The sequence below is a fragment of the Nicotiana attenuata genome, unplaced genomic scaffold (assembly GCF_001879085.1).
Source record: "Nicotiana attenuata strain UT unplaced genomic scaffold, NIATTr2, whole genome shotgun sequence".
Taxonomy (NCBI): domain Eukaryota; kingdom Viridiplantae; phylum Streptophyta; class Magnoliopsida; order Solanales; family Solanaceae; genus Nicotiana; species Nicotiana attenuata.
This window is the reverse complement of record NW_017674686.1, coordinates 13,565-85,653: the sequence shown is the minus strand read 5'-3', so window position 1 is coordinate 85,653 and position 72,089 is coordinate 13,565. Positions and strand designations below refer to the sequence as shown.

Sequence of the window (72,089 nt, the reverse complement as noted above, 5' to 3'; positions counted from 1 at the left end):
CTTCAATAATCTTCTTCATCCCCAAATAATCTGTTTTCAATATGAGAGGGTGTAGGTCGTGGGCCACACAGTAAGATAAGCCTTCTTCAATGGCCTTAGCCTCAGCAACAATATTTGTTGTGTCCTCCAGTAGTTTTGCTCTTGCATATACCAGGTCACCTACATCATCCCTCACACAGAATCATATAGAACTAGGTCCTCAATTTCCCCTCGAAGCTCCATCAGTATTGCACTTATACCATCCACTATGAGGCAGCTGACAAGTCACCCTTCTTGTCTGTAAAACTGGCTTGTATCCCTCAAAATATTTTATCATGTCTAGCCAAAGATATGGGATACTAGTGAGCCACTTGTATCTTGTTTTTTCTAAGAAGTATATAGTCTTGTTTACAATAAAACTCTTGTGTTATTATTAAAAAAAATTAGTTAATATTTGTGGCGACTTATGTAAAGTCGCCACCAAAATAATCACCTTGGTTTTGCAATTATTTTTTGTCGCCACAAAAAGTTTTGCTTTTGTTGCGATTTTATGGGTTGCCACTACAAATATCATGGTCTCTGGTGACTTTAACAAGTTGAAACGAAAACCCTTACTTATTGTGGAAACTACAAAGGTCGCCACGAGTTGTCGCCACTAAAAACTCTATTTCTTGTAGTGTTTCGTTGTTGTTTCAATTGTTATTTCTTTTCCTTTTTTCTTTCTTTGAGTCGGGGTCTATATAAAGCAGCCTTTCTATCTTTTTTAGGTAGGGGTAATGTTTGCTTACACTCTATCCCCCCAGATCTCACTATGTGAGATTACACTAGATTTGTTGTTGGTGTGGTAAATAAGAAAAAGAGTTTTCAACAACACAATTTTGTGGCGGAAATAAGCTGCCACTATTTATTATTTAAAAATTAATATCATATTATAGCGATTATAAAACCAATATAACTTTTCTTTTTTTAAAAAAAGAAATTAACCCATATCGTGGGGGTTTATAAAGCCCCACAATATATTTTTGGAACCATTGTGATATATTGAAGGGGTTTATAAAGCCCTGCAGTAATTTTTTTCTGACAAGTTCAACTCATATCGCGGGGTTTCAAAAGCCCTCACAAATTTAAAATTCATTTGTGGCGGTTATCGTGGAGGTTTTAAGAAATCACCACAATAATGTTGTCACAATCCAATTCCCGCTATAGGTCGTGATGGCCCAACGTCGCAGTTAGGCAAGCCAACAATGAACTATCAATTCAATTATTCAAATTATTATTTTTGAAATCATAAGTTTTATTAAGTGAAGAATGCAATGCATTTAAAAATCATGATACTTAAAATATTAGTAAGATATAAAATAAAAGATAACGATATCAAATTGAACCATAAACAACTAGGATATCCCAAAATCCGGCGTCATAAGTGCATGAACTTCTACTAAAAAAAGCCATAATAATAATACAACATCTGTTTGGAATATAACATAGACAGGATAAAGTAAATAAATAAGATGGATACTTTGTGGGCTACGACACGTAGCATGAAATGTAGCTCACCATAAAGTCTCCTCAGTAGTTGCGCTTACGCACCAAGATGACCATCAAATGAACCTGTCAGATCATGCACATTTAGTGCAGATGTATAGCATGAGTACGTAAATCAACGCGTACCCAGTAAGTATCTAGCCTAACCCTGGAGAAGTAGTGACGAGGGGTCGACATCGATACTTACTAGTAGTCCAATAAATAAAATGCAGGAATCATAAATAGGCATGAAATACAACATGATCAATAGAATAAAGAACAGTAGATAACAAAAATCCATTATCAGTTAAAATGTCCCCAAGGGCCACATGCTATCTCAACAAATAGGAACCCTCAATTAGATATTCGATCTCAGGTCCTATAGAAAATATTACGTAATTCCCAAGTTTAATTAAGAGGGTAATCTCGTGGGTATTCGGACTCTTAGCGATTTAATGCACGAATTATGCCGAGGTCGTTCGGCCCGATCCATATAGTCATGTACATACACTGTCGAGGTCGTACGGACCGATTCATGGATGCATCTTATACAAATTCATATAATGTTGAGGCGTTCGGCCCGATCCACCGAAAAGGAAGAAACATAACAAATTGCTAGTCAGGTAATTACAACATAGGTACAGGAGCATAAAGTAAACATGACTTTTACCGTTTATATAATAACTCGCCAAACAACTCAAGGTGATAAATCTCGGTCTAATATATTAACAAATTGATTTCAATTATAAATTCACTTAATTAAGCTAGCAAGATGAGTTCAAATAATTCAAATATTACATGAGAAAGTCCAAAGTCTACCCGGTCATAAATATGCTTTTAACTACGTACGGACTCTTTTCACCTCGTGCGTACGTAGCGCCCACAACTAGCAGCACATAAAAATCTTAATACCTACGGGGTGGTTTCCCCTAACAAAGTTAGGCATGAGACTTACCTGGCTCCGAAATTCCAATAAGCGGCTCCAATGCCTCTCTAACTACTCAATTCAAAGCCAAACGATCCGAAACTAGTCAAACAACATGCAAACCAATAAAAATATACTCTAACACTCGTAATTAATTAAGTTATAATAATTTTCAACTCCGCTCGAAAAGTCAACAAAGTCAACCCTCAGCCCCCCGTGCCTGGATTCCGATTTTTTTTTGAAAATAAAAATTACCCATAATACCACAAACCCAAATATATCATTTAATCTTAATTCCATGTCCAATTTTTTGGTCAAAAATCGAAAAATACCAATTCTAGGTCTTCTACCAAAAATCTCACTTTTTTCGCTCAAATTCTTGAATGTAGCGTAAATTCGTGTATTTAACTCACATCATGCAGAAATCACTTACCTCATGATTGATGATGAAAGTGGCGCTTCAAAATTGCTTCAAAGTCAGCTCCCATGGAAGAAATGAAGTGAAAATGAGCCAAACCCCCGTTTTAAAATAACACTACCTAGCCTGACCTTCTTTGCGAATGCGGCCTTAGCCTCTGTTTACCCATAAAATGACACAGTTGAATTTATACGTGGTTTCTAAAAAAGTGAATTAATTCGATCCTGAAATAATAAAATAATTGAAGAAATATATAATAATTAGCCTTGATGTTAAGATGAAATAGCAGAAATAGTGATTCTGGGCGCAACAATAATAAGAACAAAAATCAAGAAGACAAAGTTGTATAGAGCTTAGTATAGATTATAGTATCAGTTTTGCCAGAAAATTTGTCTCCCTTACAATGATAACAGAGCTCACTATTTATAGCTACGTCTAGGGAACACAATCCTAGGATCGTGCCATTTTTTAATGTCAATTATGAGGTCCATTGATGGAGGTGTAACGATGAGCAGCAAAAAAGACAAAAGTATCAATAACTCATAGCAAGAGACTCCGAGAAGTTGCCGAAGATGACATCACTTTCACAGAGGATGATGCAGACGAATTGCTGCTACCGCACAACGATGCACTGGTAATTTCTATAAATGTGCTACATTATAAAATTAAACGTGTTTTAGTGGATATAGGAAGTTCGGCCAATATCATACAATGGAGAGTATTGGAGCAAGCTAAACTCACCAGAAGCATCATTTCGGCCACAAAACTCCTCGCCGGATTCAACCTCGTGAGCCTGACAACCCGAGGAGAGATTATGTTGCCCATGAACGTTGAAGAAGTGATGAAAACAATTCTTTTTGAAGTGGTAGACGGCGATTTGGGATATAATATTATTCTGGGAAGACCATGGTTACATGAGATGAGAGTTGTACCATCAACGTATCATCAGTTGCTGAAATTCCCAACGCTTGAATGAATTAGAAAGATAAGGAGCGACCAACAGGAGACAAGGGAGATGAATGTGATTTCGGTCTCCAGTAGCAAAGGGAAGGAACACGTGGCATAGCGACCACAGGAACCGGCGCCCGCTCCCGAATTAAATGAAGATAGCCCGGGGGCTGAAGCGTCGGAGTCCTATCAGGTGCCAAGGTATTTCCAAATACCAGAAGAAACTTATGCAACAAAATCTACAACGGAAGAACTCGAGCAAGTTGCATTATTCGAAGAATTCTTAGAAAGGTAATTCCACTTGGGTACAGGACTGTATCCCGAGCTCAGGTCTTACTTTATTAAATTTCTTAAAACTAATGCCGATTGATTTGCATGGTCGTATGCGGATATGACAGGTATCCTAACAGAGGTAGCCGTACACAAGTTAAGCTAGGATCCCAACATACCTCCGTTAAGAAAAAAGAAGCGCTCTATTGCTGAGGCCATAAATAAATTCGCCAAAGATGAGGTAACTCGCTTACTTGATATGGGTTCGATTCGAGAAGTAAAGTATCATGATTGGCTAGCTAATGTAATCTAGTTCCTAAGAAGAACAATAAATTGCACATGTGCGTAGATTATAAGAACTTGAATAAGGCGTCCACAAAAAATGTGTTCCCAATGCCAAAAATCGATCAAATGATCGATGCAACGGCCGGACACGAGTTAATGTGTTTCCTCGATGCTTATTCCAGGTACAAACAAATTAAGATGAACCCAGAGGATCAGGAAAAGACTTCGTTCATAACGAATTTCGGCACATATTGCTACAATGTGATGCCCTTTGGGTTAAAGAAACCCGAAGCCACTTATCAGCGGCTTGTAAACAAAATGTTTGAGAAACAAATAGGGGAAACTATGGAAGTTTATATAGACTATATGCTCGTTAAGTCTTTGGATGCAGGTGATCACCTTAAGCATCTGCAAGAGACTTATAACATCCTAAGGAAGCATAACATGAAGCTTAACCCCGAGATGCGCATTCGGGGTCAGCTCGGGCAAGTTCCTAGGATTTATGGTATCACAAATGGGGATTGAGGTAAATCCCGATAAGATCAAAGCCATCAAAGACATCTCGGACCAGCTGTCAAGCATGAAAGAAATCTAAAGGCTCAAGGGGAGATTGGCAGCTTTGAGCAAGTTTATTTCCCGATCGTCGGAAAAATGTCACTATTTCTTCGCACTGCTCAAAAAGAAAAATAACTACGAATGGACTCCGGTGTGTCAGCAGGCTTTGAGAAATTTGAAAAGATACTTGTCAAGTCCTCTGTTACTTTCGAAACCAAAGGAAGGTGAAACACTGCTGGTCTACCTCGCAGTCTCGGAAGTAGTAGTAAGTGCAGTTTTAGTCCGTGAGGACGAAGGTACAAAATCTCCCATTTATTATGTTAGTAAAATTTTAATGGGAGCAGAAACTCGCTACCCAGCTGGAATTAGCTCTCGTAGTCACCCGTCGGAAGTTGAGGCCCTACTTTCAATGTCATCCAATAGCTGTAGTGACCATATTTCCCCTCCGGAACATCCTTCACAAACCCGAACTCTCGGGTAGGTCGGCCAAATGGGCCGTCGAAATGAGTGAGTTCGACATAAATATAAACCAAGGACTGCGATTAAGTCGTAAGTCTTGGCTGACTTTATGGTCGATTTCAGTTTTGGATTAATGCCCCTAGCAACCAAAGAGGCAGTAATGGTGTCGGAATCGACATCAGGAATTTGGACCTTATTTACGGACGGAACCTCCAACATAAAAGCGTCTGGGCTTGGCATAGTATTAACCACGCCTTCGGGGGAAACCCTAAGACAAGCCATCAGAACGGTTCCTTTAAATAACAATGAAGTAGAGTATGAGGCTTTGATTGCAGGACTCGAACTGGCCCGGAGACTAGATTCCTAGGTCATAGAAATTAAATATGACTAACAGCTGGTGGTAAATCAGGTTTAAGGGATCTTCGAAACCAAAGAGGAGCGCATGCAACAATATGTGATAAAAGTTCAGGCTCTACTAGCTCGATTTCGGGAGTGGTCAATACTCATATCCCAAGGGAAGAAATTGCAGAAGAAGAAGCACAAGCTAACCTCGGTCATCAACGAAAATGAAGGGATCAGAGTCCGAAACGGTAGTACAACTGATGCACTCAGTTCTAGATGCAGATAGCTACTATGAGGTAAATACGACTAATTTGGTCTGGGACTGGAGGAACGACATCATCGATTATCTCGAGCACGGGAAGCTTCCTGAAGACTCCAAGGTGTCACAGTCATTGCACGCCAAAGCAGCACGATATAGCTTCAAAGGAGGCCAACTGTACAGAAACTCTTTCCAAGGACCGATGGCCCGATGCTTGGGGACATCCGAAGCTAATTATGTTATTCGAGAAGTCCACGAAGGGATATGCGTAAACCATTCGGGCGCAAATTTCTAAGTACTAAAACTGGTGAGAATATGATATTATTTGCCCCGAATGGAACAAGACGCGGAAGCCTTTGTACAAAAATGCGATAAGTGCCAACGCTACGCACCGCTGGTATATCAACCAGTAGGTTCACTGCATTCGGTTCTATCTTCGTGGCCGTTCATAAAATAGGTGTGACGACCCAACCCGTCGTCACGTGTGTTACTGCCCCGTTTCCCACATTTTCTGCTTCTTTATGCTTCATTATCAGTGTTGGGTGTGAACTAGTTGATTTCTATTGATTTTAGTAGGAAATGAGACACTTAGTCTTTTTAAGGAAGGTCTGTTTTGGAGAAAGTCAACCGGACGTTGACTTATGTGTTAGAGGGTTCGGATATGAATTCCGATGACTCGGTTAGCTTCAGGGGATGATTTGTGACTTAGGAGGGTGATCGGAAGTAATTTTGGAGGTCCGGTGTAGAATTAGGCTTGAATTGGCAAAGTTAGAATTTTGGCAAATTCCGGTTGATTGGTGAGATTTTGATCTGAGGGTCGGAATGGAATTCCGAGAGTTGCAGTAGCTCCGTTAGGTGATTTGGGATGTGTGTGCAAAATTTCAGGTCATTCGGAGGTGTTTTAGTTGGGTTTTTGATCGAATGCGTGTGTCGGATGTTTTGGAAGAACTTAGGCTTGAACTCGATGAGAAATGATGGTTTTAGTGTTGTTTGAGGTGTTTTTATGATTGAAACAAGTTTGAATGATGTTATAGGAGGTGTTGGTGCTTTTGGCTGAGGTCCCGGGGGCCTCGGGGTGATTTCGGATGGTCAACGGGAAGTTTTGGTTTGAGAACTTAAGAAAATTGTAGCTGCTTCTGGTATTTTTGCTTCTGCGGAAATTGGACCGCAGAAGCTGTACCGCAAAAGCGAGGTGTCAGCCGCAGAAGCGGCAGGGATCGCAAAAGTGGATTGGCTGACCGCATCTGCGGAGTCACAGATGCGACAAAGCAACCGCAGATGCGGAGTTTGGTGATCTTAAAGGAATCCGCTAATGCGGAGCTCGATCCGCAGAAGCGGTGGCCGCAGGAGCAGATTGGTGATCGCAGAAGTGGTTTATACCGTAGAAGCGACACTTAACCGCAAAAGCGGAAGTCGCATATGCGGCTAAGGAGCCACATATGCGGAAATAACTGATCGGTGGTGTTTTATTTCTCCTTCGTAAAATTTCAAAGGGTTTCATAATTTTCACTTCGGACTTGGAGAATTTGGGCGAATTGGCAGAGAGAAATCAAGGGACTTCATTGAGATAAGGATTTCTGAGTCTAAAACACGATTTTATGGTGCAAATACATGAATTAAGATTGAAAAATTAAGGAATCAAGGGTCAAAACTGGTGATTAGGGCTTGAAACATAAGAGAGTTAAAATGGGGATTTGAGGGGTCATTTAGACTCCGATTTTGGTGTTCTTTATATGTATAGACTCGTGGCGAGACAAGGAATCCGTTGATGATAAATTTTCTGATTTTCGAGAAGTGGGCCCGGAGCTCGGGTTTAACTAATTTTGAGATTTTAGCTATTTTTTTATTATTATCGATTGGGTATTGTCCTATTAGCATATTGTGATGTATTTGTTGTGGTTTTGATCAGATTCGGTACACGAGGAAGTCAATTCGAAAGGCAAGGGCATAGCGAGCTAGCACTTTGGCCGGCTTGAGGTGAGTAATAGATGTAAATGCTGTTCTGAGGGTTTGAAACCCCGTATTTGCACATCGTAGTGCTATATTGAGGTGACTTGCACGCCGGATAGCGAGCGTGAGGTAGAGCATCGATGGGGATTGTGACCTGGTCCGTCCCGGTAGATGAATATACTGCGTATTTGCCTGAAATTCACTTATTATCATTTTAATTGAGCTGATTGCTATATGTGGGCTTCGTGCCAATTGATTGGATCCTTCAGGGATTGTTATTACTGGTTTCTTACCATTTTTACATATCATTGAACTCAGTCCTGGTATTTAATACTGTTTTGCAAACTCAGCCACTTTTTCTTAAATTTGAAACTTAATTAATATTTTTATTGAAGTTTGGGCTGAATATTTCTGTATGATTGTGCCCGAAGGGCTTATGTGATTTTGGACTGAGCATGGGATCGGGCTGCACGCCGCACGGTATGAAATTGATATTATATGAGGTCGAGGGCCTAGTTGATGCCACGATATGGCTTATTATTGCACTTGGGCAGTAAGGGGCACCTCCCGGAGTCTGCACACCCCTAGTAAGCGCCGTCGACGATAAATAAATGGAGCGGGCCGCACGCCGCAGCGGGTACTGGAGAGTACCGGTCTATGTGTTGCATTGCGTATTATTAATTGTCATTTATTTACTTATATGCTGTGATATTTCTATAATTGTTTTCACTGTTTTACTGGGTTTTATGTTACTGGGTTCAAGTTGCTGTATTTGTAGAATTTCTTTGTGCCTATTCAGGATTTCTTATTCTCAGTCTTTATTTATGTTTATTACTCACTGGGTCGGAGTACTCACATTACTCCTTGCACCTTGCGTGCAGATCCAGGTACTACTGAGGCTGAGTGAGGACTTCTCTGCTTAGCAGCTTATCCGGGAGTATCAAGGTAGCTGCACTTGACGTCCGCAATCCTGATCTTCCTTCTATCTTATTGCTTTATTTCCGCATTTCTTTAGAACGATATGTAGTAGGTTGATACTTATGTATTAGAGGCTCAGCCTTGTGACACCGGATTCTTTGGGCTGTTTAGTAGTATTGTTATTTGGGATTCCGCATGTTTTAACTCCATTTCAGATTTCCAGCATTATGACTTAGTAATTTATCCGTGTTAATCAAATCATGAACTGTATAAAAAATGGCTAAGGTTGTTAAATTGGTCGTGCTTGCCTAGCAGTGTGTTGGGCGCCATCACGACCGCGGTTGGGGTCGTGACAAACTGGTATCAGAGCCTAGGTTACTTGGTCTCGCGAGTCATGATCCGGTTTAGTAGAGTCTCGTGGATCCGTACGGAGACGTCTGTACTTATCCTCGGGAGGCTGCAGAACCTTTAGGAAAACTTCACGTTCTTGAAATTCTTGTCGTGCGGCTTTGTTGAACTGAGAACTAAACTTCTATTATTCTATTCTCTCACAGATGGTGAGGAAACGAGCTACCGGACGTGGTGGATGACCACCAGTACCACCCACTAAAGCCACCAGAGGTCGTGGACGCGGTCGTGGTCGTGGCAGAGGCAGAGCAGCCGGGGCAGTACCTGCCGATCCACTAGTTGCCCCAGCTCAGGATCAAGCTCCAGCTGTGGACACTCCAGCAGCACCTGTTCAGGCACCAGCTGTGCCTATCGTGATTCCGGGTCTTCAGGAGGCCTTGGCACAGATCCTATCAGTTTGTGCCGGCTTGGCTCAGGCAGTTGCAGCCACAACAGCAGCAGCAACAGCTACTTCACAGGCTGGGGGAGGCAATCAGACCCCCGCTGCTCGCACACCTGAGCAGGTGGTGCAGGGACTACAGACACCAGAGGCACCTCCAACTCAGCAGGTTGCACCAGCTCAGGGCTTCGTGGTTCCAGCTATGCCAGACGATGAGCAGTGTCGTCTCGAGAGGTTTGGTAGGCTCCAGCCTCCGACATTCAATGGTGCTGACGGCGAGGATGCCCAGGGTTTTCTTGACAGGTGTCAGCGTATGCTCCGTATGGCGGGGATTCTTGAGTCGAGTGGTGTGGCATTTACCACCTTTTAGTTTACCGGGGCTGCTCTTACTTGGTGGGAGGACTTTGAGAGGCGTAGGCATGTCGGTGCAGCACCCCTTTCTTGGCAGCAGTTCTCCGCTCTTTTCCTGGAGAAGTATGTACCTCAGTCCCGCAGAGAGGAGCTGCGTAGGCAGTTTGAGTGGTTGACGCAGGGGGATATGAACGTGACTTAGTACGATATGAGGTTTTCACAGTTGGCCCGCCATGCTATTTGGATGGTTCCGTCAGATCGTGAGAGGATCAGGAGATTTGTGGATGGCCTTAACTACCATCTCCGTGTTCTGATGACTAGAGAGAGAGTATTGGGTGCTACATCTGAGGAGGTGGTGGATATCGCTCTTGAGATCGAATCAGTTCGTCGTAGAGAGCGAGAGGAGGGGGAGGCCAAGAGGCCTCGTGGATCGGGCAGTTACAGCGGTGCTCCTTCGAGGGGCCAGTTCCAGCATGGTAGAGGTCGTTCTTTCAAGCCTACTCAGTCGGCCCGTCTAGAGTATCGTGGGGAATCTTCAGGACGTGGTCATTAGGGGCCCCAGCAGGGTCAATCTTCACTCAGTGCCCTCCCAGCTCAAAGTTCATCTCATGCCCCATCAGCTCAGGGTTCTTCTGCGCCGAGTGCATCTGCTAGTCACTCCGGTGCGAGGGGTTCCATTCAGTCCCCATCTCCAACACCGGGCAGTTTTTATGAGTGCGGGGAGTTTGGTCACCTGAGGAGGCAGTTCCCTCGACTTTGTGGCAGTCAGCATCAGCAGAGGGTTCAGCCCTCGACTTCTGCTCCAGTTACTTCGCCACCTGCCCAGCCAGCTAGGGGTGGAGATCAGGCAGCCAGGGGTCGTCCCAGGGGTGGAGGTCGATCAGGCGGTGGCCAGGCTCGTTTTTATGCTATGCCGGGTAGGACATATGCCATTGCCTTAGACGCTGTCATTACAGGTATTGTTTCAGTCTGCCACAGAGACGCCTCAGTATTATTTGATCCCGGTTCCACCAATTCTTATGTGTCTTCATATTTTGCTCGTTATTTGGGTATGCCCCGGGAGTCTCTTTCTTTACCTGTTCATGTGTCTACCCTGGTGGGCGATACTGTTGTTGTGGACCGTGTGTACCGATCATGTATTGTGATTATCGGGGGTCTGGAGACCCGAGTTGACCTATTGCTATTGAGCATGGTGGACTTCGATGTTATTCTGGGCATGGATTGGTTATCTCCGTGTCATGCTATTCTAGACTGTCATGCTAAGATAGCCACTTTGGCTATGCCGGGTGTACCGCGGATTGAGTGGCGTGGTGTGACTGATTATGTCCCTAGCAGAGTTATTTCCTTCCTGAAGGCCCAGCGTATGGTTGGGAAGGGTTGTCTTTCCTATTTGGCGTTTGTGAGGGATGTTGGAGCTGAAACTCCTAGCATTGATTCTGTTCCAATTGTGAGGGATTTTCCCAATGTATTTCCTGCAGACCTGTCGGGCATGCCACCAGACAGGGATATTGATTTTGGTACTGATCTGGTGCCCGGCACTCAGCCCATCTCTATTCTTCCATACCGTATGGCACCAGCGGAGTTGAAGGAATTGAAGGAGAAGCTTCAGGAACTCCTAGATAAGGGGTTCATTCGGCCTAGTGTGTCACCTTGGGGTGCGCCAGTTCTGTTTGTAAAGAAGAAGGATGGCACAATGAGAATGTGCATCGATTATAGGCAATTGAACAAGGTAACAATTAAGAACAAGTATCCCCTGCCTCGCATTGATGATTTGTTTGACCAGCTTCAGGGAGCGAGGGTGTTTTCCAAGATCGATCTTCGTTCGGGTTATCACCAGTTCAAGATCAGGGATTCAGATATTCATAAGACTGCTTTCAGGACTAGATATGGTCACTATGAGTTTCTTGTCATGTCTTTCGGGATGACCAATGCCCCAGCAGTGTTCATACATTTGATGAACAGTGTATTTCGGCCTTATCTGGATTCGTTTGTCATCGTGTTCATTGATGATATCCTGGTATACTCGTGTAGTCAGGAGGAGCACGCGGAGCATTTGCAAGTGGTATTGCAGAGATTAAGGGAGGAGAGGCTTTATGCAAAGTTCTCCAAGTGTGAGTTTTGGCTCAGCTCAGTGGCTTTCTTGGGACACGTGGTGTCCAGCGAGGGGATTCAGGTTGACCCGAAGAAGATAGAGGCGGTGCAGAGTTGGCCTAGACTGTCCTCAGCCATAGAGATTCGTAGCTTCCTTGGGTTGGCAGGCTATTATCGCCGGTTTGTTCAGGGTTTTTCCTCTATTGCATCGCCCTTGACCAAGTTGACTCAGAAGGGTGTTTCATTTGTATGGTCGGACGAGTGTGAGGAGAGCTTTCAGAAGCTCAAGACAGCTTTGACCACAGCTCCAGTGTTGGTTTTGCCATCAGCTTCAGGTTCATACACTGTGTATTGCGATGCTTCGCGAGTCAGGATTGGTTGTGTATTGATGCAGGAGGGTAGAGTTATTGCTTATGCTTCTCGTCAGTTGAAGCCCCATGAGCAGAACTACCCCGTTCATGATTTGGAGTTAGCTGCTATAGTTCATGCATTGAAGATTTGTAGGCATTACTTGTATGGCGTATCTTGTGAGGTATTCACCGATCATCGCAGTCTTCAGCATTTGTTCAAGCAAAAGGATCTTAATTTGAGGCAGCGGAGATGGCTAGAATTACTTAAGGATTATGATATCACCATTCTGTATCACCCGAGGAAGGCCAATGTAGTGGTCGATGCTTTGAGCCGAAAGGCGGTGAGTATGGGGAGCTTGGCATACATTCCAGTTGAGGAGAGGCCATTTGCGGTTGATGTTCAGGCCTTGGCCAATCAATTTGTGAGACTAGATATTTCAGAGCCTAGTTAGGTGTTGGCTTGTGTGGTTTCTCGGTCTTCCTTGTACGACCGCATTAGAGAGCGTCAGTATGATGATCCGCATTTGCTTGTCTTTAAGGACAGGGTTCAGCATGACGATGCCCGGGATGTGACCATTGGAGATGATGGTGTGTTGAGGATGCAGGGCCGGATTTGCATGCCCAATGTGGATGAGCTTCGGGAGTTGATATTGGAGGAGGCCCATAGCTCGCGGTATTCCATTCATCCGGGTGCCGCGAAGATGTATCAGGATCTTAGGCAGCACTATTGGTGGCGGAGGATGAAGAGAGATATTGTGGAGTATGTAGCCCGGTGTCTTAATTGTCAGCAGGTGAAATATGAGCATCAGAGACCGGGTGGCTTGCATCAGCAGATGGTTATTCCTGAGTGGAAGTGGGAGAGGATCACTATGGATTTTGTTACCGGACTCCCACGGACTTTGAAGAAATTTGATGCTATTTGGGTAATTGTAGACAGGCTGACCAAGTCCGCGCACTTCATTCCGGTTTGTACTACTTATTCTTCAGAGCGGCTGGCAGAGATTTATATTCGGGAGATTGTTCGGTTGCATGGTGTCCCAGTTTCCATCATATAAGATCGGGGCACTCAATTTACCTCTCAGTTTTGGCAGACGGTTCAGCGAGAGTTGGGTACTCAGGTGCAGTTGAGCACAGCCTTTCACCCTCAGACGGATGGGCAGTCCGAGCGCACCATTCAGATATTGGAGGATATGCTACGCGCATGTGTTATTGATTTTGGAGGGTCATGGGATCGGTTTCTACTGCTTGAAGAGTTTGCCTACAACAACAGCTATCAGTCCAGCATTCAGATGGCACCGTATGAGGCCTTGTATGGGAGACGGTGTAGATCTTCAATTGGTTGGTTCGAGCCCGGGGAGGCTAGATTGCTAGGGACAGATTTGGTTCAGGATGCATTGGAGAAGGTGAAGGTGATTCAGGAGAGACTCCGTATAGCGCAGTCGAGGCAGAAGAGTTATGCGGACAGGAAGGTCCGAGATGTATCCTATATGATTGGTGAGAAGGTCTTGCTGAAGGTTTCACCCACAAAGGGTGTTATGAGATTCGGAAAGAAAGGGAAATTGAGTCCGCGGTTCATTGGTCCTTTTGAGGTACTTAGGAGGATTGGGGAGGTGGCTTATGAGCTTGCCTTGCCACCTAGCTTGTCGAGCGTGCATCCATTTTTTCATGTTTCTATGCTCCGGAAGTATATTGGAGACCCGTCCCATGTCTTGGATTTCAGTACAGTTCAATTGGAGGGTGATTTGACTTATGACGTAGAGCCAGCAGCCATTTTGGATCGTCAGGTTCGGAAGTTGAGGTCAAAGGATGTTGCTTCGGTGAAGGTGCTGTGGAGAGGTCGGCCCGTGGAGGAGGCTACCTGGGAGACCGAGCGGGAGATGCGGAGCAGATATCCTCACCTGTTTGAGGCTTCAGGTATGTTTCTTGACCCGCTCGAGGACGAGCATTTGTTTAAGTCGGGGAGGATGTGACGACCCGACACATCGTCACGTGAGTTACCGCCCCGTTTTCCCCATTTTCTACTTCCTTATGCTTCATTATAAGAGTCTTGTGTGAACAAGTTGATTTGGATTGGTTTTAGAAGGAAATGAGACACTTAGTCTCTTTAAGGAAGGTTTGTTTTGGAAAAGTCAACCGGATGTTGACTTATGCGTTAGAGGGCTCGGAGGTGAATTCCGGTGATTCGATTAGCTTCGGAGGATGATTTGTGACTTAGGAGTGTGACCGGAATTGATTTTGGAGGTCCGGGGGTAGAATTAGGCTTGAATTGGCGAAGTTAGTATTTTGGCAAATTCCGGTTGATAGGTGAGATTTTGATCCGAGGGTCGAAATGGAATTCCGAGAGTTGATGTAGCTCCGTTAGGTGATTTGGGATGTGTGTGCAAAATTTCAGGCCATTTGGAGGTGATTTGGTTAGGTTTTTGATCGAATGCGTATTTCGGAAGTTTTTAAAGAACTTAGGCTTGAATTCGATGAGAAATGATGGTTTTAGTGTTGTTTGAGGTGTTTTTATGATTGGAACACGTTTGAATGATGTTATAGGAGGTGTGGGTGCTTTTGGTTGAGGTCCCGGGGGCCTCGGGGTGATTTCGGATGGTTAACGAGAAGTTTTGGTTTGTGAACTTAAGAAATTGCAGCTGTTTCTGGTATTTTCGCTTCTGCGGAAATGGGACCGTAGAAGCGGTACCGCAGAAGCGAGGGAAGAACCGCAGAAGCGGCAGGGACCGCAGGTGCAGAATTGGTGACCGCATCTGCGGAGTCGCAGATGCGACAGGAGGACCGCAGATGCGCTATTTGAGCTTTTTTGGGGGATCCGCAGATGTGAGATTTCGTCCGCAGAAGCGGAAGGCGCAGGAGCAGATGTTCAACCGCAGAAGCGGTGAATTGACCGCAAAAGCAGGAGCTGCAGATGCGGCTATGGAGCCGCAGATGCGGAAATGACTGAGCAGTGTTATTAAATTTCATCTTCGCGAATTTTTGAAGGGTTTCATATTTTCACTTCGGACTTGGAGAATTTGGGCGAGTTGGAAGAGAGAAATCAAGGGACTTCTTTGAGGTAAGGATTTCTGAGTCTAAAACGCAATTCTAAGGTGTTATTACATGAATTTAGACTGAAAAAGTAAGGAATTAAGGATTTTAGAATGGAGGTTAGGGCTTGAAACTTAAGAGAGTTAAGATGGGAATTTGAAGGGTCATTTGGACTCCGATTTTGGTAATCTTTATATGTATAGACTCGTGGAGAGATAAGGAGCCCGTTGATGTTAAATTTTCTGATTTTCGAGAAGTGGGCCCGGGGCTCGGGTTTTGCTAATTTCGAGATTTTTGCTATTTTTCGATTGTTTTCGATTGGGTATTGTTCCATTGGCATATTGTGACGTATTCGTTGTGGTTTTGATCAGATTCGACGCACGATGAGGTCGATTTGAGAGGCAAGGGCATAGCGAGCTAGGATTTTGGCCGGCTTGAGGTGAGTAATAGATGTAAATGATGTTCTGAGGGTTTGAAACCCCGTATTTGCACATCGTAGTGCTATATTGAGGTGACTTGCACGCCGGGTAGCGAGCGTGGGGTAGAGCACCGTTGGGGATTGTGACTTGGTCCGTCCCGGTAGATGAATATACTGCGTATTTGACTGAAATTCACTTATTATCATTTTAATTGAGCTGATTGCTATATTTGGGCTTCGTGCCAATTGATTGAATCCTTCAAGGATTGTTATTACTGGTTTCTTACCATTTTTTTACATATCATTGAACTCAGTCTTGGTATTTAATACTGTTTTTGCAAACTCAGCCACTTTTTCTTAAACTTGAAACTTAATTAATATTTTTAATGAAGTTTGGGCTGAATATTTCTATATGATTGTGCCCGAGGGGCTTATGTGATTTTGGACTGAGCATAGGATCGGGCTGCACGCCGCAGCGGTATGATATTGATATTGATATGAGGCCGAGGGCCTAGTTGATGCCACGAGATGGCTTATTATTGCGCTTGGGCCGTAAGGGGCCCCTCTCAGAGTCTGCACACCCCCAGTGAGCGCCGTCGACGATAAATAACTGGAGCGGGCTGCACGCCGCAGCGGGTACTGGAGAGTACCGGTTTTTGTGTTGCATTGCATATTTGATTGTCATTTACTTATTTACCTGTTGTGGTATTTCCATAAATGTTTTCATTGATTTACTGATTTTAGACTACTTGGTAAGTTGCTGTATTTATAGAATTACTTTGTGCCTACTCCGGATTTCTTATTCTCAGTCTTTATTTATGTTTATTACTCACTGGGTCGGAGTACTCACATTACTCCCTGCACCTTGCGTGCAGATCCAGGTACATCTGAGGCTGTGTGAGGATTTCTCTGCCTAGCAGCTTATCCGGGAATATCAAGGTAGTTGTATTTGACGTCCGCAGTCCTGATCTTCCTTCTATCTTATTGCTTTATTTCCGTATTTTCTAGAGAACGATATAGAGTAGGTTGATACCCATGTATTAGAGGCTCAGACTTGTGACACCGGATTCTTCGGGCTGTGTAGTAGTATTGATATTTGGGATTTCCGCATGTTTTAACTCTATTTCAGAATTTCATTATTATGACTTAGTAATTTATCCATGTTGATTAATTCATGAACTGTATAAAAATGGTTAAGATTATTAAATTTGTCGGGCTTGCCTAGCAGTGTGTTGGGCGCCATCACGACCGGGGTTGGGGTCGTGACAAGATCTTAAGCCAATTCTGACGTTTTGAAAGCAGCGGGAGGACGTTTAGATAAATAGCTTCGTTTTTTACTTTAATGGCGGCAATGGCAGCCATGCTTCAACATAATAGTCGATGGGGTAGTAGTAGTCGATATGTCAATTTCAATATCGACAAACTATGAGAAACTCGGATTCAAGTTAAGACACATTACTTTAACCATTACAGAGCATCTATCAATTAATATACAGTTACAACTTTCATACATTATTTCTATCCAGTTATATACAACTACAATATCATACCACTTTAATACAATTTTTATACAATATGTCTTTTGCATATTTTGTTTCTGATCTATACATAGTAAAAACAAATTTCATACAACTAATTATATATTATACAACTTATCTACAACTTTCTTACATTATTTACCAGTTATATACAACTACAATATCATACCACTTAAATATAATTTTTATACAATATGTCTTTTGTATATTTTGTTCTGATTTATACATAGTAAAAATAAATTTCATACAACTAATTATATATTATACAACTTATCTACAACTTTCACACATTATTTACCAGTTATATACAACTACAATATCATACCACTTAAATACAATTTTTATACAATATGTCTTTTGTATATTTTGTTTCTGATTTATACATAGTAAAAACAAATTTCATACAACTAATTATATATTATACAACTTATCTACAACTTTCATACATTATTTACCAGTTATATACAACTACAATATGATACCACTTGAATACAATTTTTTTACAATATGTCTTTTGTATAATTTGTATCTGATTTATACATAGTAAAAATAAATTTCATACAACTAATTATATATTATACAACTTATCTACAATTTATATTCAACTTTCATACATTATTTATACCAGTTATATACAACTACAATATCATACCACTTGACTACAATTTTTATACAATATGTCTTTTGTATAGTTTGTATCTGGTTTATACATAGTAAAAACAAATTTTATACAACTAATTATATATTATACAACTTATCTACAATTTATCTACAACTTTCATACATTATTTCTACCCAATTATATACAACTACAATATCATACAACTTAAATATAATTTTTATACAAATATTGTTCAACTTTCATACAATATTTAAACAAAAAATATATATAAACACCAGAATATAATTTTTCTACAATTTTACTACAATTCCATAAGTATAATGTATGTCATGTCTTCTTCTTCTTCTTCTTCTCCTTCGATTTTCAATCTGAAATTCAGCCAAAATCAAGTCTAATCTTCACCAAAATACCCTCAAAATTGAGATATAAACTCCAAACCATATTCCTAATTGTTTGCAACAACACCCAATCAAAACAAATCATGGTTTCTGAAAACCCAAATTTGAATTCAAAGCTTCAAAGCTTTTTAATGGCTGTCAATAGTGGAATTGCTGCTCTCTTTTCCTTTGCTTTACATTACTGGAATTAGAGATTAAGAGATAGAGAGAGACGTAGAGAGAATTCCCAATTGTTTGCAACAACACCCAATTCAAACAAATAATATTTTTTGAAAAATCCAAATTCGAATTCAAAGCTTCAAAGCTTTTTAATGGCTGTCAATATAATGGTGGAATTGCTGCTCTCTTTTTCTTTGCTCTACATTACTAGAATTAGGGATTGAGAGATAGAGAGAGACGTAGAGAGAATTCCCAATTGTTTACAACAATACCAAATTCAAACAAATAATATTTTTTGAAAACCCAAATTCAAATTCAAAGTTTCAAAACTTTTTAATGGCTGTCAATGGTGGAATTGATGCTCTCTTTTCCTTTGCTCTACATTATTGGAATTAGGGATTAGGAGATAGAGAGCACCATAGAGAGAGAGAGAGAGAGAGAGAGAGAGAGAGAGAGAGAGAGAGAGAGAGAGAGAGCAGGAGAGAGAGAGAGGGAGAGAGAGAGAGAGCGCATTAGGGAGAGAGAATAAGGATGAGAAATGATTGATTCCTAATATAAAGGGATGCTCATNGAGGCGACGAAGGGTGCTAACCCGGCCACCCAACCCAGCAGGTCAGGGGCAGGCCGACATCTTACTGAGTTTCCCCCTCATCTTTTTGCAAAAAGCCGCTCCACGGTGGTAAAGTCTCATCTTGTGTGTTGGTCGTCCAGGAGTTAGTGCATTGGATTCCTGGGCAAGGTTGAAACTTCTAGGAAAAAACTTCGAATTGGGAGGGCGATCCTCTCGGTCACCGAGAAGTCGGACTTACCGGCTTCGATTCGGTCTATTCTAAGTGGTCCATCCAGAGTCCAGACCGATGCTGCGCCTCATTAGACAGCAGCGAAAGGGAAGCAGAAAATCCAGGGAATCGACGTCCCCCAAACCGCAAGTGATTCCCTCCCCGAAAGAGGGATAGTCGTTAGGTCATGCAATTGCATCGGGAGACTGAAGAGAAGGCCGCCCAGTGTGACAGGCTCTTGCAAGAAATCTGTGTGCAGGCAAGAGAAGTTGCCCGTGAGCAGGGAGGAGTGCGGGAACTCCTTTGTTACAGAATTAATGGTCAGAAACTTGCACCTTCAGCGAAGAAATAAGGTGACCAGCTGGAAGTTTTTGAAATCCCAACAATATTTTCTATATAAAAAGAATCCGGAAAGCCATATTCCCCTTCGACCGGTCGTAAAAGGAAAGGAGCCGGTAGGAGCAGGAGTAGGTAAGTTAGTATCGATCCGGTGAAGAACTTTGTGTCTGTATTAATTTCTGACCGCACGGAATCTCCATATAAAATATTTGTCGAAGTTTATGAGTTTCAATAAGCCCTCAGTGTTATACATAGGCCCGCCTCTGCGGATGATACCCATCAAATGGTACTACTAGTATTTAGTTACCATTCATGAGCTAATGTACCATAAGCCTGCAAACAAAATTCGTAAATGTTGCTTTTTCTTTTTTGCACGCATTAACGTACATATGTTTGAATCCACCCACATGCATGCTCCGACAATTTGCATTGGGAATGCACGTCCAGTGGCCTTTATTTTAAATTCTTTTTCAGGAAAACAAATTTTAACTTTATTTTGATTGTTCATCTATGATTTTCCGGGAAAATATCTTTAGTGTACAAATAACAACATTTAAACCTTCTTACGCGAGCTAGGTTTCAATTCATTAGAGTAGCTTTTGGTTATGTAAATGTTTTTAGACCAATTGGTTAGAGAAGCTTTTGATTAAATGTAGATGTTTTTAGAAGCTTTTGCTATACTAACATATCATACTTGTTATGAAGAATCACTTATTAATTCCTGTAGGTTAACTTGACCAAGAAATATTTATACGTGCATAAAAGTTAAACGCTTGGAGTTTTGGAGCAACGTTAAAGTTGTCTCCGTGTAACCAAAAGGTTACGAGTTCGAGCCGTGAAAGCAGTCACCAATGCTTTGTATTAGGGTAAGCTGGACTACATCACACCCCTGGGATTCAGTAATACAATGCACAAAAGTTAAACGCTTTATCAACACGAAACACTAATTAGTCTATTTTCTTGTTGGTTTTCATTTGGTTCTTGTAGTAGTAGAATTTTTGTTGCGTTTTTATTAAGGGGTGTAAATGGGAAATGGAAGAGGCACCTTTTAGATTGCACCTCTCCATATCACCCTTCCTTTGTCTATAAATTTAGAGGCTTGGCCTCATTTTTTAGACATAAAATCAGACATGAAAAATCTGAAATCTTCTCCCCTCTTTTCTACATTGTTGCATTTTTTTTCAAATAAATATAAGTGTCAAGTGTGATTTGCTCCGTTTGTTGAGTTCGCTGAAGTTCTGTGATTCGAAGTGCCGCTATCACAGAATAGTTATTCCGTTCTATCCTGGGAGGAATTAATCTGTATACCTTGGGCAACAGTGAGGGGATTAAATTCTTTAAGGACACACTGTGCATTCAGTGGGCTCGAAATTATTTTACGTTTTGTTTATTTAACTAAAGTTTGTTTACTTCTCTGATTTTCTGATTTTGAACACAGTAATACCAACAATCTTAAGGAATTTAATTATTTTCTGTGTTTATCTTAACATCTATTTGTATTTGTTGGAGACTAAACAAGAAAGAGAAAAATTCAGAGAGGAGATGTATGAATGTTGGAACAATGTATTCCAGGATGCAAATAAAAGTGCCTTTTACGCACTTGACATGAATACTAAATGTCATTTATTTGTCACTGAAGTTTTAACTTTTAAGCTAGTGCTTTATGAAAATCAAGACAACTATTTGACTTGAAATTCTCATATGATTTAGTGGTTCTAACAATTCTGTCCATATTTTTACAGAGCTGCATGGGTGATGTTTACAGTAATACGAAAAGTTGTGACTGTTGATTAATTGCTGGAGTCTTGGAGAAACTCATCTTGGTTATACTTTCAAATAATCGGCAGTGTGATTACTATTGGCGTCATCGATATAGAAGAATTAGCCGTGTTGGTAATTATGGCTGTTGTCAAATTTTCTATATTCCCATCTTGTACATGTATTCTCTGTCGATATATCTTTTTGGCAATTGGTCTGTCAATGTATTTCTTGAGTTTGGGTTTTTTTCTGATCTGACTAAGAAACGACATTATGGCGCATAATCGAAACACAATTGGCAAAGATGAAAGATGCTTGTTGGACCAATTTGTATTGAAGTTCTCATAGTAGTTTTTTTTTATTGGACTAAAGTACTCGTTCCTTTTAAGCCATAATATAAAGAAGACACCATTGCCCCCTCGAGTCATTTGTATAGAACGAGGAAAAGAGAAAAGAAGACAACGTTTTACAAAAACATAGTCGCTTCATAAGTTGCTGGTGGTGGCTTCTTTGAATTAGTGCCAAAATTATTTCTTGGAAACAATTATTTTGTTTAGAAATAGTAAATATCGGTTCATATAATGGAGGAATCGGTAAGTTGGTGGGGAAAACTAGGTGTCCTTTGGACAAGTTCTTCTTCAAAGAAGTAAGAGTAGAATTAGGCTTACACTGATACTCGAAAGTATTTTTGTGATCATGAATATGGTATACATGTACATATACTTGTTTGATTAGAGTAAGAGATCAAACGGTTTAAAGTGTTATAATGGTTTAGTTGGAAAACCAGTTAGAAAGGAAATTACAATTCTTGTGATTTTATACCCCTGGTTTTGGAGACTAAAATCTTCGTGATTTTCTACTCCAATTTATTATTCGGTTTGAAGATTAAAAACTTCACCGTTTATTAAATTTGATTGTGTCACATATTATTCGGTTTGAAGATTAAAAAACTTCACCGTTTATTTGATCTAATTGTATCAGATGTTACTCGGTTTGAAGATTAAAAACTTCACCGTTTATTAATTCTAAATGTGTCATGTTGGTTTGAAGATTAAAAACTTCACCATTTATTAATTATGGTTGTGTCGTGACACAAACAACAATTCTTGTGGTTGACTCAACAACGTAATAGGGGCGTTGAATGTGAATCTCCTTTTGAAAAAATATGTTTGGAATATGGTATTATTCATCAAACGACAGGTCCTTAGTCACGCAATTTAATGGAATTGCAGAAAGAAAGAATAGGACGTTAAAGGAGATGATGAATGCCTTGTTAATAAGTTTTGGTTTACCCCAGAACTTGTGGGGGGAAAGTTATTCTCTCAGATAACCGTATACTCAGTCGAGTTCCCCATAGCAAGACGCAATCCATTCTATATGAAAAATGGAATGGAAGGAAGCTCAACTTAAATATTTTAAAGTATGGGGGTACTTAGCTAAAGTGCAAGTTCCTAAACCCAAAAAAGGTAAAGATCGGACCGGAAATTATTGATTGCGATTTTATAGGATATGCAACAAATAGTAAGGCATATGATTCATAAATCAGAAAATTCCGACATTCATATTAATACGGTAATCGTATCAGATAATGCTGAATTCTTTGAGAATATTTATGCGTATAAAAGAAATGTGAATCGTCTAGTGAAATATCTAAGCGACCTCGGGAAGAAGAAAAGGAAAGTACACCTAATGAGGTGAATCCAAGACGTAGTAAACATCAAAAGACAACTACTTCCTTTGGACCAGATTTTCTGACATTCTTGTTAGAAAGTGAGCCTCAAACATTTAAAGAAGCAATGTTAGAAAGAGGTAGTCAATAGTGAGATAGAACCCATAGGAAGTAATCATACTTGGAATTGGTTGATCTTCCTCCAAATAAACCTTTGGGTTCTAAGTGGATTTTCAGAAGGAAAATGAAAGGTGATGGTACTATTGACAAATATAAGGCAAGATTGATTGCCAAAGGATTAAGACAACGAAGGTCTTGATTAATTTTACACATACTCACCGGCAACGAGAATTAATCTATTCAGATGGTAATAACGTTAGCCACCGTGTATGGCCTTAAAATCTATCAGATGGGCGTAAAAGACAGCCTTCTTAAATAGAGATTTGGAGGAAGAAATTTATATGTAACAACATGAAGGGTTCGTGGTTCCTGGAAAAGAAAGAAGGTGTGTCAGCTTGTTAAGTCACTTTACGGACTAAAATAAACACTCAAACAATGGCATGCAAAATTTAAAAAGAAAGTGTCGTCAAATGGTTTCAAACTAGTGTATTTACATTAAGAATACTCTAAATTATGTAGTCATTGTTTGTATGGATTATATGTTGATAGAAAAGGCACATGAAACATGTGAAATGTGGGGGCATTTAACTTATGCATAATAAAAGCTAATATTAAGACGTGATGTATATATTATCTTGAAGAATTAGATGATATAATTCTTCGAACCCCACGAATCTTTAGGGACATTGATATAGTACTTGGTAAATTCATCAGTTGTTTAGTCTTAATGAAGACTAGTTGATGAAACTACTAATTCGGAAGTTGGTCACGTGCCTTTCTCGAAAGGTCATTTTCTTTATTGAAAATTTATATTGTCACTTTGAAGGTTGTGATTTTCATAGAAAAGATACGTCTGTACGTTTTAGTATGGACATGACCGTTTATGAACGAACGTATTAATACGTTGGTCTATAATGAGGTGAACCAACCGATGAACATGACCAAAATCAATTGCAAGTTGGATTTGAATGGAGGTGCTATAATTTGTATATCATCTGGGCGCATGAATAAATAACATACAAATGCTTGAAAATGACGAAGTAATTGATAAATGTGTTATATATTAAAAGGTTGTGGTCACAACTGATGCCAATTATTTCAGCTGTTGTTATAATACTATTACTACATTAAGTGTAGTCAATAATATGATATGCAATCGAAAGACGAGACGTATTAGTCAACAACATAAGAAAGTTTGCATTTGAACTTTCATGACAATGAAACGAGTTTTGAAGTATTTGAAATATACTCCAAATTATGCTTTGCACTATAATAAGTATCCCGTGATAATATAGGGTATAGTGATGCAAATTAGATCACCGGTTCAACTGATTCTAAACAGTCGGTAGAGGAGCGATGGCTTAGAAATCGTCCAAACAAATGTGTATTGACCACTCTACAGTGGAGGCTGAGTTTATAGCCTTAGACAAGGCCGGTGAAGAAGCTGAATGACTCCGAAATTTCTTGGAAGATATTCCATTTTGGCCCAAACCTTTGGCAACTATATGTATACATTGTGATAGTCAAGCGGCAATAGGCAAGGCAGGGAGCATTATGTATAACAGAAAATCTCGTCACGTTCGACGGAGACACAATACCGTTAGAAAACTACTCTCTAGTGGCGTTATCACGATTTAATACGTAAAGTCAAGAGATAACGTGTCGGATCCACTTACAAAAGGCCTATCTAGAAAGGCAGTTGAAAGATCATCGAAGGGAATGGGGCTAAGGCCTAGGACAAGTCATCATGGCGGTAACTCTACCTAGCAGACTGGAGATCCCAAGAGTTAGGTTCAAAGAGATCAAACAAAGTTATGAATGACGGTTCAACATTGTCAAATAACTCAACCCATTCTCGTGATTAAGACAATGTTCAGAAATCAAGGTAAAGCATTAAGGCTTTTTGATGAGTCAATAAAGCTTAAAGCTTTTTAATGATTTTCTAAGTCTGGCAGGATATGACCAGATAGTGTGTCTATAGGATTACACGTTTAGAAATCACCTATGTGAGTGTAAAGTGTAAGCCGCTTTAAGGGGGAATGAAAGTAAAGGCCCATTCTCTAAGCACTCATGAAACCAGGGGGTGTTCATGGCTGAAACGAACACAACCGTGAGAACCAAAGACGGTTAAGGGTTAATTGTGTGACTTATGGTTGTCTAGGTATACACCAAAGTTCGACGGTTCAAAGATATCAAATCTACCGATTGACCGAGTATATCCGACATAAGTTCACTGTGGAAAGTTCAAAGGGAAACCTACTTATCCAGATGCGATTAATCCTTATTTGTGAATCACACAGTATTTTCATGCATGTTTTTCCTCATACGACCATTCCCCATTCATGTGGGGGATTGTTGCATTTTTATTAAGAAGTGTTAATGGGAAATAGAAGAGCCACCTTTTAGATTGCACCTCTCCATATCACCCTTCCTTTGTCTATAAATTTAGAGGCTTGGCCTCATTTTTTAGACATAAAATCATACATGAAAAATCTGAAATCTTCTCCCCTCTTTTCTACATTGTTGCATTATTTTCCAAATAAATATAAGTGTCAAGTGTGATTTGCTTCTTTTGTTGAGTTTGCTGAAGTTCTGTGATTTGAAGTGCCGCTATCACAGAATAGTTATTCCGTTCTATGCTGGGAGGAATTAATCCGTATACCTTGGGCAACAGTGAGGGGATTAAATTCCTTAAGGACACACTGTGCATTCAGTGGGCTCAAAATTATTTTACGTTTTGTTTATTGAACTAAAGTTTGTTTACTTCTCTGATTTTCTGATTTTGAACACAGTAATACCAACAATTTTGTGGAGAGGAAGCAAATGAAAGTGAAAGGGAATGGGGGACCTTCCTTAACGTACTGGTAAAAAATTGAAGAAGCTGATCTAACGCTGGTCTTTAATAAATGATAAAATTGGAGAATAAAGGGTTCCATATTTATGGCTTCTTCTCTAGGGGGACAGGACATACCTCCCCAATTTTAGCTATCTTCCCTCTTTAATGCTCCATGTCCACCTCAATCTTCTCATCTTAATTTCCCTCAGTAAAACCTTTGTCAAAAGTACTACTAGTTGCTGGGAATTACTGTCTTCTCTTCTCTATCATGTGCCTATAAGTGTACCCTAATTATTATTACCGCCTCTTTATATTATTGTGTTTTTAAGGTTTTTGTACATCCCGTAAGGAAGATGTTTACTTAATAGCCCTTTACAATATTTGGTCATCTTTACATGTTGTAGTAGGTGACTTGTTTTATTTTCAAGATTATAAATTTCATATTTTAAAGAGGCTTACCGATAATGTCTTTTCTGATATATAATGTTAAAAATTATTTACATTGATGGTGTATATAACTTAAATCTATGTCAAAATACCCCTTAATTTATCCCTTTCTTAAAAGTCGTCTCACTTAATTAATAAACTACTAATTAGAGCAATACGATTGATTTTGGAAAAAATTAGTCAACGACGACTTCTCATTTTTCAAAAAACATCATATATTTTGCAAGAAATTCAATTTGTCAAAAATGACTAATATTTGGCTACGACTGTGTTTTTTGAATAACTAGTGTATGCATGCATTTTGTAACGTTTTATACCATACTTATCCATAAATATTTATACCTTAATTTCTGCAGTGACAGTAAAAGTTTGTTTTGAGAGTTCTACTTCCTCACTTGTATTAGGACATGTGTTTTATGGCTGCAGCTAACATATATGTGACTATGTGAGAATGTAAGGGTTTTATTGTTGACAAGAAAATACACTAAAAGGCCATGTCCAACCATGTATACGAAGTTTCTTGTTTTTAACCTTGACATAGTAATATATGCAAAAAAAATAATAAATAAATAAATAAATAAAATAAAGGAAGAAAAGACTTTAATTAACTTTTAAATTGAGTCATTATTCAAGGTAACGGATCTTTTTGATTTGTTAGGAAATAATATATTGAAAACCCCGAAATAATTAGTTAAAAGCAAAGAAAAACTTGAACCATAGATTTGCTTTTTTCCTTACTAAGGGTTTAACTTTTACCTTACCAAAAAGCAATCTAGTAAACCTACTAATAATGTCAAAGCTTACTTAGTTTGGCAAAGAAACAATAACGTCACCAATCCGATTTAAGAATTTTGGCACATATTTCTTCTGCCATTTTCACGTGGAAATGGGGACTTAGCCACAGATGTGGTACAAATAAGAGGGACCATTTTTTTATTTTTTTTGCAACAAAATTCAAGTATACATGTTAAGTGAAATAGAAAATCCAGATCCAGTCTCATTGTAGGAAACAAGGTCCCTCTACAGGGAACATTATATTGCATTCATCATATCATAGTCCTTTTCTGAAAATCTACTTATTGTTATAACTCTTTGAAAACGAATCAACATCTTTGAGTAGTAGAATTGTCCCACTCTTTCCCAGCTGCAATATGTACGGTTTCGTTTTCTTCTTTGTTTTTTCTTATGTTTTCTTTTGAACCAAAATCTTCTTAAATCTTTGAGCATATAGGATATAATTCTAAGTATTATCACTGGAATTTTCACTCACTTTATTCGATTACGTGGTCCTCAATAAATTTGCGTGTGGTCTGTTTTGCCGCATACTTTCTTTGTTTATGGAATGGCCTATTGGCTAAGTTTTGGATAATTTAGGATATACGGTCATATATTGTACTATCCACTAGTTAACCTTACAACAACTTTATTTAAGCTTCTAACTGCTTGTTTAGTTTTTTATTTTAACAGATTATTACTGGAAAATCATGAAGGGAGTCTTGGAGCAACCGTAAAATTGTCTCTGTATGACCTATAAGTCACGTGCCACTAATGCATGCATTAGGATAGGCAGAAACGTCACACCTCTTGGATGCAGTCTTTCTCCGAACACTGCGTGAACGCGAAATGCTTTAGATAACTTGTTCCGTAATTGGCAGGCGTTTGGATACTATTTGGTTGAAATCGTGAAAAAATTGAGATTGAAGGTGGAAAAAATATTTGAAAGTTGAAATTATGTATACACAGTAATTTCATCACTTGAAAAAAGAGTTGAAACTCTTAACAAAAATTACTATTTCACGAAACATACTTCCCAAGATAATTACCAGTATTTCACCAACATTTCGAATAATGAAGTTTAGTATTTGCAAATTATGATTGACCAAACCACTATCAACTAGTGAGGTTCAGTAGTTGCAAATAATGAATTACTTAACATTTGTGGCCAAGTTAATACCACTAGAGAAAGATATTTATACAATAATTAAATCTGACGCTAAATAAATAAAATTAACTTAATATATGAAAGATTTGTGAGACACTGCTAGGATTAATAGTAATATATTATGGGGTAAGCTTGCCTGCAGGAAAAAATTAGTTAATTTCCTGATTAAGTGCTGTCTTACGTAAAATTGTTTAGCTTTAAACTATATAGCATTATAGCTGTCCACAACCGATTAAGTAATCATTGTTTTTGACTATAAACCAAAAGGCGACAAACTTCATATACATTACATTATTTATAGCTTTTAGTTATAGAATTTAGAAGTATCCATAATCACTTTCCCATTTTTTCCACAAAGATTTCAATCCTTTTGACCATTACAATATTCACTGTAGCCATTTAATCAATTATACATGTTGGAGCGTTCCCTCCTGCATATATTGCCTTCTTTTATTCATTGACCATTCAATTGTTGAGAAATACATTCTTTTCATTTTTTTCCGTCCTATAAAATGCAGTACGACTATTTAATCTTTTTTTGACCATTATAGTGACTATTAATTTATTGAAGTAGTTTAATATGACCTTTATACTTGGCATTCATAGATTTAAGATATATTAGACCAGTTTATGACTAACTAACTTGCTCCCATGTAATTTTATAATAATTGGACATTCACTCTTAAATATTATTTATAGCAGAAAATATTTACTAGTCAATATTTAATTGATTTTCAAACTCTTAAATATTAGAAAAATAATTAAATTACTATTTTGCCTAGTGCATAATCTATTTTTAAAGGCAAAAAAGACGAACGATATTTCGCTAAGGGTCTTCGTACTTTTAATATAGTATAATATAATATAATACATTGGCAATGTAAATATTTTTTATACTATCGACGTAGTGATAATAGATCAGTTACTATTTTTATCAAGCCCTCAACTAATACATGTATAAGTATTTTTGATTGCGTAAATACATTTTATAAGATTAGGGCATAAAACTTAAAATTTTCTTTATATATTAGTTCCTCTGGCCAGTTAATACCCTACTTTAAAGGATATGCTAAATTATGGCCAGCTAATGAAGTTATTGATAAGGATAGAACAATAACATCATGATTATGAAGATCAGTACAATATCAGCTATGGAGGGCACTACCCAGCTTGTCATTTCAATTTGGGTCCACACTTAACTTTTGGACCATTTTTTGTACTGAACATGCAGTATCTAACTTTGTCCAAATTTGAAGCATATGCTATTAGTGAAACATGCACTTACTAGGAATTAACAAACCACTAATTTCTTTCTTACTCATAATTAGCTAGCGTTTGACCATAGATCCCAAATTTATTTTGAAAAATAGGATTGGGTGAAGTTCGGTTTGAAGATGAAAATGTGTTTGGACATACGTTTTCAAAACATATTTTCCAACTTTATTTTGGAAAAACATGTATTTTATTCCCAAGTTTTAGAATTTTGGCCCAAAATCAGCTCAATAGCTGATTTTGGAATTTGGGATTTGGGATTTGGCCAAAATGTGGGCAAAATTTATGGCCAAACATGAGTTTTGAAAATAAATCCCAAATTTATTTTGGCAAAACTCATGGCCAAACGGGGCCTTAAAGACTTGTTGGTAACTTTTTTGTGGAAGAACAACCAAAATTTAACTTTATTTGGTACATATTCCTGCTTTTCCGGCATCATTTCCTCCTTGTCTCTAATGATGCAAAATTTACCATTACTCAAACTTTATAAATGATGTAGTAATTAATTTTGGCTCATGTATGTGCACGAGAGGGGATATTCACACGTGTGAATAAAAACAATTAACGAAAAGCAATTATTAAAATACTTCATTAGGTTAATAAGTGCCACATCAACTCATCAAAACATGGAAATGCTTTTAGGTACAACGCTATGTCTTTAAAAAGCTAAAGTGATTTTTTAACTAAGGTATGACTCGTAAAAAAGGAGACAAAGTTGTAACTAATTATGACCTATAAATCCTTAAAAAAATCAATCCAAGAATCTCCCTCTTTCCCTCCCTTTTGAAATATGAGAAGGGAATGTTTGTTACCTTTATCTCAAAGAGAAGAAAAGAAAAAGATATGAGAATGATGGTGTTAGGCAGATTGAGTAACATATGGCTGAGATTATCAGAATGAAAATGCCATAATTATTTGGTCAAAGGATACACCTTTTTGCATTATTGAAAAACATTGAGTTAGTTTATGTACTTGATCAAGAACCAACAAAAGAAGAAAAAGTAGATTGAATAATAATATGGGGTCATTTTCAATTCTCATATTACTAGTGGCATTTTCATCATTAGATTAGACCCTCCATTAACAACATAATTCCCTCTATTTCTAGCAAAATCTAAATCAATGGATGTCTAAAGGAAATTTTTCTTTTGAGTTTGAAAAAGTTTCCAATACATAGTAACAGACAGGTAATTGGCCCCCCACCTTGTCTGTCCATTAGTACCCTAAAGTCATCCACTTACATTCAAAATTAGGGAATAAATAAAAATACTAGCTAAAATCCGACATCTTCTTTTCTTTTTTCACCTTTTTCCATTCCAACCACCACTAGCTAATTTCTTTTCCTTTTTCTTGTTCATGCAAATGCAAAAACCTGTTACAACATGTAACAAAAAAAGCAATAGCTACAGCCTCATGCATCATTCAAAGCAGCAGCAAAGACTGGTAGGTGAGAAATGGAGACTGGAATTGGCCTTAGTTGAGCAGAGAGAATACATGCATTGACATTTGTAGATGGAACAGCAAATTTTGTTGGCTTTGTAAAGATTAAAGAGGCTGCACTTTTATCAGGACTGGCTTCTCTTGAACTGCCAAGGCTAGTAACCAAAGATGAGGCATTTGAAAAATGGTTACCAATCTTGTTCTGTTGATCATCAAGAATTGTATGGTTACTTGAATTCATCAAATCAATACCAATTAGATCTTGTAATGCCATTGAGAAACTTGGGTTTCTATAATTTCCTAGAGAAGGATTAGAGGATTGATATGACACCATTTTCCAATCTGTGACATTATTCCCATTGTTGTTGTTGTCATTTTGAACACATGGTTCTTCATTCTTGTGACCATTTATGTTGTACTCAATGGACTCTATAGGCTCTCTTTCTTTGTTTCTCCTTGCTACTTCTCCAGCAGGAAGAGTATTACTAGCCATGATTTTCTCAACGTCGTATCGGGATATGTCAAAGTTTGTGACAGCATTTACACCTCTGAATTTGATTGCAGCAACATCATATGCTTCTGCAGCTTCTTCTTGTGTGCCTATGAAAATTACAAAAATTATGTCATATAACTTTAATATAACATATACTGAGAAAGAGCTTTTTTTTCTCTCTTTATTATGTGATCAGAAGGAAGAAACAGCTTTTGGAAAAGTTTTTCAGTCCCACCAAGTATGAGTCATACACCGGCAAAGTAACAGTACAGTCAGCCTTTGACAAGTATTACTACTAGTGGCTGAAAAGAAATGTGGTACCAAAAAGAAAGACACAAAATTGCTGTTCTACAATGTATTCATCTTTAGCTTCAATTCTTTGTCAATAAATTATGTAAATAATCATATGTTTAAAGGACTAAATTAATTGAGTTCGTAAGGATTTACTGAAAGTCCCAAGATAGAGATCTTTGTTCCCTGCAACTCTTCCAATTCTTGCCTGCCATCTTCCATGTTGATGGTGCCTGTTATAAGAAAACAGAAGAAAATTAATTACTAATCATTTTAAAAGGAAGAAAAAAAAAAGTAGTCCGGTTCACTAGGTTCCCGCTTTGTGCGAGATCCGCCGGACTACAACAATCTATTGTACAAGGGTCGGACTACAACAATCTATTGTACAAGGGTCGGACTACAACAATCTATTGTATGCAGTCTTATCCTGCATTTGTGCGAGAAGTTGTTTCCACGGATTTTAAAAGGAAAGAATAGACAATATTTTGTTTAGATGCAATGTCAAGAATACCTTGTCACTCCTCTATACATTGAAGCACCTCTTGAGAATCCACTACTTTTCCTGAATATAATAATGATATAACACAAAAACTTCAACACAAACTCAACAATAATACAAGGATATCACACTCATATTAGTTGCATACACTTGAAAAGGAACCAAGTCGAAAATCAATTAACAAATGTTCACCTTCTTAAGTGTGCAACATATTCTTGCCGGGTCATATTCTTCATATCCTCAAGCTCTTTCTGGTAGTTCTCTAACTGCAAAAATGAGCCAAGAAATACTGCCTCATGTTAGGTAAAAAGGCATTAAAAAACAACTAAAGAAATTAGTTGATAAAAAATTACTCATATATATATATACCGGAAAGTTAATGTGAGTTGAAGGTCCCCAATACTTCAGTGCAGCTAAATCATATGCTCTTGCAGCTTTCTCTTCCATATCATAGCCCCCTAAATTCCACATTAATTTTTAATTTAGTGTCAAGTAAAGAATAGAATCAGTTGTTTAAAAATGATTATACTGACAAAGTGACTTACCAAGATAAACTGAAATAAGGTGGAGTTGATTTGAATAGAATATCCACAACAAGTAGATACATGACAAAAGAATTCATAGCAATAGTCAGACTATGAACAGAATGGGGCCAAAAAATGGCAGTCAAGGAAGAAAATACAACCAAACAAATTTATGTGGATTGAATAAAAGTTTCATATCAGCTAACCTTGTCTTCCTTTTCTGGTCTGCCCTTCCTTCTTGCAACTATTATCCCACAAATGCGCCTCATACCTACCTGTCCACCTATGTCTGTTGAAAAACATATTCACACTATGTCATTTGAAAATCTTAACAATAAAAGCAGATATGAAGATCAAGAAAGTTAGAAAAACAAAAAAAGGCAAAATCTGGACAACTGGAAGCAGCCCATTTTCACATTGAAGGACAAGAAATCTCAAAAATAGAAACCCCACAACACAAAAAGAAAAAAGATTCAAAGGGTTTGGAAAGAAAAAGGACTAACCTAGTGACACCTCTATACTGAGAAGTTCTCTGACCAAATGTGTCAATAGATTTCCTATGAACAGGTTGTTTTTGAACAACTTTTCCAGAAGCCCTTTTCTTTGTTTCAATGGCAACACATTCCAGCTCATTAGGAGAAATTTGTCTTGGAGTAACACAGCTAGACTGAGAACCAGGATTCATAGACAAGCTCAAAGACTGTAAATCATTACCACCAACTGTACCACCACCAGAACCACAAGTACCACCACCACCACCTGCACCAACCATACTACTACAAGTGGCATTTATATGTTGGTCAATAGCATAATGCCCCCAACTTTTCAGTTCATTTCCAGACACTGCAGTCATTTGGGCATCACAGTGTGAAATTTGAGTTGGTTTTGTTTCATCTAATAATGATTCTTGATACATGCCATGACACTGCATGGGAGAATAATAGCCTTCATTTTGGTGATAATATAAGCTGTCTAAGCTTAGAGCCATAGCTTCTCTTTCATGATTTCCATATTGACTTGCACCACCTAAAAAGTCCTCAAGCTTAGGTGAAGAAGAACTTTGCACCATAGCTTTTTACACAAAGATAACAACAAACTATTAGTAAAACAAGAAAAGTTAAAAAAAGATTAAAACTTTAGAAGAAAACAAAACAAAACTAACCATCTGCATGAGATCTTGAGAGAGCTTCCATAATGCAAAGAGAGCCATCAGATTTGAGAGGCATAACAGATAAAGAAGAATGGCCAAAGGGATTATTTTCTCCAACACCATAACAAAGAGCAGAGGTATTTGAAGTCACATTCATAGGAGAAGATGAAAGATAGAAACTTTGAGCAAGAGCAGAGCTCTGATTATTGAACTGATGATGCTGGTGTTGAGGTTCAGAAGAAGTAACCTCCATTTTCATGTGGGGTGAGAGAGAAAATCCTAACCAGTTACTACTAGCATCATTATGACTATTACTATTATTATTATTATTGCTGTTGGTGCTACTTCTGTGGCTGCTGCAATTGTTGTTATCATCATTCATAGACTTCATCTTCGTTCAGTTGTTGAGGTGTTCTTCTAAGTTTGTAAAGTTTTTCTGTGGTTCAAGGTAGTTCAGTTCAATCATTGGGAGAAAACAAAGTAATCATTTCAAAACAAGAAAAAGAACAAAAAATAAAAATAAAAATCATACCTTTAAAATTCAAGACTCACAGCATATGAAAAAACTTGGCCAAGATTTTTCTTTTTTCTAGTGTAGTTGCAGAAAGAACTCATGAAGCCAAAGAAATTTTTTTGTGCTTCCCCACAAGTAAAGAGGAAAAGAAAAGAAGTCTTCTATTTAATCAAAGGTGAAAAAAGCCCAAACTCTCTTTCTTGTAGTTTCTCATTCTCTTTCTTTTCTTACTCTTTAAAAAGAGAACAAAAACTGGACCCTTTAAACTAAACAAAGAGAATGAGTTTCAGCAAGCAATGCTGGATAGCACCCCTGCATTCTATAGCCATAGGGATCTGTGTAAATAGATATTCTACTATCTCACTAGATGTATAGTATATGCTTCTTCTTTTTTTACCTTTTTTTTTTATCTTTTTGTTTTTTTGTCTTAAGTCTTAACTAACAGTACTGTGTTGTATTAAATTATACTATATCGTTTGATAAATATAATGTTTGGATGCATTGTATTGTTTTTCATCGTTTTATGACAGCGCATGCACCAGCAATACGAAGATTAAAGTTACAATATTATAAAGAAAAACTATGATACGCGATAAAATTATTATATAAAAATGTAGTGTAAAGGATAAAATTAAATTATTTAATAATAATAAAGGGCGAGATGAGAGAATAAGACAAGGTAGCGACGCGCTCACACCAAATCGGTCGTTACATAACGACGGATTTAACGATATAATACAATAAAATTTAAGTAAATTAGACCAAACATTATATTTAAAATGACAATACGATACAATACAATATATAACACCCATCCAAACAAGTTGTAAGCAAACTCAAAACCTTAGCTTAAACCCATAGATACCCAAGATTCATACCAAAAAAAGAAAAGGCCTAAGTTGTTATGTTATTCTCAACTTATTGCAAAACCTCAGTATTTAATTTAAAACCACAATGAAATAATGACATGAGCAAAGGTTATATTTGGCTTTTTCTTTATTTTTATTGTAGTAAAAGGGATCACCAAGATTTGAAGAAGAGAGAGAGAGAGGAGGGCCACTTCAATCTAGTGGGAAACAAAGAACCAATAGGAAAGGGGTGTGGTCAGAGATAATATCAGTAGTAACCAAAAGAAATTTGCTTTTTGTTCAGAAAATATAAGAAAAGAGAAAAAATAAATAAAGGAGCAAATGTTTAACAATAGCAGTAGCATAAGGCAGAGAGGGTTTTGGATAGATTTGATTGACGGGCAATGGGCAGGACATCTGCCCATCCAGTCACTTCATACAGTACAACAGCTTTCTCCCCCCCCCCCTTACCACTACCCTACCCACCACTCCTACCACCTTGTTTCTGTAATTTCTCTTCAGATCACAGGTGTTAACCATTTCCAAACTGCTTCTCTATTTACTCATTTTATCTTTTCTTTTCAACTTAGAGGTCGTTTGGTAGCTGGTTAGAAGAAAGGTTATTCATGTATAAGGGGTAACATAATTTATACCATGTTTGGTAAGCAATAGTTATTTTGTATAAAATTATGCATAACTAATACCATGTTTGGTTGACATTTTTCAATTATGCATAAATAATACATGTATAAGTTATGAGTCAATCTGTGTATTATTTTATGCGGGGTAGAAGATGGAATAACTAATACATGTATTAGTAATACATGGATAAAATACTGAAATGACAAATTTACCCCTATCACTTTACACATAAGGCTTCCTTATTTCTCTGCCAACCCGTCAACAGGTTTCACTTGCTTTCACTTGCCAACTATATACCTTGTCTTCTCTCATTTTAAAAGAACAAACTAGCAAAAGCAAACTGGAGAAGCCACTAGAAAATGAAAATACCAAAACTAAGAAGTGAAAATCAAATATGTCTAAACTTCACATAGTTCAGTAGTATGACGAAGAAGTGAAAGTAACACCCAAAGTTCTTAACTAAATTGTTTCCTACATAAATGGAAAGAGAGAAAAAACAATGCAAAAGAAGGTTAGGGGTATAGTTGTAAACAAGCATTTTACTTTAAAATTTATATAATGTATATCAATTTCTAATACAACAAACCAAACATTCAAAAAAATAATCTCTGCATAACTAATACCTGCATAACTAATCCCTGCATAACTAATCCCTGCATAACTAATACATGTATAACTAATACCTGCATAACTCTAACCGGCAACCAAACGACTCCTTAATGCACAAGCTCCTTTAAAATTTTTGTTGTAATCTTGTGTTTAATATTCGTTTTGGAATTCAATTATTCGGGTTAATTAGCGATATAACTAATATCTCAGTTTGGGGGCAAAGCTTTACCACCAAAGGTGTCTCCATATCAACATCTCTGATTAATCAACCATATTTTTGAGGTACAATTTCCTTTTAAGACCCTATCATGTTTATCATTTTGTTTCTAATAAGAACATCGGAAATAAGTTGTAGCATGAAAGAATTATTTTTAAATGAAAAACAAAATTATTATGGGGTTACATGATCTTGGCTAATTTCCATATAGTTAGGGTTGTGCATGGATCAGATTGGATCGGATTTCAAATTTCGGATTCTAGAAAATGCAATCCGACTTCGATCCAAATTAATATCGGATTGAATCGGATTTTAAAGTTTGGATCGGGTCGGATTTTTGGATTTTGGATCGGACTATTATGCCTCAAAGTTGCAAACTCATATGTATATTTTCTTTGTAAAAGAGAAAATACCATAAGAAAAATTCATGTTTCTGCAATTATGAGAATACTATGGTGCCAATATAACTAAATCCATCAATTGTAAAGGTAATAACTTGGAGAAAAAAGTAAAGGAAGTACTAACTATCCGAAATTAAAGTTTAGTATTTATACATGCCCTAATAATTTCGGATTCCGGATCGAATCGGATCGTATTAAAATTATACCAATCCGGATCCGATCCAAATTCCGAAATTTTAATAAACACAATCCGAAATCCGAAATCCGAAATTGAACGGGTCGATTCGGATTTCGAATATCCGATCCAAATGAACAGCCCTACAATATACTGATTAGCTAATTTTTCGAAATTTGGATGATATTCTCAAATATATTTTTTATAAAGTATCAAGTCGTGACACATCTTTATTTTTAGTTATTTTAATATTTGACCCAGTTGTATTATATTTTCCTTGCACTTATGTTCAATCTTGGGCGTGCGAGTGTGCGAGAGATGTTAACGGTCTCATAGTGACTTAAGAAATTAATTGTAGTCTCTTTATATAATTTTGAACAATTCTTCCGTACGAGCAAACAATATAGAATTTAGTAAGGTTGATGTTCCATGTTTTACGAGGTCACTGTACGGGTCAAAATCCGATTGAAGAAATTCAGTACAAAGAGGTGGTTATCATGAGTCATTCGTGATTATCATGAGCAATCTTGTCGAGGTCGACCAATGATTAACGGAACGTGTCACCAAGCAGTCAGCCACAGCCGAGGTCGAGTATTACGAATAGTAGTAACGGTTAGTTTAGTGTTAGGATCATCAGAGGGAATATTCCGTCGAATATCTCTGTATGTGTACTTTTAGAGCCCTTTGGGAAATGTCACACATAAAGGGAATGAGAGATAAGGCAAAGGGCATGTAAGATCGGAAGCAATCAGAACTATTTTGAAAAGGAAGCTCTCTGGATAAATACAAAGAACGTCTTTGAAGATAGATTGGTCTTTTTTAGATTATTCCCTATCATTCCCACCAGATCCAAGAAAGACTTTAATATTCTTATAGCTTCTTGTCACTCATCACTATCAGAAGGAGGAATTATCCACCTCACTCAATATTGGGTGAATCTTCCTCCTTATTTACGTTTGGTGCCATTTATTGCTACTTAACATTTAATACTTCTAACATATTACTGCATCTGAAACATTTAATGTGTAATGACTAACTATGTCTCATCCCTATCTACATATCCTACGATGTTTGTCTTAGATCTGAAGTTATTATATTTGACTAGGACTAACCTCTTAAATAACCGATTAATTTGTTTAGCCAAAGATTATAATTTTTGGTCAAACAATTTGGCGCTGTCTGTGGGAATTTTCTAGTTAAAATTTTAGTTTATTCTAGATCTATAACAACAAAAAACGCAAAACCCTACACTTTCTTGTGCACACAGATCTAACATGGCAGGTAACGGAGAAGAGAGGAGGAAGGCAGTAGCCGACCTCACCGCCAACCTCCTCAACACCATCAACAAAGCCTCTAAAACGGGGGTGAGGATATGACACCAAATACCTCTCCCAGGCGAAACGGCTCACCCCCTCCTTATGGTAGTATCACAGCGTCTCACGGTAAAGGAGCCTCCACGTCCATAACGGAAGAGGCGCCACCAGCGGTGAAACAACTTCTAGAGGCTTGGCTAACGAATGCATTGACTGACATCCTTGACAAACTCGCTCAAAGGCAACCGGAGAGGGCATAAAGACCTGTGTTGCACCAACAATAGTCGAACGACACCCCCCCCCCCCCCCCCCCCGCAGTAGTTATCACTCACAATGCTAATGATGCCCTCACATTAAGGAAAATGGAAGAGATGGAAAACGAAAACAAAGCGCTCCGAGATCAAATGAAGAAGCATCGGAAAATGGTAGACAAAATATCGGGCGCCCCAAAACTCTTGCCTAAAAGAGACGTTGGCCGGTTCGTCGAGCAACTGTACAGTGATGAAGCCGCACCGCATACCATACCTAAGACCTTCAAAATGCCTCCGTACCTAAAAATATACTATGGCACGACAGACCCTGAAGATCATATGACTCACTATGTCACCGCTGTAAAAGGCAACGACCTCGCCAAATAACAAGTACCCTCCATCTTATCGAAAAAGTTTGGCGAAACCCTCACCGGGGGCGCGTTAACTTGGTATTTGCAGCTGCCTGCGCGCTCAATTGAAATATTCGAGGAGATGGCTGACAGGTTTGTAACAGCCCATGCTGGAGCCAAGAAGGCGGAGGCAAGATTAAATTATATATTTGCCATCAAACAATCACCGGAGAAGGACTGAGGGACTTCCTTGCTCGATTTAACCGCGTAAGGATGACCTTACCAAACGTATCGGAAGGAATGGTTGTGGCAGCTTTCCAGAACGGGTTGAACAGAAGTGGTTCAAGGGCGACCAGAAAGTTGCTGACTCGACTCATGAAATATCCCCCAACCACTTGGGACGAAATACACAACGCCTATTGAGCTAAAGTTCGAGCTGACGAGGACGGCATGAATGGACCGACCTAACGGTTGATCTCGGTACAAGCCGAGTCCAGAAAGGATCGGAGAAACAACAATATAAGGGATATTTCAGGCCCCTGACCCAACCGAGAAAGACATTAACCATACGTTAGAGGCTCCCTCACGCCGCCTTCTCGCCACGACGAGGGCCCACCCTGCCCAAAAACAGGGACTCACCGAAACGAGAGAGGTATGCCCCCTTTATTATCCGCTCACAATTTTTGTGTTTCGCCCACCGAAATAGTCTACGCACTGGAGAAGCTCGGCCCAAAAGTGAAGTATCCATAGAAGATGAGGTCCGATCCAAGCACCAGGAAGTCAAACGCCCTCTGCGAATTCCATCAGGAATGAGGTCATAAAATCGAAGACTATATCGCCCTGAGGCAAGAGGTCGTGAACATGCTTCATTTAGGGCACTTGAAAGAACTATTAAGTGACCGAGGAAGGTCCATTTTTGCTCGAGGACGCGAACAGCACCAGGCCCACCAAAAATGCCTTCTCCAGCTCGAACCATTCAAATGATCATTGGAGCGAGTGACGACGCATCAACAAAAATGTAAAATTAACGACCACCCACAAGCTCAAATGGTCGATCACTCATGAACGGTATGAAGAACTCGTAGAGAGTATCATCTTCGATAAGTCAGATGCTCACGGTTTGGTTTTTCCTCACTATGACGCTCTTGTTATCACTTCACGCATACTAGATACAAATGCAAAACGTATTACAGTGGACGATAGGAGCGGCGCGTGCATTATTCATCCTCGAGTACTTGCACAAATGAAACTTGAGGATAAGATAGTGCCACGCTGCATCACACTAACATGGTTTTAACAATGCAGTTGAACGGACATCTGGAGAAATCACACTCCCCATCCTGACCGGTGGCGTCACTCTGGAGAGCGCGTTCCATATTATGGATCAAGACACAGCATACAATGCCATTATAGGTCGACCTTGGATACATGCAATTATAGCCATCCCCTCTACTTTGTACCAAGTCATCAAATTTCCCACCCATGGGGAATATTCAGCATCCGAGGGGAACAACACACTTCCCGGGAATGCTATCGCATCGCCCAGGATTGCACATACACCCAACAATTGAAGGGCAAAGCCAAAAAGGCATAGCAATTAACAGGGTCGAAGTCGTGCGGTGATGAAGAGAAGAACGTCATCAGAGACCTCGAAATCATAGAGGCCACGGACTCAACCATAGAAGATCTCGACCCCGTCCAACTCGACAAAAACGACCATAGCAAGAAAGGCTACATCGGCCACAAACTTCAGGAACCAGGTAAATTCCATCATTTCTTAGCTAACAGCACAGACTTGTTCGCCTTTTCCCATACAGAAATGCCAGGCATCCCGAAGGAGATAACAACACACAAGCTGAATGTCGACCCACTTTACCCCTCGGTAAGGCAAGTTAGGCGGAAATTCAAGGCTGCAATAAATGATGCAGTCCGCGATAAGGTCAAAAATGTAGTCATGGTGAAAAATAAGAATGGAAAATGGCGGATGTGCGTGGAATTCACAGATTTGAACAAAGCATGCCCGAAAGGCTCATTCTCGCTGCCCCATATCGACCAGCTCATTGACGCAACAGACGGGCACGAGTTATTAAGATTTTTAGATGCTTACTCGGGCTACAAACTCATGGAAGAAAAAGACCAAGAAAGAACCACCTTTATCACCCACCAGGGGACGTATTGTTAAAAGGTGATGCCTTTAGGACTGAAAAACGCAGGGGCAACGTATCAGAGGTTGGTGACAAAGATGTTTAAAGGCCAACTCGACAAGACCATGGAGGTCTACATCGACGAAATGTTAGTCAAGTCAAAAAGGAAAGAGGATCACATCGACCACTTGAAAGAGGCTTTCAATATACTCGGGTGATATGGAATGAAATTGAACTCTGAAAAGTGCACCTTCGGTGTAAGCTCAGGGAAATTTCTTTGTTTCTTAGTATCACGACGAGGCATCAAAGTCAACCTCGACCAAATCAAAGCAATAGAGGAAATACCGGAGAACTTAACCAGTAAGAAACAAGTTCAAAGGCTGACCCGCCGTATAGCCGCCCTGTCGAGATTCATCTCACGGTCATCCCAACAGATACCACAAGTTCTTTGGCATACTCAAGAAAGATAACGGCCTCCAATGGAGCCTTGAGTGCGTCAACGCCCAAAAAGAGTTAAAGGTGTACTTATCTTCACCCCCACTGCTCTCTAAAGCGGAACCAGGAGAACGCATCCTCATATATCTGGCTGTGTACGATGTGGCAGTAAGTGCAATCCTAGCCCAAAAAAATAAAGGTACGCAATCCTCCACTTACTACATTAGCAAAACTTTGGTTGACGCTGAGACTAGCTATCCACACCTTGAAAAGCTGCCCTGGCTTTGGTCGTAGCTTCACGAAAGCTTAGACCCTACTTCCAGTGCCACCCCTTCTCGGTAGTCATGACCTTTCCCCTAAGAAGCATTTTGCATAAACCCGAGCTATTGGGAAGATTGGCCAGATGGGCCATAGAGTTGAGCGAGCATGATATAACCTATCAACCGCGAACGGCGATAAAGTCGCAAGTGGACACCGACTTCGTCGCCTACTTCAGCATAAAAATAATGCCCGAAGTAGAAAGAGAAGTCGCCCAAACCTCTTCCCAAATACAGGACCTATGAGTTTGGTATTCCGATGGTGCCTCTAACGCACCAGGGTCCGGACAGGGACTCGTGCTCGAGGTCCCGATAGGCAAAGTAATTCGCCAGTCCATAAGATGCCCGGACATGACTAACAATGAGGTTGAGTATGAGTCTGTATTGTAGGATTAAAGTTAGCACTCAAGTACGGAGCAAAGCGAGTCATCCTATGCTGCGACTCTCATCTCGTCGTTAACCAAGTCAGAGGGACTTTCCAAATAGAGCAAAGACTACAAAAATACCAGGCCGAGATCTGCAAGCTGTTACCCGAATTCGATGAATGCCAGCTCGACCAAATCCCTTGAGCACAGAATATTGAAGTAGACGGCCTTGCCAAACTGGCGGCAGCCACCAAGAGCATAACCGGAGAAGGAAACGTGGTCACTCTCCTCCATTCATCGATCGATCAAATGAAGGTAAGAACTATAAGTCTGACTTGGGACTGGTGCAATCGTATTGTTACGTACTTGCAGGACGGCATGCTCCTAGACGATAAAAGGAAGACAAAAAGCTTCGAATGCAGGCGGCTAGATACAGCGTCATTAACAAAGACCTGTACAAAAGAACGTATGACGGCCCCTAGAAAAATGCTTAGGCCCAAACCAGACACGACGCATTCTAGAAGAAGTCCATGAAGGCCACTACGGAGCTCATTCCGGCAACCGAGCTCTGGTCAGATGTCTCATACGGGCAGGCTACTATCGGCCCACCATGAAAGAAAAGGCCGCCAACTTCGTGAAAAATGCGAACAATGCCAAAAATATTCCCTTATGTTCCATCAAGCGGGCGAGCACCTCCATTCAGTCACCTCACCTCGGCTTTTCATCAAATGGGGGATGGACATCGTCGGCTCCCTCCCAACAGGGCGATGTAATGTACGATTTCTTTTAGTTTTAACTGACTATTTTTCCAAGTAGGTGGAAGCAGGTGCATTCGCTCGGATACGCGAGCAAGAAGTGATCGCCTTCATATGGAAGAATGTCGTATGTCGCGGCCTCCCCAAAGAAATCAGTTGTGACAATGGACCTCAATTCACCTGAAAGAAAATTGCCGAGTTCTTCGAGAAATGGCATGTCAAAAGAATATTCTCCACGCCATATCACCCCACGGGCAATGGGCAAGTAGAATTCTCCAACAAATCAATACTGAATATCATGAAGAAAAAGCTCGAGAACGCCAAGGGACTATGGCCAGAACTACTACCGGAAGTGCTATGGGCATACCGCACAATGCCGAAAATAAGCACGGGAGACACGCCTTACTCACTAGTTTATGGGACTGATGTAGTAATACCGGTCAAGGTAGGGGAACCAAGTCTGAGATACTCCCATGATAGCGGGTCGGGAAATGACGAAAACAGAAGGCAGGACCTCGATGGAGCTGAAGAACGGAGAGATGTGGCTTACATAAGGATGATCGCCCAAAAACAACAGGTAGAATGCTACTACAACAAAAAAGCCAAGGTCAGACCACTCAAAGTCGGGGACTACGTACTCAAGGCCAAAACACAAGCAAGCAAGGACCCACGGGAAGGAAAACTGGGAACGAATTGGGACGGCCCATACAAAATCATAGCAACAGCAAACAAAGGGTCATTTCAACTGGAAATGATGGAAGGAAAACTACTACTAACCAACTGGAATATCGCCCACCTCAAGTACTTCAACTTCTAAGGAAAAATGTTCTTCGAGTCGTACTCTTTTTCCCTCACCTGATTTTTGTCCCAATTGGGTTTTCTCAGGGAGGTTTTTAACGAGGCAACGAGGAGAACGTTTTGAGTTAAGCACGAGTAGGTAAGGACATAGGTTGACCAGTTCATTGCCCGACCCCTCAAATACTTCTCCAGGTCGACCAATGAAGGGACTAGATAGACTGGGACTGGAATACCAGCCCAAAGAACATGTAAACTTCTCCAATATATATGTAAGCAAAGCATACAAATACATGACGTTCGCCCATGTTTGCCTAATTAACGCCGCATTAATTAAGATTAACATTCGACCTCGTTCGAATGCATTAGAGTGATATTCGACCTCGCTCGAATTAACTCACATTTGACCTTGTTCGAATGCATTAGAGTGACATTCGACCTAGCTCGAATTAACTCACATTCGACCTCCCTCATTCGAACTAATCAAGAGTAACATTCGACCTCGCTCAAATTTAACTTACATTCGCTCGAATCAACTCACATTCGACCTCATTCGAATGCATTAGAGTGACTTTCGACCTCGCTCGAATTAACTCACATTCGACCTCATTAGAACTAACTAAGAGTAACATTCGACCTCACTCAAATTTAACTCATATTCGACCTCGTTCGAACTAATTAAGAGTAACATTCTACCTCGCTCGAATTTAACTCACATTCAACCTCGCTTGAATTTAACTCACATTCGACCTCGCTCGAATTTAACTCACATTCGACCTCGTTCGAATGCAGTAGAGTGAATTCGACCTGGCTCGAATTAACTCACATTCAACCTCGTTCGAACTAATTAAGTGTAATATTCGAACTCGCTCGAATTTAACTCACATTCGACCTCGCTCGAATTTAACTCACATTTGACCTCGTTCGAATGCATTAAAGTGACATTCGACTTCGCTCGAATTAATAAAAAATCACATTCGATCTAGCTTGAATTAAGGCACACTCGACCCTATTGGAGTCAACGTCTACCAACACGGTCACGACTAAATCAAAAGTTACCCTAATCAAGGCAACCAAACGAGGAAAATATCCAAGAAGAGATTTAGAAACAAACAGCAAAAGTATCAGTTCAATTCCAAAAGATAATCTTTACAAGGGCTGAATAGACGCCCACAAAAGTAAATGCAAAAATTACAGAAAAGCACAACTACTCAGCAGCACTGTCCCCACCGTCCTCCTCGACGGTAGATTATTCGTCCTTATACCAAGCATCTTGCTCAATCCCGTGCAAGTCCTCATCACCACAATCAGCCCCAGGCGTAGCAGGATCATAACCACAGGCGACCCGAGCTTCGTGCGCCTTAGTACGAGCATCCTCAAACTCAGCCTCAGAAACACTCCCCGATGTCATCAAGTCCCTAAATATGTCTAGCTGGGCCTCGACGTGGATCCACTTCTCGTACATATCCCGCGGAACATCGGGATAAGCGGAAGGGTGAGAGGAGGACGACTGAGCCAACAGCTGCGCCTTTTCGGCCTCAAGAATTATGGTTTGAAACCTCTTTCTCAAGCCCCCCAATTCGCTCATCAAGTCGTGCTTCCTTGAGCGCGACCGTCTCAGCATCATTCGCCCGTTCGGACTGGAGGACGCGGATGGCATCTTCCAACGTCGCCACCTTTGCCAAATCCACCACCCTGGCCTCATCGACCTTCTCCAACTCTGCCGCAATCTCGATTACCTTATCACTCAAACTGTTAGCTCTTATCGAACTCTGCTCAAGCTCGAACCATAGAGATTCCACTTGGATTTGAAGGTCTGCACACTCAGCCTCGACCCCTGTCTCACCTTGAGCTCATCCTCTTTGACTCTATGTGCTCCCTCGAGCTCGCTGTATTTACCGACTCATAAGTTCATCGTCTTTTTGCTTCAGCTCATTAAGGGCCTGGAAGTTTCCGTCCGCACCGAACCACTTGCAGATCTCACGGTGCTTGACGAGGTACTCACGGTACTTCCTCTCCATTTTCTTGAAAATAGCTTTCCGCTACTCTTCTCGGCGGGCACTCTCAATCTCCAAAATGATGGTCTAATGGAAAAGAGAAAATAGAAAAGAGAGTTTAGTCTAAAAAGAAAATAGTGTAATGCACGGGAACCAGAGAGATCGAAAACTTACCGTCAAGGCGAGTCCAGCAACGCCCGACATCAGGGCAGCATCGTTGAACGTCCTTAAGGTGTTACCCTGGGCGTTAGATCAGAGAGGACCCAAAGAGGGAACCACGTTCTCTGTATCCACCAGTAAGTCGCGGTCTAGGGGGATGACTATGGTACGAGCGGATCCCTCTAACCTTACCTCCACCCGAGTAAACCCTTCGGTAAATATCCGCACACCTCAGGATCGACGTCAGAACCGGTCTCATAGCCGTCCACGACCATACTTTCCCTCTATCCTCGGCTGACGAAGGAACGCCAGCCTGTCCCGAGGGTGATGGATTGCTCCTCGACACGGCCTCCGCAGCCTCAGGTAGCCCTCTTTCTTCAACAACGACCTCGGGCGAAGGAGCACCTCCCACGATCTCCGTAGGCGGTGGAGCCACAGTGGACAAGTCCATTCCACTCTCCGATACAGCCATGACCGGTTCAGAGTCGCCCCTTATTGATTCTTCGATTCTAGCAGTCACGCCGCCGACTTCCACCATCCTCTTTTTTAGTGGAACCAGTTCCTCCTCACTCCGTGACGACTCATCCATTAAGTGTAACACGGGAAAAGTCGGAATCTCTGCCGATGAGGCTGCTGATTGGGGAATACATTATTGTATTTTTCTAGTTTGTTCCTCTGTCATAAACTATTCGACCGCTCCCGCCTTCCTGTGCGGAGGAGCAGCTAGAATTTTGAGTTTACGATTTTAAATTCAAAAAAATACAACTTACTACTAGCTTTTAAAATATTAAGTGAATTTTTAATCGCAGATATTAAGTGTAAGCCAAATTACGCTGACTGTAGCATGTTCGTGTGAATCTCATTATTCAAAAGTATGAGTAAAAAACCATCTATCATGCCGAAAAATGAACTTTATGATTAGCAAGAAACTTGTTTTGACAAATATACTTAGTCGGAGTTAATTTTGTGTATTTAAACTTTGATATTGGTTTTAGGACAACTTATTCTTAAATTCAAGGCACAGAGATATCAAATTTGGATAGAGGGCTAGTTAAGATTGTGAACTCCCTGCCTTCTTAGGGTTCAAATCCCATCAATATATATCCTTCCCTTTCCATCTTCTCCACCATTAAAAGATATTGGATTAAATTTTAATACTATTAAAAAGGTATAACATGAATAATTATTGTCTCTTTTTTCCTTCTAATTTTTCTATATTTCCGCTTGCATAGGGCATGCTTTGGTAGAGTACGTGAAGTTGTTATTAACATAAAGAAAAAGAAAAAAAAACAAAGGCATGCCTTTGATTGATAGTTGTTGCTTTTTCTAAGGGCAATAAGGAGCGTAGTCAACACCTGCTGCCGGACATAAAGTAGAAGTGGGTCTCCCTTTTACTTGAAATATTCCATGAATGATTAATAAAGGGCCCTCAAAAAGAAAAATCCTTTGTTTTTTCGTGATAATTCTTTATACTAGTAGTAAGTAGTATTTCTTAAAACAATATTTTTCTTATGTTTATTTAATTTATTAAACGAAAGCTTATATATTCGAGATTTGCTGTTCTTCCACATGTTTATTTTAGACGAAAGTCTTCTTTTGGATAGTCACTGCAGAATGTTTTCCACTTTAATTAAAAATAGCTACTAAAAGATTAAAATGTCCATCATCTTTATTGTTTGTGTGCTGTCCTTTTGTTTCATTTATTTTCTTCACGGGATCTAATCAACAGTCTCCATTTTTGTTTTTATCTGCTCTTTCCAACAGTTAGATTTAATAAATAAATAAAATTAGTTTACGCCGGCTCACCTTATACCCTACTTCAGCTTTCTTCCTCTTTCCTAGAAGAACATAGTTAAATTTTTTTCAACATTTGTTTTAAAGCAATAATTTATATCTAAACTCTACAAAATGGCACCTCTAATAACTAGTCAATTAATTCAAAAAAGAAATTGTCCAGTGATATTATACATTGTGCACGTACCTTATATTAAATGATTCTTTAACACAAAATAAAAGAAATCAAGGGAGAACAAATAAGAAACTTAATGACCTAACTTGCTTAGTAACTAAGGATCTTAAGGTAATGCACGATCCTTCAACAAAGTTAATTAAGTGCTAATCAACATATAGAATGAGAAAGGAAATTATTTCCTTTTAGCGGTCGTGGGTAATTATGAACAAAAAAAAGAAGATAAGTAGCACTATTTTTACTTTAGGGAGGAATAAGGGTAGCATTTTGCATGCCAAAACTGCATGGATGGAGGTATTCGTGGAGACAGATTTTCCAAATGCAAATCATTTGGTTTGAATCTTTGAAAGAGAAAATAAAAGGACTGATCATTACTGAGGTTTTTTGGGAGGGAAGTACTGAGAATGGAGGATTGGAGAGAGGTAAACGAAAGGAAGGAGAGGGGGGTTTGTGCGTGTGGATTCTTTTCCTTTGATTATATGGTAATGATGAGTGACTCCACCATTACACTGTTAGAAATAAACCTACCTTTCCCTGCTGTGAAATCATTAGTATATGGTGATACTTAATCAATGGTCTCGGATTCTAATTCTTGAAAATAAAATATTTTTGATAGGAAGCATTTGTCCTTTCGTCGTCGGTGCAAATCTGAATTAACTGACTAATAAATCCAAGAAACCAGATGGTTAAACAAAACAACATTAGCTTCTCCTTTTCCCTTGCAAAGGGGTCAAAGTTTTTTTTTTTTTGGGCGGGGGATGACGACTACACCAGTGTGAGTTTGTTTATATTGTTGGTCCCAACTTCAAATAAAGGAGGATGATTGTGGAGAGTGACGGTCAACGTAACACCATTCAATTCGTGATGAATCACAACATATGATAACTACATTTTATTTGATTAAACATAGTCCGACCAATTTATATAGCGAACTCAAACTTGTTTAAGGTTGATGCTTAATTATTATAATTGTTATTGTTGTTTTTGAGTGGATTGGTTGTGTTTGTGTGTTGGTTGGTTGGGGGTTGGGGGGGGGGGTTTCTTAATTTGGTTTACCCCTCTTGATGAGAATGGTGAATCTAATTCCAAGAGATTAGGAGAATAGAGTCTGACCAACTTCGCATTTACTAATGGATCAATATTGATCATCATTTAAGGTCCTTGCAATATGTCTGTTTTTTCCTAATTTTTGTGGGGTCAGAATTATAAATAGCTGGCGAAAGGGTCTTTAATATATACTGGAACCTTTCACCAAATTACGTTATGTAGGATCAAGATATTACCTTAATTGATTGATAAGTTGTGAATAATTAAATGTAAGTAATTATATTCACCACTCAAAACAATAAAACTACGTGACATAACCATTATTCGTATAACATACAACCACTAGCATGCTATAAGATTTATGTAAAATCTCTGATCTCATACAGTGATATTTCTTTTCAAATAACTTTTGACTTCAAAATATTGTTGGCCAATATATATATATATTAGTAGAAGTCCAAAATTTATTCGGATTGATGCATCTACCATCTTTCTCACTTAAGGCGCTATAATATGGTATCCATTTGTGTAATTGAGAGATACCTACCTCTTTGTCAACAATTTACAAAGTACTATAGTGAAGAGATCATTTCCTAGTATGAACTGATGTGGCAATATATTGAAGCTATAGAGCCTGCAGCTATAAGGCCAGTGCATAACTTTGAACACGTAAGTGTAGTAGTAGGTTCATATAGAAGAGAAATAAATGAGGTTAGGGGGGGGGGGGCAAAAGTAATCACGTGAGAAGTAAGAGGGGAAGAAAAAAACATAAAATCCATAACAAAATCTAAGGAAGATCCCAAAGTCACTTAACATATTGGCCAAATTAAAGAAGAAACAGTGGTTGGATTTTATTGATGTCTATATCTCACAATTATTTCTGCTTTTAGCACCTTTGCTATTGCTATTCCCTCACCTCTCTATGGAGATCCAGCTGTTTTAATGTCTCTGACTATATCTGTATTCTGTCCTTTACACTGTTCCTCTTCTGGCCCCAAACCCCCCCTAGCCCACTATTAGTCTCACATCAAAGTACGATTATAAAGAATGTCTCTTTACCCTTAATTATAGTTTTCAAATTTGAATCTTCAAAATAAAACAAGATCATGATACGAAGCATTTTGCTCTTAAATGGGTTTTACGCTGTGCGAATATGGATCAGTCGGGGCTTTATGGGTCCATTATAATTTTGTGGCTATAAAAGTTTCCCATTTAAGGGTAAAGTGAGTAAAAATAAAAAGTTTAAAGTTAAATTGCTTCTAAATATAAAACTTTGTTATTCTTTTTGGAACAGACTAATAAGAAAATGGTGATATTTTAAATTGAAATAGAGGGCGTAATTGTTATGGTGTTTTTTTTTTTTTGGTAATAAAAGATTTATTCAACAAAGCTAAGAGTTATTACAACAAGAACTCAGTCTAGGCACTAGGCCACATAGTGCCTAGACTGTCTCTTTTTAGTATATGGAAAGTAAAAACACGCGGAACAGCAAAAGTTTGCAAAGTACAAAAAGTGCCCAGGCTGCAACCATTTTTAGCTAACAGGTCCGCTACTCCATTAGCCTCTCTAAAGATGTGCTTCAGCTGTGGATCATTCGCCATCCGTAATAGGTACCTGCAGTCATCAATTAAATTTTGGTAGAGACAGTTGTTAGATTTTAGGAGATTTAATAATTCCAAGCAGTCCGTCTCTATTACTAGTGGAAGGAGTTTCTTTGTTAGTGCTAGTTTGACTCCGTGAAGGAGGGCTAGAATTTCCATGTAGATGTTGGTGGCAAATTTAAGTCCCATATTGAAACCCAAAATCCAGTTCCCCCTTTCGTCTCTAAACACACCTCCTATTCCTCCCACTCCTGGGTTGCCCGCGCAGGCGCCATCTATATTTAGTTTGTAGTAATTTGGGTTGGGTGGTTCCCATTTTACAAAAATAGTTTCCTTGACAGGTTTTAAGCAATTGCTTTTTGCCATGTAGAGGAATTCTATGGCCCTACTGATGGGTTGGCATTTGTTGATGGGTGCTTTATTTCTTCCAAAGAGGATTCCATTTCTAAAATTCCATATATGCCATATGAGGAATGGGAGAAAATCTGCCTAATGAAGGTAATTATCAAAAGAAGCTTTCGACAGGAGCTTGTTCTTAAGCCAATTTTGGAGCGTGTCTTTTCCTTTGGGATTTTGGGAGAAGGGGTGTTTTGTATTGATTTGATGCCAGATTTGCCTAGAGTAGTTGCATCGGAAGAAAATATGCTCTATGTTCTTCGTTTCCCTGTTGCAAATGTTACAAGTGTCTTCGTGGCAAATCCCTCTCTTTTTTAGCAACTCTTTAGTGGGTAGCCTATCTCAAAAGATTGTCCACAGGAAGAATTTTAGCTTATTTAAAGAGTTAATTTTCCATATCCAGGCTAAGTTTTTAGGATTGCTCGTGGATTCTAAGACAGCTTCATATGTAGCTTTGATTGAGAAGAAATTGTGATTTTTAGAATTCCAAGTGTATGAGTCCCCAAAGGGTCCGGTTTGTTTTATGTAGGTTCAGTTGATTTTGGAGACAATGTCTGGGGGGAGTTCGAAGGATAGGTTTCTCAGGTCAAACATTCCATTTTTAATGAGGCAGGATAGATTTTGGTCAAGCTCCCCAGCTTGTATGGGTCCTTGGAAGGATTCCCTAAGAGTTCCTGATTGATTAATCCAATTGTCATGCCAAAGATTTATGGTTTTTCCATCACCTACTAGCCATTTAGTATTAGCGTTGCATATTTTATTACCCTTTTTAATAACGTTCCAAGTGTGGGAGCCTATATTCTTGCTTTTCCTGTGATTGTATTTACTATGTATAATTTTGGCCCATAAGCCATCTTTCTCTTCTCTATATCTCCACGCTAGAGCTGCATTGAAGGAGGAATTTTTCATATGGGTGTTAGGAATTCCTAGACCCCCTTGTGTTTAGGCATTGTAACTATAGTCCATTTTACAAGATGGCATTTCTTTCTTTCCTCTGTGCTACCCCAGAGGAAATTCCACTGAATAGAGTCAATCTTGTTGAGTATTGTTTTGGGGAGATCATAAATCTGCATGNTCTATTAATAAAATAAAAGGCTCTAAGCGATGAATTATTTTTATGAATTGTCTTAGTTACTTAATAGTTAATACTTTGAAATTATATTAAATAAATTATAACTCTATTATAAATTTATATTTACTAGATTATTTCATTACAAGTCTTAAGTTTTAATATTTTACAATTCTTTACTTAGTTTTCTAATTTTCTTTTTAACATACTAACATAGTAACATTTAAGTTTATTAAATAAGTCAAAAATCTAGCCGTTGAAAACTTTAAAAACATAGTAATTTTCAAAAAACTAGACGTTTTTTTATTAAAAAAAATACACTTAAGGCCCACGAACCCGTCCCGTCCCGTCCCGTTCCGTCCCGTCCCATCCCGTCCCATCCCGTTTGTTAGCGGGACGGGATGGGACGACCGTTTCGTCCCGTTTGTCCCGTCCCGTTTCGTCCCGTCCCGCCACCATCCCGCTTAAATGTCGTCCCGTCCCGTTAATTTCGTCCCGTCCCGTCCCGTCCCGTCCCGTTGGACAACCATAGTCTAATACCCCTAGATGGTTCAAAGAAATCCGTTCTAGATCCATTAATAAGGATAGCAGTTGAGGTGGTAGAGATGCAGGACATAATGAGTTTTATAAGGTCCGGAGGGAAATTCAGGGAGTTTAGGAAAAATCGAACAAAGGACCATTCTATTTTGTCGAATGCCTTTTCCAAGTCTATTTTAATCATCAATTTTGACTTTTTCCCTTTAGTATTCTTGAAGTGATGTAGTACCTCATTAATGATTAGTGCATTATCCGCAGCCCTTCTTCCTTTTATGAAGCTAGTTTGGGTAGGATGGATAAGGGTGGGTAGGAGTGTTTTAATGCGGTTTGCGATAATCTTAGTAACGACTTTATAGGCCGTGTTACAAAGGCTTATAGGTCGATATTGTCTAATGGTCTCAGCATTTTCACTTTTAGGTATTAGGCAGACTAGTGTATTATTCATGCTTTTAAGCATTTTTTTCCCTGGGAATGAATCTTGGCAAAATTTTATGAGAAGTTTGCTAGTCTCCTTCCAATACTTTTGGTATAGAAACGGGTGGAGTCCATCCGGCCCCGGAGCTTTGTAAGGTTGAAAGGAGTCTAGTGCTCTCCTAATTTCTTCTATAGAGGGGATACTACTAAGGTATGGGTGATCCTGATCTTTAGTTGTGAAATTATATGAGAGGTGGTTATTGTTGAGTAGGGACTGGTTATGATCCGTGGTGTAGAGATTTTTGTAGTAGTCAGTAATATGGTCCTTAATGGGTTTTTGCTCTTGGATCCAATTTCCCGCTTCGTCTCTTAAACAAATAATTCTATTTTTTCTTCTTCTTTGCATGGTGGTGATGTGGAAAAATTTTGTGTTTGCATCACCATCCTGGATCCATTGAATCCTGGATTTGAGCTTCCAAAAATCCTCCTCTTGCCTGAGTACAATATTATACTCATGTAGGAGTTCGTTTTCCAGGTTTATCAGGAATTTACTGTGGGGGTAGTTTTGAGAATTTTGGATTCCATTTAATCTAGCAAGTAATTTGCTTTTCCTTTTGAAAATATTACCAAAAGTATTTTTATTCCAGTCTATAGCTTTTAAACAAAATTTTTCTATAGCTTTAGTGATATTTGGTTGGTCCGACCAAGAGTTTTCGACTAAAGCTCTAAACGTGGGGTGTGAAAGCCACGTAGTTTCTATTCTAAATATATTATTGTTGGTAGAGAAACTTTTAAAAAATTCTAGCTTGATTGGGCAGTGGTCCGAATGGCTTCTAGTTATATGCTTAATATTTGCGTCTTGGAATAGTTCTAACCATTCTGTGTTTGCAATACATCTATCAAGCCTTTCCATAATTATGTTTTTACAATTTTTGCTCTTATTAGTCCAAGTGAATCTTGACCCTTTGAAACCTAAGTCTACAAGTCCACATTGGTTCATACAATCTAAGAATTTGGATATTCTATTATAGTTAATAGGCAATCCTCCATATTTTTCCGATGCACAGGTAACTTCATTAAAGTCTCCCACGACTAGCCATGGACCCTTATAATTTTTTGCTACTGTTTTTAAATTTTGCCATAGAATTAATCTTTCTTCCATAAGGTTACTAGCATATATAATAGTACATAACCATTTTTTTGTTGAGTTTTGTACCTTTACCATGGCGTGTATCTCTTGATCCGTTCGTCCAATTTGATCTACCATAGTATCTCCATTGTTCCACATGAGCACAATGCCTCCCGAATTCCCATTAGCCGGCATTTGGATTAGGCTAGAGTACCCGAAATCATGGACCAAGACATGGTGATCCTCCATTTTTGTTTCCAGCAGTGCTACTAAACTAGGACGATGATAATCCAGCATAGCTCTAAAAGCTCTCCTAAATTCCGCACTATTTGCTCCACGACAGTTCCAAATAATCATATTCATGCTAATGTTTCTGGTTGATACACCTCTATCCTGGCTAGTTGAGGAGTTGTGGTCGCTCCTCATGCTTTCCTGTTGTGACCAATAGTGGGTGAACATTGTTGGTACTAACACCACTGCATGTTGGTAGATGCTCGGTGAATTCACCTTCCTTATGGAGATGGAGCATTTCCTCAAATCCACTGGGCAGCTTAAGATGAATCTTTTTTCTCTTCTTGCTTGGAATGCCATGGTTTTTAGGTATCTTAACACTCCGTGCTCCACTATTCTTTCTGTTGGAATTTCTTCCTCTTCTTCCTCTTCTTCCTCTTCTTCCTCCTCTTCCATCGCATTTTGGTTCTGAGTTTGTGGGGTTGGAGATATTGTTTGAGTTTGGTTCGATCCCTGGAGGGTTGAGGGTGGTAGTAATGTGTGTGTTTGGTTCGACACTTGAAAGGTTGAGTGCGGTGTTGTCCTGGGCAGTGGGGTTATGGGTGTGTTGTTGTTGGGTTGGGATAATGGTTGTGTTTGGGCAGTATTGATATTGGGAAATATGGTTTGAGGGTTTGCATGGGAAGAGTACATGGGGAGGTTTGGGTTGTGCATGAAGAACGTGGGCTGTTGGTGCCCTACATGGGAGCTCCATGGGGAGGGGTGGGGATCCATATTCATTTGCATGGGCTGCTGGGGACTCAACCATGGACGGATCATTATGTTGTTCAAGCCTAGTTGCATCCCTTCCGTCACAATGTGGGCTAGGTATGAAGGATCCCCTATTTGGATTATGAGGTCCCTCCCTTCTAATTGAAGATTGATGTTGAGAGCATGTCCCATGAGGCCCCATTCCAGCCAAGATTGGGGGGCATGGTCCAGTTGTATTGGTCTTGTAGTGAAGATCAGGGGTGTTTGGGGTTGTGGTGGAGTTTGTGGCCTCATCCATACATTCCTCCTTGGCCGATGGTGTCTCTTGTTTTGGTTGAGAGGTAGCCTTGGCATCATGTAATTTGTTTTTACTAAGGATTGGGTCTGTTGTAACTTTGGAGTCACTACTATTGGGAGGGAAATGGTTTATATCCATTATTACTGTGTAGGGGTCAACATGTGTTTCTATAGTTTTGTCTTTCCTAGGAGTTAAGAGGTCTTGTACATTAATGGTGTTATGACTTGAGGTTGATACGGATTGAGGTTGATTCGTACTAGGGATTTGTTGTATGGGCTTGGAATCACTCATAGGCAGATTTGATGGTATTGTTTGTGGGCTACCTAGGTTTTGCATTAAAGAGGGTGGTAAACTTTTTGTAGGTATCTTAGGGTCTATATCCATGCCTTGTGATTTGTTATTCTCTACCGTCGAAACAGTAGTTGGTGCTAAGGGGCAGACGTTAGGGTCTTTTGTCTTGTGAGAGTTATTGCCCAAGGGGTTATGTGAGTTATGAGGAGAGTTAATGTCTTCTATGTTAGTAGTGGAAGGGTGAAGGCAAGAGAAGGTGTTTTTAATGTGATGTTGATGTGCATAGTCTTTAGGTACTATGTTATCTACTTTTTGGTTTTGGGCTATAGGGTGCCGATGTTGGGTGATTGTATTATTACCTACAGATTTTCTATTGTCCAATGTGTCTTCACTTTCCTCAGCGTTAATGGAGAGCTTTTGTTCTTCTCTAGTTTCAGTCTTTTGCCATTTTTGGGTACTGGGGATATTTTTTTGGGGTAGTCAAAGCCCTAGGATGTTCTAGGTCATTTCTGGTAGGGTATTTTGCTTGTTTTTTATTTTTCTTTTGGTGTGAGACTATAGTCCATTGGTCTAACTTTTGGGTAAGTGTATCTACCATGTGAGGCTTGGACATGGAGTTGGAAGAGCTTGCTTCCTGTAACTCTGCTGGTTTGTGTGTTTGATGAGGGCAGCTACTAACGTTGTGGCCAAGTCTGCCGCAGTTCGTGCATAGGAGATTAAATCCCTCGTAGGTAATTTGTTGTATGTGTTTGCCAATCACAATATAGGTTTTAAGGGGTTTTTCTATAGGTACCATTACACAAAGTCGAGCATACTTACCCCTTAATGCGGATTTGGTACATGCGTCAATGCGTACTAGTTGTCCCAGCTTCTGTCCAATTTCTTGAAGGATCTCGTAGTCATAGAATTCAGTGGGTAGTTCCGGGAGCCTTGCCCATATGGCTGAGTAGGTTAGAGCAGCTTTGGAGGCTACGAACCTAGGCTCCCATTTTCTTACTGTGAGAAATTGGTTCCCTATGAACCATGGTCCTTCATGAAGGGCCTTGTTATAATTTTCCTCTTTGGTAAATTTTATTAAGTAGTAGTTGCATCCCAGGTCTATTAGGGATAAGTTTTCAGTTGGTTTCCATATTGCATGGAGTTTTTTTTTGTAGAAATTGGTAGCCAATCCTCCTCCCAAACATTTTGATGATAAGAGCATTTGTCCAGTTCTTGTATATGCGCTCCTTGTCCGATGAGGTAATGGGTATAAAGAGTTTCGAGTTAGGATAGTTGTTTGTTTCATCCTCATGTACATAGGAGACCATGTTTTTTTGGACTGTGACTTGGCTTCCTTCAGGTTCCTTATTTGCTTCATTGCCCGTTACCAAGGTGTCCAGGAAGGTCATCCTCTTCGTAGTATTTGTTATGTCCATTGTTTTAGTTCCAGTTTTATCCGTGTGTGCTTCTTTGCATATTTCCATGTCCATTGGGGTAGTTGTAGTGATGAGAGATCCCGGCGTTGTCCCAGTGATTTCCCGCTCGTTTGATGCAAGCTGACTTGAGTTCTCGTTAGCTTGGTTATTTTTTATCATGTTGTTTGCGTCCAGGGAGTTTTTTTCGTTAGTGTTCATCTGACTAGTGATGAGATTTGAGGAGCTAAGGATGGGGTATAGGAAATATTTAGAAAGGAAGAAGGAGGAAGGGGGAAAGGAGGAAAACTTTTTTAGAGAGAAGGTGGAGCCTTTCTGTCTATCTATTTTTGTTGTGATGGCTTCTCTTTACGAAAACTTTGCTACATATCAAATACTACTAGGAAAAGAAAAAAGAATCTCTAAACATTTCCTCTTCCTTTCTAATAATCAAACGATAGCAAAACAACATTATATTAGTAATTTGATTCCTTTTAAATATGTTCGTAAATCTTATTTCATTTATGTTAAAGTATTGAAATAATTTTGAACACTTATTCCTCCTCTCTGATAACCAAACGATAGCAAAACAACATTTTTGTTGCTAATTCGATTCCTCTGAAATATGTTTGTTCATCTTATTTCTCTAATGTCAAAGTATTGGAATAAATTTTTAAGAAAAATAAATATTATTCTCAACGTAAATAAAAATGGACGAGATTGTGCTCAAAGTGCTTTCAACTCCTACTTTAAATAAAAAAGATATATAGTGACTGTAATCATAATTTTGTCTATATTTCAATAAACCATATGAGAACTTATGTGGGACAATATTTTTTCGTTATAGAATTAGCGAAATATATTCAACATTCATCATTTTTAAGAACTTATATTTTCCTTTTTAATTTTTATTATAACTCATGACACATTTGTAATTGTATTTATATCATTTTTAAAAAAAAATTATTCATGACACGAGATACACTCGCATCGCGCGTACCGCTAAGACTAGTACTATATTAAAAGCACGAAGGTTCTTAGCGAAATGTCGTTCGCCTTTTTTATCCTTTAAAAATAGAGTTCACACTAGATAAAATAGTAATTTAATTATTCTTTTAATATTTAAAATTAACTAAAATTTGAGTTATTAACTTTTTCCTTATTAAAAGTTGGTAATATACCAGATTTGTAAAAGGAAAAAATTAACATGTTAGTTTTCCTTATTAGAGTAAATCACGTTACTTTACCTGTTAGGAAACTTTGGAGCACTTTGAGCTCCTTTTGGGTTTAGGAGTTTTTTATTATTATTAGATTTTAATCAATTTATTATTTATAAATATTTAGTTAAAACTTTCAACCACTTTCAACTCAAATTATCATTTTTATTTTAGAATTCATAATTAATGTAACAATGCCGTTGGATAAAAAAAGTAGAAGAATTAGATTTTATAGGTTTAGGATTCAAAAATTAATGTAGAACTTTAAAACTAAAATAATTTAGAATTAGGAGTTGAATACTTCTATTAAAGAGCGAGCATTGCGTCTACCCCATATCAATAGGTATACATTTTTAAAAATAATACTAATAAATATTAGTAAAATATATTTGAGTTATAATAATAGTTAAAGACAAAAGTTCAAGTCCTCTAATCATAGGCGATGAAGTTGATCCATCATGTGGTATATCATCGTCAATTCATTATTGATATGAAGCACATATCATCATCAATTCATCATTGATGCGATTTTCGTACATCACCTTACGTATGAATTTTTTTCTGTCAAGCTCCTGCCATTATCCTCCATGTACCTGTTGGCTCAAGATATTACAAAATTAAAGGCATTTGTTTTGTGCATATTCGACAACATAAAAGATAAAAGAAAAAATTATGGACCACAGTAATCGCATGAATTACTATAGCCACTTTTTTCTCGAAATATAAGAACCTATCCATTTTCGACCTATCATATTTTTATTTCATTTATCAAGCAGTTTTTCTTCTCATATTATATTCAGGACGCAAAACTTATTGCAGAATGAAAACTTAAATGTCGTCTACCTATATAAATGTTGGATAATGTTACATAGAGAGAATAAAGATAAATTAACGGAGAATAAATTGTGAAAGTATTTAATATTTTTTTTTTAGAAAAAAATGTTAAAACTATTTAATATTAAAATAATAAAGCCCCGGATTATTTAATTTTTGCTAGTTCATGATATATGAGTTGCCTTTGGTATCTACTTTAAGTATTCTTTCAAATTTCTAATTGACACCCAATTGAATTCCTAATACACTGTTTCTACTTTCTTTTGTTTAACGGGATAAAAATATCATTTCGCCATCTTCTCTTCTTCTTTAATTTAATTAACTAACGAATGCCAATCATTGTCACGATCCGGATTTCCCATCATTGGGACCGTGATGGCGCCTAACATCACAATCGCTAGGCAAGCCAACGTTAGAGTTTCATTAACCTTTTTCCTTTACATTCCATAGATTTAAATTTAACAGACTAAATCAAGTAGAAATAAATGCCGAAATACGTAAGTAACCTATCATCTATATACTATTAGCAATACCATAATTGTTACTACCCAGAAAATGGTATCACAATCCACGAACATACTATGAATTACTACAAATATTGGACTGAAAGAAATTACATCTCTTTGAAACAAAGCAAAAATAAAAATGTAGAAGGGGATGCCAGGGCCTGCGGACGCCAGCAGGACTACCTTGGGTCTCCTAGATGAAATGCCTGCAACCGACCTCTCGATCAGCCACTACCAGCTCCAAAATCTACACAGAAAGTACAGAGTGCAGTATCAGTACAACCGACCCCATGTACCGGTAAGTACCGAGCCTAACCTCCACGAGGTAGTGATGAGGCTACGGCAGGGCAATTACAATATAACCTGCATACAATATATAATAAAGCGAAAAAGAAGTACGGGACAAAATAAAACAGTAACTTGCAGCAAAATGAATACGGACTTCAAATATCTTATCAGTACCCGGCTATAACCAATCCTTAAGTGAGATACAAAACTACAAAATAAATTCACAGCAGAAGAAGGATACTTAAACAATAAACTGATGCGGTGCGCATCCCGATCCTACCATATAAACAGTAACAATATGAACATTCACCCTTATTACTCTGTACCAATCCACCCTTATTCCTCCTGTTGCAGCGTGCAACCCGATCCCACCGTACAATAACAATCCACCCTTATTACTCCTCAATATATCACTTTTATTCCTCCTGTTGCGGCGCGCGACCCATTCCCACCAGACAATCACATTTCACCCATGTTCCTCCTTAATATATCACCCTCATTCCTCATGTTGCGGCGTGCAACCCGATCCCACCATATCAGTACCATCACGCAATAAGCACAAAATTTTCACAATTTGGCTCGAAACTCCTCATGGTATTTAACCTCAACTAAAACAAATGAAAAACGGTAAAATTATGGGACTTCACTCGAATTATGCTACTCAGGGAAACCAATCCAGAGTATACTAATAAACACTGATAGCCAGCTCAAACCAATAACATAAAATACTGGAACCACGTAATATCCAATACTTTTAACAACGAAAACAATATCCGACATGTAGCAACTAAACATGAAAATATCAAATAAACAGGTAGCAGTTAAGGCAGGAAACAATATATTAAGAATGGGAAGGGAACAGTCAAAAACAGATAAATTGGCAGCGCACAGGTACACATCACCTCACCTATACGCCACACACATGGATTTTCACATAGCAATTAAGTCGGGGATCCCTAATCCCTCGAGTCAAAGTTAGACCAAACACTTACCTCGATCCAGAGGCCACTCACTGCTCAAATACCACTTTTCCTCTAGTTTCCACCTCCGAACCACTTGTATCTAGTCATAATTAACTTAATAACATCAAATATCGCTAAAGAAATCAATTCAAATACACAACTATAAGTTTCCCAACATTTCTCCCAAAAATTCAAAAATCGATCCCAGGCCTGCTTGGTCAAAACTCGAAGTTCGGACCAAAACCCATTCACTCATTCACCCCCGAGCCCAAATATGTATTTGTTCCGGAATCCGACCCCAAATCGAGGTCTAAATTCCCAATTTCTAGAAACCCCCAATTCTTTCAAAAATCCCTAATTCTACCATGAAAGAACAAGATTTAGGGCTAGAAATTTAATAGGAGTTGATGGAAATTGAAGGAAATGAGTTAACGAACACAAACCTATTATTTGGTGTTGAAATCCTTCTTCAAAAATTGCCCTAGGTTGAGTTCTAATGGAAGAGATATGAAATTTTGAATCATTCCCGTTTTTGAAGTCTGTTTTAAAACACTGGACAAGTCTTCATCGCGTTCGCGATAGACCTGTCGCGATTGCGATGCACAGTGGCCAGAAGGCCTCCGTGTTCACGAAGAGTTGCATGCGTTCGCGATGGTCCCTCCCCCCTGACCATCGCATTCGCGGGCCTAGGACCGTGTTCGCGTAGAACAACTCATTGAATTCCCAGCCCACCTCCAATACACTACGGGTTCGCGTAAGGCCGGTCGCATTCGTGAAGAGCTAACCCCCCAGTGCTCCGCGTTCGCGACCGAAGCCTCATGTTCGTGTAGAAGAAATCCCTCCCCAGCACAGCATGCACTTTGCGATCGCGGGAGTTGCTTCGCGATCGCGAAGCACAAAATATCAGCATACCAGAAGCAGCAAACACATCAGATTTTCTAAGTGCAAATCATCCCGTAGCCTATCCGAAACTCACCCGAGCCCTCGGGGCTCCAAACCAAACATGCACACAAGTCTAAAAATATACGAACTTGCTCGCGCAATCAAATCGCCAAAATAGCACCTAGAACTACGAATTTAGCACAAAATTGCATGAAATTTTCAAGAAAGTTTTTAAACTTCTATTATTCTCAATCAAAGGTCCGAATCACGTCAAATTAGTCCCATTTCTCACCAAATTTCACAGATAAGGTATAAATATCATAACGGACCTGTACCGGACTACGTACCCGGTACCAACAAGATCAAATATTAACCAAATTCTTAAAACCTTTATAATTTTAGTCTTACAATTTTCATCAAAAATTCATTTCTCGGGCTAGGGACCTTGGAATTCGATTCCGGGCATACGCATAGGTCCCAAATTTTACTACAGACCCACCGGGACCATCAGAACACGGGTCCAGATTCGTTTACCTAAAACTTTGATCGAAGTCAACAAAATTAACTTTTTAGGCCAAAAATTATGATTTCATCAACTTTCTACATAAAAGCTCTCCGGAAACACGCCCGGACTGCACAGACAAATCGAGGAGAGATAATTGAGGTTTTTAAGACCTTGGAACACCGAATCGAGTTCTAAAACATAAGATGACCCTTTGGGTCATCACATTCTCCACCTCTAAAACAACCGTTCATCCTCGAACGGACATAGAAAAGTATCTGAGCTAGTGAATAGATAGGGATATCTGCTCCGCATATCGGACTCGGACTCCTAGGTAGCTGCCTCAACAAGCTGACCTCTCCACTGCACACGAACCGAAGGATAACTCTTCGATCTCAACTGACGAACCTGTCGGTCTAGAATAGCCACCGGCTCCTCCTCGTAGGTCAAATTCTTGTCCAACTGGATAGTGCTGAAATCTAATACGTGGGATGGATCGTCGTGATACTTCCGAAGCACGGACACATGAAACACTGGATGTACTGCTGATAAACCTTGTGGCAACGCGAGTCTGTAGGCCATCTCTCCCACTCGATCAAGAATCTCAAAAGGCCCGATGAACCTAGGGCTTAACTTGCACTTCTTCCCAAACCGCATCACACCCTTCATGGGTGACACCCAAAGCAATACTCTCTCTCCAATCATGAATGCCACATCACGACCCTTACGGTCGGCATAACTTTTCTACCTAGACTGAGTTGTACGAAGTCTATCCTGAATGATCTTAACCTTATCCAAGGCATCCTGCACTAAATCTGTACCCAATAATCGAGCCTCCCCCGGCTCAAACCATCCAACCGGCGATCGACACCGTCTACCATGCAACGCCTCATAGGGAGCCATCTGGATGCTCGACTAATAGCTGTTGCTGTAGGCAAACTCCGCTAACGACAAGAACTGATCCCAAGAACCTCCAAAGTCAATGACACAGGCGCGAAGCATATCCTCCAAGATGTGAATAGTACACTCGGACTGCCCGTCCGTCTAAGGATGAAATGTTGTACTCAACTCCACCCGCGTACCCAACTCATGTTGTACTGTCCTCCAGAGGTGCGAGGTAAACTGCGTACCTCGATCAAAAATGATAGACACAGGCACACCATGAAGATGTACGATCTCACGGATATAAATCTCTGCTAACCGCTCCGAAGAATATGAAACTGCCACATGAATGAAATGCGCTGACTTGGTCAGTCTATCCACAATAACCCAATCGCATCGAACTTCCACTCACAAAATCCATGGTGATACGCTCCCACTTCCACTCAGGAATCTCTGTCTTCTGAAGCAAACCACCAGGCCTCTGATGTTCGTACTTTACTTGCTGACAATTCAGACACCGAGCCACATATGCAACTATATCCTTCTTCATTCTCCTCCACCAGTAATGCTGTCGCAAGTCCTGATACATCTTGGCGGCGCCTGGATGAATAGAATATCGGGAACTGTGGGCCTCCTCTAGAATCAACTCACGAAGTCCATCCACATTAGGCACACAAACACGACCCTGCATCCTCAAAACTCCATCATCTCCAATCATAACCTGCTTGGAATCACTATGTCGCACTGTGTCCCTAAGGACAAGCAAATGAGGGTCATCATACTGCCGACCCCTGATACGCTCAAACAAGGAAGACCGAGCGACTGTGCAAGCTAAAACACAACTGGGCTCAAAAACATCCAACCTCACGAACTGATTGGCTAAGGCCTGAACATCTAATACAAGCGGTCTCTCACCGACTGGAATGTACACAAGACTGTCCATACTGGCTGACTTCCTACGCAAAGCATCGGCCACCACATTAGCCTTCCTGTGATGATACAAGATGGCGATATCATAGTCTTTCAATAGCTCCAACCACCTTCTCTACCTCAAGTAGAGCTCATTCTGCTTGAAAAAATACTGCAAACTCTTATGATCCGTGAACACCTCACACGACACGCCATATAAATAGTGCCTCTAAATCTTCAGCGCGTGAACAATGGCTGCCAATTCTAAGTCATGAACTGGATAATTCTTCCCGTGAACCTTCAGCTGTCGCGAAGCATATGCGATAACCTTGCCACCCTGCATCAATACCGCACCAAGTCCAATACAATATGCATCACAATATACTATGTAGGGACCTAAACTTGTGGGTAATACCAACACCGGCGTCGTAGTCAAAGCTGTCTTGAAAGCTCGCCTCACACTCGTCCGACCATCTGAACGGGGCACCCTTCTGAGTCAACCTGGTCAACGGGGCTGCTATAGATGAAAACCCCTCCACAAACCGACGGTAATAACCCACCAATCCCAAGAAACTACGGATCTGTGTGGCTGAAGTAGGTCTAGGCGAATTCTAAACGACCTCAATCTTCTTAGGATCCACCTGAATACCCTCTGTTGATACAACGTGACCTAAGAAAGCAACTGAACTCAACCAAATCTCACATTTCGAAAACTTAGCATATAACTGGCTGTCTCTCTGAGTCTGAAGAACAATCCGAAGATGTTGCTCATGCTCCTCTCATCTGCGGGAGTAGATCAAGATATCATCAGTAAAAACAATCACAAAGTAATCCAGATAGGGCTTGAACACCCGGTTCATCAAATCCATAAATGTTGTTGGAGCATTCGTTATCCCAAATGACATCACTAGAAACTCATAATGCTTATACCAAGTCCGAAAAGCTGTCTTAGGGACATCGGATGCCCTAATCCTCACCTGATGGTAGCCAGACCTCAAATCGATCTTTCAAAACACCTTGGCACCCTGAAGCTGATCAAATAAGTCATCAATCCTCGATAATGGATACTTTCTCTTGATGGTGACTTTGTTCAACTGCCGATAGTCTATGCACATTCTCATCGATCCATCCTTCTTCTTCACAAACAACACCAACGCACCCCAAAGCAAGACACTAGGTCTAATAAAGCCCTTATCAAGCAAATCTTGCAACTGCCCCTTCAATTCTTTCAACTCTGGCGGGGCCATGCGGTATGGCGGAATAGAATTGGGTTAAGTGCCCGAAACCAAATGAATACAGAAGTCAATATCCTTGTCGGGTGGCATACCTGGCAGGTCTGCAGGAAATACCTCAGGAAACTCCCGAACAACTGGTACAGAATCCATGGAAGGAACATTTGCACTAGAATCACGAACATAAGCCAAATAAGCCAAACACCCCTTCTCGACCATACGCCGAGCCTTCATATAAGAGATAACCCTACTGGTAGAATGACCAGGAGTCCCTCTCCACTCTAATCGAGCAACCCCGAAAATGCTAAGGTCACGGTCTTGGCGTGACAGTCCAGTATAGCATGATAAGGTGACAGCCAATCCATCCCCAAAATAACATCGAAATTAACCATATCGAGAAGTAGGAGGTCTACGCTAGTCTCAAGAACCCCAATAATAACCACACACGAACTATAGACACGATCTACAACAATAGAATCCCCTACCGGCATGGACACATACACAGGAGCACTCAAAGAATCATGAGGCAAAACCAAATATGAAGCAAAATAAGATAACACATAGGAGTATGTAGACCCTGGATCAAATAGAACTGAAGCATCTCTACTGCAAACCGAAATAGTACCTGTGATAACAGCATCAGATGACTCAGCCTCAGGCCTGAGCCCCACCACTCTGAACCATATCCCTGAGACAGCCTCCTGCTGGCTGGCCTCCACCTCTAGCGGTCTAGCCTCCACCTCTAACGCCCTAACCTCCACCTCTAGCGGGCTGAACTCTACCTATGGATCCCAGACCCCTACCTCTAGCTGGCTGAGCGGGCGGTGCCGGGATGATGGCACAAGAACCCTGCTGCTATGACTGAACACCCACTAATCTCGGACAGGTCCTCCGGATATGCCCATACTCACCACACTCGAAACACCCATCCTGATATTGCGGTTGAGGAAACTAAGACTGACCCTAACGGGCCGACTAACCGTGATAATAACTTTGAAGAATAGGTGCTCTGATAGGAGGTACATAAGGACCACGACTCCCTGAAGCTTCATGGGATTTCTGAAGTGCTGAATGAAACGGCCTAGGAGGGTGGCCCTACCAAAAGTACCCCGACCTACAGATGAGGCCCCACTAAATCTACCGGAGTGACGGGGCCTCTTGTCAGACCCCTGACCACTCCCCTAAGCTAAAACCATCTCAACTCGTCTGGCCACATTGGCTGCATCCTGGAAAGAAATCTCACTTCCTGTCTCCTTAGCCATCTACAATCTGATAGGCTGAGCAAGTCCCTCAGTAAACCTCCTCACCCTCTCTCTCTCGGTAGGAGTATAAGAAGAGCATGACGGGCCAAATCAACAAATCTAGTCTCATACTGAGTGACAGTCGAACCCTGCTGAAGGCGCTCGAACTACCTTCGACAGTCCTCTCTCCGAGTGATAGGAAGATACTTCTCTAGAAATAGCTGAGAGAATTGGTCCCAAGTAAGAGCTAGCGACCCAACTGGTCTGGCCAAACAAAAACCCCTCCACCATTTCTTGGCAGAACCTGACAGACAAAAGGCAACAAAGTCGATCCCATTGGTCTCCACTATCCCCATGTTCTGTAATACCTCGTGACAACTGTCCATAGTCCTGGGGATCTTCTGAAGATGTACCGCCATAGGTAGTGGTAAAAATCTTGGTAAACCTATCCAATCTCCACAAAGCCTCAGAAGACACGGCTAATTCATCGTCGGTCTGTGCTGCAACACCCGGCGGAACTACCCCAACAGGCTAAGCTGCTAGAGTCTGAAACTGAGGAGCCATCTGCTCCGGAGTGTGGGTAGCGGGAGTCTGGGCACCTCCCCCAGCCAGAGAGACGGCTGGTGCTACAGGAAATGTGCCGGCCTGTGCAACACTCTCCATAAGGCCCACTAAATGGACCAAAGCATCCTGAAGTACCGGGGTAGCGATGAACTTCTCTGGAACCTGAGCTGGCCCTGCTGGAACGGTCTGGGCTGCAGCCTCCTCATCAAACTCTACTTGAGGCTCCGCCGCAGGTGCTGCTGCTCGAGCCCTTGGCTGAGCCCTGCCCTTTTCTCGGCCTCATCCTCTGCCCCTCGTAAGAGCTGCCGGCTGAAGAAGCGGTACGTGTTCTCGCCATCTGCGAAAGAACAAGAGTAGAGAGTTCAATTAGCATTGAGAGATCAAATCGCACGATAGAGAAGAATAGAAGTGAAATTGTTCCTAAACTCTGTAGCCTCTGGGGATAAGAACAGACATCTCCATACCTATCCCTCAGACTCTACCTAGCTTTTTCGGGAATTGTGAGACCTAGGCAACCTAACGCTCTGATACCAACTTGTCACGACCCAGATTTCCCACCATCGAGACCGTTATGGCGCCTAATATCGCACTCGCTAGGCAAGCCAACGTTAGAGTTCCATTAAACTTTTTCCTTTATATTTCATAGATTTAAATTTAACAGACTAAATCAAGTAGAAATAAATGCGGAAATACGTAATTAACCTGCCATCTATATACTATTAGCAATACCATAATTGTTACTACCCAGAAAGTGTTGTTACAATCCACGAACATACTATGAATTACTAAAATATTAGTCTGAAAGAAATTACATCTGTTTGAAACGAAGGAAAAATAGAAATGCAGCAATTTAGAAGGGGACGTCGGGGCCTGCAGATGCCAGCAGGACTACCATGGGTCTCCTAGATGAAATGCCTGCAACCGACCTCTCGATCAGCCACTACCAGCTCCAAAATCTGCGCAAAAAGTGCGGAGTGCAGTATCAGTACAACCGACCCCATGTACTGGTAAGTGTCGAGCCTAACCTTGACGAGGTAGTGACGAGGCTACGGAGGGGCAATTATAATATAACCTGAATATAATATATAATAAAGCGAAAAAGAAGTACAGGACAAAATGAAACAGTAACTTGCAGCAAAATGAACATGAAACTCAAATATCATATCATTACCCAGCTATAATCAATCCTTAAGTGAGATACAAAACTACAAAATAAATTCACAACAGATGAAGGATACATAAACAATAAACTGATGCGGCGCGCATCCCGATCCCACCATATAAACAATATACGAACATTCACCCTTATTACTCTGTATCAATCCATCCTTATTCCTCCTATTGCGGTGTGCAACCCGATCCCACCGTACAATAATAATCCACCCTTATTACTCCTCAATATATCACCCTTATTTCTCCTGTTGCAGCGCGCAACCCGATCCCACCAGACAATCACATTTTACCCTTATTCCTCCTCAATATATCACCCTTATTCCTCATGTTGCGGGGTGCAACCTGATCCCACCATATCAGTACCAATCACACAATAAGCATAGAAATTTCACAATTTGGCTCGAAACTCTTCATGGTATTTAACCTCAACTAAAACAAATGAAAAACGGTAAAATTATGAGACTTCACTCGAATTATATTACTCAGGGAAACCAATCCAAAGTATACTAATAAACACTGATAGCCAGCTCAAACCAATAACATAAAACAGTGGAACCACGTAATATCCAATACATTTAACGACGAAAACAATATCCAACAAGTAGCAACTAAACATGGAGATATCAAATAAATAGGTAGCAATTAAGGCAGGGAACAATACATTAAGAACGGGAAGGGAACGGTCAAAAACAGATAAATTGGCGGCGCATAGGTACCCGTCACCTCACCTATACGCCACACACATGGATTTTCACATAGCAATTAAGTTGGGGATCCCTAATTCCTCGAGTCAAAGATATACCAAACACTTACCTCGATCCACAGGCCACTCACTGCTCAAATATCGCTTTTCCTCTAGTTTCCACCTCCGAACCAGTCGTATCTAGTCATAATTAACTTAATAACATAAAAATATCGCTAAAGAAATCAATTCCAATACACAATTATAAGTTTCACAACATTTCCCCCAAAAAATCAAGAATTGACCCCGGGCCCGCTTGGTCAAAACTCGAGGTTCGAACCAAAACCCATTCACCCATTCACCCCTGAGCCCAAATATGTAATTTGTTCCGGAATCCGACCCTAAATCGATGTCTAAATCTCCAATTTATAACAATCTCCAATTCTTCCAAAAATCCATAATTCTACCATGAAAGAACAAGATTTAGGGCTAGAAATTTAATAGGTGTTGATGGAAATTGAAGGAAATCAGTTAACGAACACAAACCTATTATTTGGTGTTGAAATCCCTCTTCAAAAATCGCCCTAGGTTGAGTTCTAATGGAAGAGATATGAAATTTTGAATCATTCCCGTTTTTGAAGTCTGTTTTAAAACACTGGACAAGTCTTCATCGCGTTCGCGATAGACCTGTCGCGATCGCGATGCACAGTGGCGAGAAGGCCTCCGTGTTCGCGAAGAGTTGCACGCGTTCGCGATGGTCCCTCCCCCCTGACCATCGCGTTCACGGGCCTAGGACCGCGTTCGCGTAGACCAACTCATTGAATTCCCAGCCCACCTCCAATACACTACGGGTTCGCGTAAGGCCGGTCGCATTCGCGAAGAGCTAACCCCTAGTGCTCCGCGTCCGCGATCGAAGCCTCATGTTTTTGTAGAAGAAATCCCTCCCCAGCCCAGCTTGCACTTCCCGATCGCGGGAGTTGCTTCGCGATCGCGAAGCACAAAATATCAGCATACCAGAAGCAGCAAACACATCAGATTTTCAAAGTGCAAATCATCCCGTAGCCTATCCGAAACTCACCCGAGCCCTCAGGGCTTCAAACCAAACATACACACAAGTATAAAAACATCATACGAACTTGCTCGCGCGATCAAATCACCAAAACAACACCTAGAACTATGAATTTAGCACCAAATTGCATGAAATTTTCAAGAAAGTTTTAAAACTTCTATTTTCTCAACCAAAGGTCCGAATCACGTCAAATCAGTCCCGTTTCTCACCAAATTTTACAGATAAGGTATAAATATCATAATGGACCTGTACCGACTCCGGAACCAAAATACGGACCCGGTACCAACAAGATCAAATATTAACCAAATTCTTAAAACCTTTATAATTTAAATCTTACAATTTTCATCAAAAACTCATTTTTCGGGTTAGGAACCTCGGAATTCGATTCCAGGCATACCCCCAGGTCCCATATTTTACTACCGACCCACCGGGACCGTCAGAACATGGGTCCGGTTACGTTTACCCAAAACGTTGATCGAAGTCAACAAAATTAACTTTTTAGGCCAAAAATTATTATTTCATCAGCTTTCCGGAAATACGCATGGACTGCACACGCAAATTGAATAGAGATAAAATGAGATTTTTAAGATCTCAGAACACGGAATTGATTTCTAAAACATAAGATGACCCTTTGGGTCATCACAAACATCATGGCAATTAATTGAATTTTAAGGACAGAGAATTATATCAACACTATAAGATTGATAAGTAGCAAGAAATAGTAACAATTTTAACTGCATTTATACTCACAAAATATCTTATTAAGCCATGAAATAGAATTAAAGTATTATAAAATCTAACTGCATAAACATCAACTTACTCTCATTCAAATTAATAGTAGAAGGATCTGCTTGTTCTCATATTTTGTGTAGGCAGTCCATGTGCTATCATCTAAAAAAGACAACAAAAAGAAAAGAAGAAGAGATGAAAGTGAAAAGAATTATAAGTTGTTTGCATCACTAACAAAATGGATAATAAAATAGATATGCATCGAACCCATAGTTCATACCTTAGCCTAAAATCAGAATTTAATATTAACTGCACCCTCAATTGCATAATTTAGAATTTCAACATGAGAAATTAACAAACAAAAGTTGATCAGATGAAAAGTTATAACGTGCGAGATCAAATTTCAAAAATACAATAAAATTACATGATACATCATAAGCAAGGAAAGAAGAAGCTAACACTGAAAGAGAAAGAAGAAGAAGAAGAAGAAGCAACTTAAATAGCATCAGGAGAAATTGAGATCTCACTTGTGAATTACAACAAGAAAAAGTTAACAATGATTCAATATTATCAGATGGAATTCTGCCATTAAAATTGAAAGTTATTTTTTGGTACTTAATACATATATCACACTACTCCTCTAAACAAGAAAGCTGTGGAAAAAATACGGCATGGAAAATTATAATTATGCGCATATATATATTTTAACATCCAGCATTAGAAAGACAGTGCTGATTAGAATTCTATTTTTGGTTAAAAATTATATTATAATACTACCAAAAGGAGAAAGAGGAAAACTCAAATGCAAAGTCCTTTATAAGGTAAAGTCCTATATAGAATATGCCTTTTGAGAGTGGAATCTTATCGTCTTACAT

At 39.7% G+C, this 72,089-nt stretch overlaps 1 protein-coding gene across 1 annotated transcript; it reads right to left on the bottom strand.

Moving 5' to 3' along the window:
- Positions 1 to 30,760: 30,760 nt before the first annotated feature.
- LOC109219118 (AP2-like ethylene-responsive transcription factor ANT) lies at positions 30,761 to 34,963 on the bottom strand. Its single transcript, XM_019383536.1, has 10 exons — positions 34,665 to 34,963; positions 34,145 to 34,568; positions 33,486 to 34,053; positions 33,189 to 33,271; positions 33,004 to 33,012; positions 32,828 to 32,916; positions 32,651 to 32,724; positions 32,471 to 32,521; positions 32,116 to 32,192; positions 30,761 to 31,775 (listed from the first exon to the last, which is right to left on the bottom strand). Exons 2-10 carry the CDS (start codon positions 34,521 to 34,523, stop codon positions 31,147 to 31,149), a joined length of 1,959 nt encoding a protein of 652 aa, XP_019239081.1. The 5' UTR covers positions 34,524 to 34,568; positions 34,665 to 34,963; the 3' UTR covers positions 30,761 to 31,146.
- Between the last annotated feature and the right edge of the window lie 37,126 nt (positions 34,964 to 72,089).

Excerpts from the sequence above, each read along its gene's own strand:
- LOC109219118 (XM_019383536.1), bottom strand. The coding sequence starts at position 34,523 with ATGAAGTCTATGAATGATGATAACAACAATTGCAGCAGCCACAGAAGT. Across the intron at positions 33,272-33,485 it reads CAGTATAGAGGTGTCACTAG|ACATAGGTGGACAGGTAGGT; the intron begins GTTAGTCCTTTT and ends GTTTTTCAACAG. Across the intron at positions 32,193-32,470 it reads ATGTATAGAGGAGTGACAAG|GCACCATCAACATGGAAGAT; the intron begins GTATTCTTGACA and ends TTCTTATAACAG.